At 42.9% G+C, this 66,345-nt stretch overlaps 1 protein-coding gene across 1 annotated transcript; it reads right to left on the minus strand.

Moving 5' to 3' along the window:
• Positions 1-20,852: 20,852 nt before the first annotated feature.
• Positions 20,853-56,640, minus strand: hsd17b2 (hydroxysteroid (17-beta) dehydrogenase 2). The gene is made up of 5 exons (XM_055648935.1): positions 56,296-56,640; positions 42,055-42,267; positions 33,127-33,312; positions 27,521-27,658; positions 20,853-21,400 (listed from the first exon to the last, which is right to left on the minus strand). The coding sequence occupies exons 1-5, from the start codon at positions 56,600-56,602 to the stop codon at positions 21,048-21,050; spliced, it is 1,197 nt and encodes a 398-aa protein (XP_055504910.1). The 5' UTR covers positions 56,603-56,640; the 3' UTR covers positions 20,853-21,047.
• Between the last annotated feature and the right edge of the window lie 9,705 nt (positions 56,641-66,345).

Raw genomic sequence — 66,345 nt, forward strand, 5'->3', positions numbered from 1 at the left:
AGCCATAAATCTTCATTACTGGAAACTTGGGAAACTGTTATAATAAAGTTGTATGGAAAGGGCCAGGTTTCCTGATAAAGAGAACAATAATAAGAAGAGGGTGTATAGAATGTTGTTAATTATGGCACCAATAAACATTAAACATTATAACACCAATAGACATTTGATAGAAAACAGTTCCTTACTCCATGGCAGTACTTACTTGGGCAGCATGGGGGCACAGCGATAGTGTTTTAGCCTTGCAGCACCGGAGACTGAGGTTCAATTCCAACTAAGGATGCTATCTGTACGGACCTTGTCCATTCTCCCCGTGACCTGCGTGGGTTTTCTCCGAGGTCTTCGGTTTTCTCCAACACTCCAAAGACGTGCAGGTTTGTAGGTTAATTACCTTGGTATAAGTGTAAATTGTCCCTAGTGTGTGTAGGATAGTGTTAATGTGTGGGGATCGCTGGTTGATGTGGACTCGGTGGGCTTCCACGCTGTATCTCTAAACTAAACTAAACTGAACAATGAAAAGAAAGCTTCTTCCTTTTGGAAAGGGATCTGTCCCAGCATTACGGTTTCATCTGAGATGTGATGTCTCTCTTCCAAATTATATCTGTTGCTTTTTAAAGGTTATTTTTTGATTAAATGCAGTATCGTCTGTCACCAGGTAGTGTGACTCTCAAAAGGACGTTTTCAGTCTCCCTGTCACAGCTCCAGAAATTTGGTGGCAAAGGGACTCTTCGATCACCCTGTCTTCATTTCTACTGTGAAGAAGACTCATTAAGACTGTCCTGCTTAGAAATAAGTATCACATGCTGTTGTTTGTATGGAAAACTAAAAGTTGCAAATCCTTAAGCTAAAAGCACTGCCTTGAACCGTACGTTATTGCAACATGAGCTACAGATGTTTTAAATATCAGCACCTCCAATAAAGGTCAAATAATTCTGAGCTCTCAGTGTGGTTAAATCTGCCTAATTGTGAAAAGCTCCGTCAGTACCACATACAATATATTGAATTATACTGTACATACTCCTAAGCTCTGTCTTCTTTCCCAGAAGGAAAAATGTAATTTTTCCCTGAATAATAAAATCATGATTTTCAGAAACTATAAACATGAATCATGTTTTACACATGCCCTTTTTAACTTCTTCTGGTCTATTTGTATTTGTTTTGCTCTTATTCCAACATGCCCATTATAGGTTAATGTCTTGTGCAATGTTAAATGCTTCGCTCTTCCCACATTTCCATCAGCTGCTAATCATCATAAAAATACAATCCGTTTGTGTGCCAGAAATGAAACAAGCAATCGTTTAAATGCTCTGTAAAGAATACTACATAGAGTCATAGAGTGATACAGTGTGGAACCAGGCCCTTCAGATTCCTATTAAATCTTTTCCTCTTCACCTTGAACCTATGCCCTCTGGTCCTCGATTCCCCAACTCTGAGCAAGAGACTCTTGTGCATCTACCCGATCTATTCCTCTCATGATTTTATACACTTCTATGAGTTCACCCCTCATCCTCCCGCGCTCCAAGGAATAGAGACCTAGCCTACTTAACCTCTCCCTATAGCTCACACCCTCTAGTCCTGGCAACATCCTCGTAAATCTTCACTGAACCCTTTCAAGCTTGACAATATATTTTCTATAACATGGTGCCCAGAACTGAACACAATATTCTTAATGTGGTGTAACCAACATCTTATACAACTGCAACATGACCTCCCAACTTCTATATTCAGTACTCTGACTGATGAAGGACAATGTGCCAAAAACCTTTTTGACCACCTTATCTACCTGCGACTCAACCTTCAAGGAACCATGCACCTGCACTCCTAGAACTCTATGCTCTGCATATTACATACTACATTGTGGGCGGCATGGTGGGGCAGCGGTAGAGTTGCTGCCTTACAGCGAATGCAGCGCCGGAGAAATGGGTTCGATCCCGATGACAGGGTGCTGTCTGTACAGAGCTTGTACGCTCTCCCCGAGACCGCGTGAGTTTTCTCCGAGATCTTCGGTTTCCTCCCAAACTCCAAAGACGCACAGATTTGTAGGTTAATTGACTTACTGTCCCCAGTGTGTGTGTAGGATAATGTTAATATATGGAGATCGCTGGTCGGCACAGACCCAGTGGGCCGAAGGGCCTGTTTCTGCACTGTATCTCCAAAACGAAAAACTAAAACGAAATACTTTAGTTCGCATACATAGTTATTATCCCTTGGGAGCCAAAGAAGGGGCTGAATCTCACACCAGTTTGAGTTCACATCATGAGACATCTTTGTTTTAGAAATACAAGATGAGCAGTTTGTTGCTTTGGCACCACAACGGTTTTGACAAATTGGAAGATTATCATTTTACATAAGCTAAACTAGAAATATTCATCAGTTTATTATGAATTATTAACTGTAATTCTCTGTTTCATACATAATCCAGAGGGTGTTATGTTTAAAATATTTAAATATTTATCCAATATTACTGAAAGCAGTAGCTCCCAAAATAGCAATTCATTCTGTTTATAACCTTTTTACAGAGAGAGTTTGTTGAGCCCAAGTGAGATCACCACCTAGATCACTTGCCATAGAGGCTTACACTGCAGATGTGCAATGAATAACTGGATGTTATCTGTTCAGCGTTTTCCACAAGAAATCCAATCTGGATAAGGAGCATCACAATTATATGCAAAAAGTGATGTGATTTAAATATTCTTCTCACTTCCATCCTGTCACCAGGTATTGTTCCAACTCTGCAGTATCGCTTGTTACAGGCTGAAAGGTGACCAACGTGTGAAAATTAAAATTAAAAGAATCCTCAACTATTCTAAGGTAAAGTGCCAGAGACTCGTGTTCGATCCTGACCTCAGGTGTTCTGTGTGAAGTTTGCGCTTTTGTGTGGATTTTCTCCAGGTGCTTTGGTTTCCTCCCACATCCCCAAAGACGTGTGGGTTTGTTGGTTAAATGGCATCTGTAAAATAGCTCCCTAGTGTGTGGGGTGTGGCTGCGTAAGTGGAATAACATACAACTAGTGTGAAAGGGTGATCGATGGACAGCACAGACTCAGTGGGCCGAAGGGCCTGTTTTCTTGCTGTATTTCTGAACTAAACTAAGTTAAAGCTATGTCAGGATATCAGAGTAATTTTCTTGCAGGACCGCTCAGTACTTCTTCACTAAAAGAGATATGAAAGGAATTTGACTATTTTGCTGTTAAAATATTCAATCCTGTTATCGAAAACAGCTTTGGCCTAAGAATGTAGAGGGACAGCAGACACATAGTTGGTGACCCTCAGGCAATGGGAAACATTTTGAGTGCTGGATGAAAGTACAGCTTTTTGTTCAACATTAAATACACCAACATTTGGTGCTGAGAGGAAGCTCATTATACATTTGTTTCTGGACAATTTAAAAATTAGCTGGTATAAAACCTGAACAGAGGCAGCAATGGTGCGGAGCAATGTTATTTGAACGCTAATAGGTAATTTATCTCTGCTCATTGATTTGAGAAATTACAGTGCAGTTGGACCTATATTGGGATGCAGTGCAAAGGTGAAGAATTGTCATGATTGATAGCTATTATGCATACTAAATTATACCACTCCTTATATTTACAATGTCACTAATGCCTCAGTCCATGGAACACGTTATTAACCTGAGCTGCACACGATGAGAATTTATAATTACTCTCTGACATACCAAAATGCACAAAATGTTCTCCCACCTCTCTGAAGTGCTTTTAGGGTGGAAGGAAGAGGAGGGGAGAAGGTAGCTCGGAGGGGAAAAACCCACACCAGCTAACCAACGATCGGAATTACCTCACAATACAATACCGTTTATTGTCATTTGAACCTCAAATGAAGTTCAAACGAAATTTGGTTTCTGCAGTCATACAACAAGAATAAAAACCAAGACACCCAATTAACACAATTAACACAAACATCCATCACAGTGAATCTCCTCCTCACTGTGATGGAAGGCAAAGTCATTGTCTCTCCCAAGTTTTTCATTCTTCTCCCGATGTTAAAGCCCCCAGCAGGCAATGGCAAGTCCCGTGGCCTTTAAAGTCGCGCCAGGCGACGTAAGGCCCCGCTCTGGGTCGTTTTCAACCCCGCAATTCGGGCGGGAGAAGTTGCCATTGTGGGAGCTCCAAACAGCGGTCTCCCCCACGGACCCGCTAGCTCCCGATGTTACCGTCCACCGGGCCTGCGGCTGGGGCCTCCGAAGCTCCGAAGTTGGGTGGCAGCCACGCGTCACCACAGCGCTCCACGCTCTGAAGCCGGCCAGCCCCACGATAGTTAGTCCGCAGGCCCAGCAACAGGAGCCCCCAGGTTGTTCCAGTTGAAGGCCGCTCCACGGTGCTAGGCCCCAACGACAACGGAGGCCCGACAGGGAAAAGGTCGGGTCCCCCGTACATGGAAGCCATTTAAAAGTCCCGCCCCCCACATATACACAGCTAAAAACAATATATAAACTACAACCAAACTATACACTCAACAGGACAAAAATTTAAAAAAAGACAGACGGACTGTAGAGGCCGCTGCCGCGAGACACCACCATCTTTTGGATTACCTCACGCCCAGAGTACCCTCTCTGTCTGGTGCGACCAAGCTCAGGGTTGGTACGACAAAGTTGATCTCACTACCCAGTTTTTATCTGTCAGTAAAACTCTCACCTTGGCATTGCCCCAGAATAAGAAGGTGCATTAAGACTGAGATGAGGAAGAATTTCTTCTTTCTAAGGGTTGTGTCTTTGGAATTCCATGCCCTTGAAAACTGTGGAGGTTTATTTCTTAGAGTTATTACTCAGTACTAGTAAAAGACGTACAAAAGACTGTTTGATTTCTTTCTTCCTCATTGGACAGAAATTTGTTACACAAGGCTATTTTATTTAGCTTTTAAGTCATTTCAGATCCCCAGCCAAATTAAAGGTGGAATTGACCAAATATAAAGTTTGACCAATACAAAATACAAAAAATTGACCAAAATAAAGTTTATAGCAGTATGGAGTGTGTTTCACACCCAGAAACACAGCCTAAAATACCGAAAAAGTCCAATTTAATTTCTACAGATATTCTAAAGTACATGAATCTATACACCAATTCCATTTTGTCACATACAATGAAAGCAAATACTGTAACTATCAATCGCCGTGGAAACACAGCCCTTCTAATAACTTAAAAATGGAAAGAAGGCAAGAATTTTTTATTTTTTTAAATATTTTTATTAGAAGTGATGTACAATAATATAAGACGTGAATAACATATTACATTTCATGTACAGCTTCTTATTTTTAATTTAATAGTAGATAAAAAAAGGTAAGAAAAACAAGAAATATAGAGAGAGAGAATATTATATAGCTCGAAAAAGAAAAGCAGAAGGTGATGTGATCTAAGCAAAAAGAAAAAGAATAGAAGGGAGAAATGAGAGAAGAAAAAAATGAGAAAGAAATGGAAAGGGATATGCCTCCTTCATATCTTTACCCACCTCTCACCCAGTTCTGAAACACTTAATTTCTAAGGTTGTGTTGCACCACATGCTTGTAATAAGTCGATAAATGGAGACCAAATCTTTAAGAATTGTTCTGATTTGCCTGATAGGACGAATCTCATATCTTCAAGGTGTAACATTTCCGACATGTTTGAAATCCACATTTTGAGCGTCGGTGTGGGTGGAGAAGGCAAGAAATGTAAAGACATTTAAAATAAATTCTGCACAATGAATGTTAGTGGAAGAAAGGAATGCAACAATAGTTTGTGAGAAGAACCTGCACATAACCCCTGTCATGCAGCAGCTATGGTGACAGTTAAAGCTTCAGGTCAATGACCTTTCATCAGAATAGGAAAAGTAAGTACCTAAGTTGTGCGTTGCAATGGTGCAGAGTGGATGATGCTGTGGTGTTGGGTGGCAGAGAATGGTAGAGAAATAGCCCAGCTGACAGCAGGCTTTATTTGGTCCCCTTCGGTCATGTCTGATCATGGGTGTCTCCAGGGTGCTATTACCTATATGGAGGATGCTGTGCGTGACTTTGTTTAGCGTGGGGAGACTGGTGCACAGACAGCCACCTCACGGTCCTTGACAGATCTAGGTCAGGATCCAGTAGCATGTAGTCCAAGACGACCGGAGACCCATTTCTGCTGCAGCCTTCATTCACCTTCCCAGCCGTTGTGACGCTCCACTAAGGTCAGCCATCGTCCTCCGCCTGTTCCACCATTGAGGTCTCAGCCACATCTCCTTATTCCCTATACTACAGCTCAGCCTTTACCTGGTTACAGAAGGAAGTGGCTCTCAAACAAGACTGAGAATTGTTTACAGTTAAGCACCCCATTATATACTTAAAACCAAAGTACATTTGAACAACTTGAACAATTTTTTTGTATTGTGTCTTTTCAATAACAGTGGCTGATGCAGAGCATGATTCAAAAATGTTGATAACAAAAGATTTTTCGAGTAAAATCTCAGGCGTCCATTTTTATGGACGATACAGGTATACATTTCTCATATTATACATAGAATCATAAAATGGTGACAGCACAGAAGAAGGCCTCTTTGACCTGTCACATCCTTGCAGGTTCTACCCCAGAGTAAGACTTCGATCAAACTATCCATGTGTTAAAATAAATACAAGGGAATTTTTTAACAACAGCAAAATGTTTTCTGCAATATGTGTGAGAAAATAAAGCATCATTTGGTTCATGCCAGTGCAGACGGAGAAAGGTTAAGGTTCCTCACTTTCCATCCCACCTAGCTTCACGTTCAATGGACGTGTCATGGGTGTCTCCAGGGTGCTATTCCCTATATGGAGGATGCTGTGTGTGACTTTGTTTAGCGTGGGGAGACTGGTGCACAGACAGCCACCTCACGGTCCTTGACAGATCTAGGTCAGGATCCAGTAGCATGTAGTCCAAGACGACCGGAGACCCTTTTCTGCTGCAGCCTTCAAGAAGACCCCCCGGACACTTATTATTATTTATTCAAATCGTTTGCTATGTCGCTCTTCAAGGGAGATGCTAAATGCATTTCGTTGTCTCTGTACTGTACACTGACAATGACAATTAAAATTGAATCTGAATCTGAATCTGGACTAGGCTCCGATTTACACTAGCAGTTTGCTTTTTGCTCAATATTCCAGCACCTGCTGTATTTTATGTCCCTGGGTAAACTAGCAATGTTGGCATGCTCCAGAGTATGAGATATCACTTTATTTTTACCAAAATCAGTTCTTCAACCTCAACAAGCCTGTCCAAAGCCTCCCCAATTGTCAGAATGAGGCTACCTGCAAATTGGAGGAACAGCATCTCATATTTCACTTGGACAGCTTACAACCCAGTGGTATGACTTTTGATTTCTCTAACTTCAGGTAAACCCTGCATTCCCTCTTTCTCCCTCCCTCCCAAACCCAAGTCGAAGCAGCTTCTCATTCTTACCCAACAAACAGCTAACAATGTTTCCTTTATCATTGTTACTTTTTTGCATAAGCTTCATTCATTGTTCCATATCTCTCTACATCATCGTCTATATCTCTCATTTCCCTTTCCTGTGACTTTCAGTCCGATGATGGGTCTCAATTCAAAACGTCACCCATTCCTTCTCTCCAGAGATGCTGCCTGGCCCGATGAGTTACTCTGACATTTTGAATCTATCTTTGATTTAAACCAGCATCTGCATTTGCTTCCAACACAAGCCTTGCTAAAGTCTTGGTAAGCAGCAAATCGAGAGATATGTCAGATATCTACGATGGCCATTGGAAAGATGCCGCGGTGAGGAGATTTGGATCACTCGAGGCATGGGAGCTAAGTCTTCCTGCAGACCATTATCTTTGCTGCTGGGAAAAATGTGAGATGAACTAGCATGGATCGCAACAGGAAGAGCAAATCCAATTATGCAATGGTTGCACATTCACTCAGCAATGAAGACTAATGTGATATAATCAGGGTAAAATCAAAATCTGACATACTGTAGCTTTGACATTTTTGGTGGTAATTGATTGTATTTCTACACAGTAATGTCATGTCATAAATCCTCCAATCACCCTTCAACTATGCAATCAATATCTGTGTAATGTAATACCTCAGGCGTATGGCATTGAAAAGTGCTATGTAGCTCTTTATTTCATAGTCTGAGTGTCACACTTAAAATTGTCTCATGAGGAGCCAGATCAGATTAGATATATTCTCCCAGTGGATCATTCTACAATCAGTAAAGAAGGGGAGAACCGTTAATCTATTTTAGCCAATCTGCCCAGATATGTTCTACCGGTATTCAATATATAACTTCAAATTAGCCTTTAATTGATCATGATTTTACCCAGCTCCATTTCATTTTATATCAGTTCTATATCAGTTCTAAAATTGCCTTCAAAGTTTAAAACTAGAACACTTTTGATGTCCACAGTTGTATCTCAAATAATTTTCCACCCTTACCTTTACATTGTCAGGGGTGATTTGAAGGTTTGGGGCTGGGTCAAATTGATAGGTCTAGTTTCAGGAAATTCAGGAGGATATTACAGGGCTGCCAACTCTCACGCATTGATTTCAAAATTTCAAAACTGCATGGGCCGTGGGTGTTGGAGAGCCGGGGCTGAGGGAGGGATGGAAGCAGAAGCAGAAGCAGAAGTGTTTGCCAGGCTGGCGAGTCGCTCGCTGCAGCTCCGGCCATGGAGCAGCCCAGTGCAAGAGACCCGGGCCGTCGGAGGTGTCGGAAGCGTTGCGCTGCTGCCGTGAGAGTCTCAGTGCCGAATTCACCCTGGTGACCGGCATGGATCAAGCTGCAGCTCGGTGCATCCTGAGGACAACCAGAAGTAAGTACCAAGCACTGGGTAGAAGCGGTGGAAGATAGTGGCCTTCAAACGGGGGTGGTTGGAGAAAGCATCCTGCTTGCCTGCTAGATTTTCACTTATTGTAACTGCAGGAAAATCTTCCCGATGTTGGGGGAGTTCCGAACCAGGAGTCACAGTTTAAAAATAAAGGGTAGGCCAGTTAGGACTGAGATGAGGACAAACTTTCTTCATGCAGAAAGTTGTGAATCTATGGAATTCTCGGCCACAGAGGCAGTAGAGGCCAATTCACTGGATGGTTTCAAGAGAGAGTTACATTTAGCTCTTGGGGTTAGCGAAATCAAGGGATATGGGGAAAAAACTAGAAAGAGGTACCGATTTTAGATGAACAGCCATGATCATATTGAATGGCAGTGCTGGCTCGAAGGGCTGAATGGCCTATTCCTGCACCTATTTTCTATGTTTCTATGCTTGACTATATGGCAATAAAACTCGATCACTTGATTTTGAAGCATTCGTGCATGGTGGAGGTATAATGTAGTCATAGAGTGATACAGTGTGAAAACAGGCCCTTCGGTGCAACTTGCCCACACCCGCCAACATGTCCCAGCTACGCTGACTGCTTTTGGTTCATACCTCCAAACCTGTCCTATCCATGTATCAGTCGAACTGCTTCTTAAATGTTGGGATAGTCCCTGCCTCAACTACCTCCTCTGGCAGCTTGTTTCATACACCTTTGTGTGGATAAAGTTACCCCTTAAAAAGTTACCTCTTAAAAATACTTCAAACAAAAAACAAAAACTTCAAACAAAAACATTGAAATCTACAATGAACTAAAACATGATTTGAATACATCAAATTTCAAAAAGTCCCTAGCACTCCCTTCAAAAAGACACCACCCCCCCTCCCACACCCTCCCCCCACTTGCTTGCTCCACTCCCTCGCCGAGTACCTCCAAGGCCAGTGATCAGTCATCGCTCAGCCTCCCCACTTTCAAAAACGCTCTGTAGCCCCTGGTTCAGACAGATCACTGCCAGATGTGAGCGGGGGACGTCAATGCAAATGTAATTGCGAATGGGGAGCATTGCAACAAAAATTTGCCCTCGGTACATATTAACTGTAATATAATAATGTATGCATGTTGGTAGATGCAATCAAAACAAAGATCTTTTTATCATTGTTGTGTTATGAATACCACAGAAAATATTTTGTACTCTCCAGATCAAATTTAATAGAATAATATTGGTTAAATATATAGTTATTGGACTTTGCATTTCGGAAAAGTCCCAGCTGAGAGGAAGACAGCAAAATACTGAAAATATTGGGGATGAAAATGACTTCAGGACAGTTTGTTATGAAAATGAAGGAAATGGTAACAGAATACTTACAGAGCTGAGTGAGTATAATTTTATGGATGAGAAATTGTGTTCAACCAATTGATGACTTCTTTGACAAAGTAACTAGCATGTTAGATAACAAGGAAGCTAGTTGATGTGGCAAATTTTGTTATACAAAATTTGGTCTGTGAAATGCCCCATAAAAGATTACTGCATTAGATAAGTACCTGTGGACTTGAACGTAACAGGTTAAGTCCAGGGCGTCAGATATGGGGCTTTATGTGTGGGCCAGATATATTGTCAATGCAGAGGGGCTAGGAGCAATGCCAAGTGTGCATCCAGAGTCAAGGTCTGGAATAGTAGTAGGTGTGCAGTCAAAGCTGGGACAATGGGAGTGTTCAGCGCTGGGAACCTAAGCAGGTAAGCAGCTATGATCAGGGTAGAATCGAGGGCCAGGTGTAAGGCTGGACTCAGGGTCAGGAATGAGGGAAGGTACGTAACTGGAGTCAGGGTCAGGAGTAGTACCAGGTGTGCAGTGAGACGCAGGTTGGTCAACATCGACCAAGTGTTTGATTATAATCAGATTTCCATACATGAATACACTAAGATCATTCATGTGCTGCACCTGTTGATCAGAGCCTGGCTCTACTGTGGAATGTAATTAGGAATATAATTTAGCCTAACCTCCCATAGCTAATCGAATTTAAAGCATAAATATTGCATTCAAGTGTAAGTTAAAAGACTCGCCACAGTATGCACCAGATTGCACAATTTCAAGCTGAAAAATGCGAAAGCTCCGTACCAATAACACCCTCCCATAAACCCTTCCCTCCCCCCTCGGTCGCTATGCTCCCTCAGGCTTGGTCTCTCACAATTTCTCACTCCCAACTCTCACTCAATGTTGGCAGCCCTGATATTAATTGTAGAGAGGAGGAGAACTTCTTCAAAGTAGAGTACTGTGGGCTCGAAATAGTAAGTTGAACTGCCTAACCAACATGGCTGCCCGCATGCCACTAGGTGGTGGTGGTGTGGAAACCTCACATGGATTATGGACCAGGTCATCAGCAGCAAAACCAGACCCGGATCAAATCAGCAATAATGTTTGATCTACAGAATGTGCAAGTACTGCATGAATAATTTAGTTTAGTTTAGTTTAGAGAAACAGTGCAGAAGCAGGCCCATCGGCCCACCGAGTCTGTGCTGACCAGGGATTCCCATACACCAGCAATATCCTACACTCTAGGGACAATTTACGTGAACAAGGTAACACAATATAAAAATTATGATTATCATGTTACTCATGAGGAAAATTTAATTTTCAACCCCATAGTATCGTCATAAATGATTGCATATTTAGACCTAAGAGTTTTACTAAGGTAAAATCAAGAGGTTCGGCAACACAAATGCCCAGGAGCGAAGGAGATTACAAAGAGTTGTGAACACTGCCCAATCCATCACTTCCCCACCATCAAAGAGATCTACAGAAGTTGCTGCCTCAAAAAGGCAGCCAGGATCATCATAGATCCAATTCTGCCTGGTCATGCTCTCATTTCACTCCTGGCATCTGCAAGATGGTACAGGAGCTTGAAAACTGTAACAGCCAGGTTCAGGAAATACCTCCTTCCCAACAGCCATCATGCTATTGAACAAACTCCAGCTAAACTATGAACTGCCTTGATTGCACTGGGTACTGTGGAATTTGTGTTGTTTTTTTGCACAAAATATATATTTTTAATTTATTGAAATAATTTTTAAATTAAATTATTTATTGAGTGCATTTACAGACCTGTTGTGCTGCTACAAGTAAGAATTTCAATGTTCTATTTTGGTACATATGGTACTGTCGATTGATCAAGCAAATTAACACATGAACCGTGATTAGCAGAGGGCAGTATGACGTAGTTGGAAAATTGAAAGACTGTTGCAAGTGACTGCAGGAAACACTATGTCTTGCAGTGAGTGAAGGCTTGAAAAGGTCTGAGGAAGACCAAAAGTGATCAGAGGTCACCTTATCTGAGACTGTGAAAAGGGGAGAGAGTGAAGCGAAGATTTACGAGGATAGTCACAAAATGCAGGAGTAACTCAGCGGGACAGGCAGCAACTCTGGAGGGAAGGAATGGGTGACGTTTCCGATCGAGACCCTTCTTCAGACCTTAAACCTATGTCCTCTGGTTCTTGATTTCCCCACCTTGGGTAAAAGACTTTGTGCCATAAGAGGGTCTCCACTCAAAATGTCACCCATTCAATTTAAACTAGCGTCTGTAGTTCTTTCCTGCAGATTTACAAGTTGCCAAAACTTGAGGGCCTGAGCTCCAGGGAATGGTTGAGCAGGCTCGGACTTTATTCTTTGGAGTTCAAGAGGCTGAGGGGTGATCTTATGGATGTGTATACAATCACGAGGGGAATAGATAGGGTTATTACACAGAAGATAGGCACAAAAAGCTGGTGTAACTCAGCGGGTCAGACAGCATCTCTGGCGAAAAAGATTAGGTGACGTTGAGGGTCGAGACCCTTCTTCAGAGGGGCAATGTTTTCAGACAGGGTATATAGAACAAGCTGTCAGAGGAGATAGTTGAGGCAGGTTCTATAACAACATTGACAAGACACTTGGACAGGTACATGAATAGGAAAGGTTTAGAGGGTTTTTGCCAGATGCAGGCAAATGAATCTAGTTTAGATGGGCCATCTTGGTTGGCATGATTCCATGCTGTATGACTCTGTATAAACAGGCAGCTCAAGGAGCCAGCTACTAAAGAAGTAAACAGCTAATTTGACTGTGGGGGGAGTTAAGGAAGAAAAGAGGGACTGTGAAGGGAAAAGAGAGTTTAAATCATGTTGAGATGGAGGTTGAAAACTCCAGAAAATTGCTTAGTGAGTAGTAAGAAAGGAAACATGCCAGAATATCACAGAGGAACTAGTTCCAAGAATAATATTGAGGAGAGAGAATGGTGAAAGGTGAAATACTATAAAAAATACATCGTCAGAATAACAGGCAACAGGACAAACTAAGTTTTGTGGGGGATCCGGTGTACTTAATGTAATGCTGAAACGGCAGTATATGTGTAGGAAGGAACTGCAGATGCTGGTTTAATCCGAAGATAGACACAAGATACTGGAGTAACTCAGCGGGACAGGCAGCATCTCTGGAGAAAAGGAATGGGTGACGTTTCGGGTCGAGACTCTTCTTCAGGCAGTATATGGTGTAGCAGAACAATTTCAAACTCTCACTTTTCTTTCAAATAACAAGCACACAAAACCATATTCAATAGTGTAACTTTAGTAAATCAAATGCAGATCAGAAAGTATTTTTCTTTTATTCCAGTTTATTTTCATGCAAGATTTATTGAACAGCGATTGTTTCAGTTCAAGTTACAACAACCCAGCATTTATATGGTTACAGAGGAAGTGGCGCTCTAACAAGATTAAGAATTATTCACAGTGAAGCACGGCATTATAAACGTACTTAAAGCCCTTGTATCTCTGGGCAACTTGAACAATTTTTAAATATTGTGTCTTTTCAATAACAGTGGACGGACAGAGCTTGATTCTTAATGTTGAAAACAAAACAAAATACATTTATAATAAAAACTCAGGCATCCATTTGTATGGATGATAATAGTATGCATATCATAGATTGTACATAGTCATAAAATAGTGACAGTATTCAAGGAGGCCGTTTGACCCATCATGTCCATGCTGGTTCTCCACCAGAGTGAGACTTAGAGCAAACTAGCCATGTTTTTAAATATATGTAAGGAACATTTTTAACGGCAGCAAAATGATTTCTTCAAAGTCTGTGAGCAAATAAAGCATAATTTGCTTCATGCCACAGCCACTTTCAAAGTGAGTGTGGCTTAGCCAAGATATACTTGATAATGCAGGCACCAGCTTGAACTGAGTTTTAATATTAAATATGTCTTACATGTTTGATACTCCAAATCAGTTTGTTTGCTACTCAAACTGAAAATGAACAGAAATCACACAATGATTGTGTTTAAAGGACTGTTCCATTTTGCAGCAATGATTGGCAATAGTAAAATATGACTTAGTTAAGTTGATCTTTAAATGCGTGTAGCTCAGGGCTACAGGTAGTATCAGCGTGATATTTTAAGACGTCAGACATGCTTAATATCTTCACACCCACAAGATATCTCAATGGTGAGACAGAATTTCAGCATTAGGCCATTGATGTTATAAATTTTGCATTAAGAAAACTGAGGCAAACATTTCACTAATGAGATTTCAGGTAAATTTTATATTTATATGCCAATAATTTACACCCTGGAGTAAAACTAACCTGTATTAGTGTTACATTGAACAATGCAATCATTATGCATAGGTTACCTTTTGATTTGCAAGATGGTGTTTAGCAAATTATTACTGCTTGTTTTAAGTAGGCACCGGGGGAATGAATGTGAAACAAGCAGAAATACTGCCTACCTACATAACGTTTGGTGTTTACACTTTCATGATTTTCTCCATTATGTTACGAACAGGCAGTAAAGTAGGAAACTTAAATTACTAAATCCCCCAAAACATACAAGGATAGGTTCATATTTTTTTTAAATACTTGGTACTGATGGAGTCACTGGTTTAGTTTAAGGATTGTAAGATATTATGGCAGTGGCATGAAGACGGAAAGGGGCCTATGCTTCAATCAAACAATTACCAGTGTGGGGTTTTTTTATTTTACATAAGTACACTGCGCAAATCATATCATCTGGTTACAGTTATCATTATATACACAACACAATGACAATTAAATGTATCTTGTATCTTGTATCTTGTATCTTGTACAACAGAGGTACAGCGTGGAAACACGCCCTTCGGCCCACTGAGTCCGCGCCGACCAATGATCACCCGTACACGAGTTTAATCCGACACACTAGCGACAATTTACAATTGCCAATTAACCTACAAACCCGCATGTCTTTGGAGTGTGGGAGGAAACCAGAGCACCTGGAGAAATCCCATGTGGTCACGGTGAGAATGTACAAACTCTGTACACACAGCACCCGCAGTAAGGATCGAACCCAGGTCTCTGGCGCTGTAAGGCAGCAACTCTACCGCTGCACCACCGTGTTGTCCTTCATGCTGCAAACATTGACATATGTGGTGAACCAGGTCACCCCTCAACAGTGAAGGCTGCCATCACAGTGAAAACAAAACATCTACAGATGCTGGAAAAGTAAATTCTAATTCATCATGAGAGTCCAAATAGCAATACCAAAGCTACATCTTTGGGAAGAGAAACTTAGATAATGTCTCAGGTTAAAGGCCCTTTTTTAGAATTGGGAGACAGACGAAAGAAGCTTTGTTAAGTTGCAGTTAAGTTGGGAGAGGTGGATGTCTCAAACAAGGCAAAGCCAGGGTGGCCATGGGGATAAACTGTAAATAAGGTTATCTGGTCAATGAGTGAATGGTAGCAGGTAGAGTGTGACAATATAGACTAGAGCATGGAGGAGTTGCGAATTGCAGAGCAGGAAGATAAACCCAGCAGCTCAGGTAAGGACAATTTATCCCTGAGGCATTTTCTTCCAGTCCCAGAAGAAAGAAAAAACACTCCTGTTTTCCTTCTGGAGGTGGAGAAAATGCCCATTCTGACCTGCCGGGTGTGTCTCCCTGCTCTGCATTTTGCAACTCCGACATTATTTTGTCTCTCTCCAATTGCTCCCATTCACCCATGGACCAAATAACCTGGTTTACAATTTATCCCCAGGGTCACTGCAGTTTTACCGGTTATATCGGAGACATCCTGCTTCCCACACCTTCCCTCAACTTAACAGCATTTTGACAAATAAAGCACCATTGAACTTTTATTTTATCTCCTTCCCAGTTTTAGCGAAAGGTCTCCAACCTGAAATGTTAACCTTGTTTCCTTTCCGAAAACACAGCCTGACCCGTTGAGTATTTCCAGTATCTTCTGTTCTTTTACTGTGCTGCTGTCACAGCGTTGCTTATAGCATTGATGTAATTTCACCATTGCCTATGACAAGATGATGGCAACATAATCAGGATGCAGTTTGGCTTTGTAAGACTAAAGCAGTCTAAATCCCAATATTGCAGTGGGCATACAACAAATTGGCCTAACTGATCTGCACCTTCATAAATTGACTTTTTTAAATCACAGTTTATAAAAATTGCATTGTTCTATTCTGCTACGTTGCTTAGTTTCCTGAGATCATGAAAAAGGTTATTTTGAAGCAGCTCTAATCATGCCTTCTTGCAAGCATATCACTGAACTCTGCGGATATTGAACATAACCGGAGACACTATTGGTGTTACAACTGTTAGCTGCACATCAAGTTCGAGACACAAGACAATAACTGCAAAATAACAGCAACAATCAATAATGAGGTCAAAAGTTGATTGTTTCATTCCTTAACAATGCCAGATGACATGCCACTTGTTATCTTTTTCAACTAAGCAATGCTGGCAGCCTGTGACAATATGACAATTAAAAATAATGTTTTTTTGATCCGTTTTTTTTGCATCGCATACCCACATAGCAAGTGGAATTCTTAGCCCAATCCTAATTCTCCATGACAGTCCAATATATTGCAAAATGAGAACATTATTTGAAAAAAAACAAAATATTTAGTTGCATACATTCAGGCCAGCATGGCATTATTGGTCAGCTGGCAAATCAAAAAATTTAAAAGCAGGCATTATGTCAAATTACATTTTAAAGAATTATATTTTTTATCATTGACTTGTCATTATTGTACTTAAAGTCAACTAAAATCATATTTTTTTCAGGAGGTGTGTTCCAGCACCCACAATAAATGTGCTGTGAACAGCTAAACAATAACAGCGACAGCACTGTACAATGTAATGTTCGGAAAAGAAACACAGTATTGAACTTTGTTCATGTCACATGATACACCCAGTTGAAACAGTAATTAAAAATGTAATATCATTTTCAGCATTTGGCATATTTGACAGTTTATGGATAACACCTAAATAAAATCTAAAGTAATGTGATTTAAGTAATCCCATTGAAACCAAAGGAAATACGTGCAAAATGACCGATATAGCAACAACAAAATCTTCCTGAGTGAACCATCCTAGGCAAGATGAGGTGTAATAATTAAACCCGTTCACAGATCCAATTGGTCTGATTTCTATAGAGGTCATGCTTATTCCACCAGCAGTGTGTATTAACATAATCCGCAGTGGTTTGCAATAATGCCAGATTGACAGAAAGTCAGCAGCTCCATGTGTTTTTCTCAAAAAATATGATATCTTTTGAGACCTGAGATGAACAGTGGTTAGAATACAAACATTTCATTTATGGGAATTCTGTAAAAATATCCTGTGTTTCTCAATTCTAATTGTAAATAAAGTTCACAGTGTAACCAGGCGCAGAATATTCATTCCATCACAGAATTGCATGGAAAGAGGCGATTTGGTCCCTTGAGTTCATATTAGTTCCATGTAAGAGCAATCCAGCTAGTTCCACTCCCCCAAGCTCTTCACAACACCTCACAAATTGATTCCACATATGATTCCACTCTATTTTGCACATTTGCTCCCTGTGGAAATTGCCTCTGCCATTACCCTCGGCAGTGCGTTCCTGATAACAACTTCCAGCTGCATAATAATGCTTTCCTTATCATATTTTGTTATTTTTCCAACCATCGTGCTATGACTTCTGGTACTTGAACCTTCTGTCAAAGGGACTGGTAGTCTTGGAGCGTGAAAAGCTGTTTCGCTCTCAATTTTAAAACTTTCTTTGGTCCACATTCCAGATACTCCAAAAGCCACCTTAACAAAATTCCATGTTGCCGACAGTCCTTCATGAAGCTTCAGTTTCAGGATTTCCCACTGAGCTACTGATTCCTTACTCTGTTCTGCCTATTCAGTTGAAATGTTACTTGTTAAGAAGTATGAGACTTAAAATGACAGATAGGCTTGTGAAAAAATGACTAATCTGATGTCAAGCCAACATCGCTTAGACAATGAGTTACAGTACAAATAGGTATTGCTGTAGATACACAGAAAAATAATTCTGATACAAAGGATTAAATTGAACAAAATATGTCCCTTGGCCTGAGAATAAAATATACCTTCATTGTGTCTATCTTGCTGCAGTAGGAAAGATTATACAAAGTGTAAATTGTGCAATTAATCTGTAATCTAATATTCCTTCTTAATCAAAGAACAATATACAGTTCAAGTGAAGAATGGTCTCCTTAAAGGTTGAGTGTAAATTCATAAAATTGCAGTTAAGTTTCACTGTCTATTAAACAGATTATATTTCTTATGTTTGTAGAGTAGAAATTGATAAATGTGGCATGCGTTTTTGGATATAAAGCAGCTATAAACATGGCATTTGTTTTTGTCAGAGGATTGTTCGGCATTAATTATAAACAGGAATCTGGGTCCCTGATAAACTCACAAGAGTTTTTCTTTCCCTAAGGCAACAGTATAAAATGGGCATTAGAGATGTTATATACTGTAGGAGGCTCATAGCCATTCTAGAAAACTTCTGGAAAATTGGTTGTTGACCAGAGCAAATCCAGGGTCTGTTTTGCTCATGATACGGTGGAAACAATTGCAATATAATCAACAGATACCGTAAGTTAAATTAAATTAAATATAACAGAGCAACAACATTCACCTCCTACATTAATGAATGCCTTCTACAACATTAATTGAGGCAGGTCACTTCATTTATTTTGGTTGTATTCATCGTTGCCATTGATCTGGCCAACAAGAGCGGTATCATCAGTGATTGTCCAGTGGCTATGTTGGGACCAGCTGCTTTCCAAGTTTACCCTCATGAAAGCTGCTACAGAGCACAGAGGAAAGATATTTCATAAAATGAATGTCTGAGTTAATCTCAATACCAGCTTGACCTTTAAGTCCACCGTTGATACTGCTATTGATGGCCAGATCAACAACGATGTTGCACAACAAGAAAGAGAACGGGAAATTGGTGTCAGAATAACAACCTAGCCTTTAACGTCAGCAAGATGAAGGGATTGCTTATTGGCTTAAGGGTGTGGGAGGGGGGGGGGGGGGGGGGGGGGGGGGGGGGCTCAGTGGGTGAGTGGTGAACACAGTGATGAGGAAGTGATGATCACAGTGCACCAGGAAGACTAAAAAGTATCGTCAAGGACGCTTGTCACCCTGGCCATCCCCTTTTCTCTCTTCTACCTCCTGGGACAGGATACAGGAGCTTTCCTGATTGAGGAACAGCTTCTTCCCCACTGCTATTAGACTCCTGGATCAATCCCCTCATTTGCACCCTTTCTCAGAGGTGTTCTCACACACACTTGTTTTACCTCATTCAGTTATTCCATTATTGCATTTTAGTATTTTTTGGACTATTTCAGATTTCACTGCAATCTACACTATTCTAGACACTTTGCATCTATTATTGTAGCCATCATTATATGCTCTATAACCTTCATGCAAATCAGGAATATAATCTGGTGTATGCAGCAAAAAACTAATCTGATTCTGAGCTAAGCCCCTATAGAGTCCACTTTTGTTTAACAACAATTGTAAGATATAAAATATACATTCTAAAATATAAATGTTCGATAAGCGTTTAAGCTTTAGCTTAGGAAGCGTACATGGGGAATGGTATCACAATTCACGTTTTCTATCCCCAAACTTAACGATTTACAACTTTTATCTTCTCGGGCTCACACCTGTCTCCTCAACTCCAGCATTTGTTCAACAATCTGCCCATCAATTAACCCCCTTGTTTAAGAAGGAACTGCAGATGCTGGAAAATCGAAGGTACACAAAAAAGCTGGAGAAACTCAGCGGGTGCAGCAGCATCTATGGAGCGAAGGAAATAGGCAACGTTTCGTGTCGAAACCCTTCTTCAGACGTCTGAAGGGTTTCGGCCCGAAACGTTGCCTATTTCCTTCTCTCCATCGATGCTGCTGCACCCGCTGAATTAACCCCCTTGCCTGTGTTCACCTGTTACCGGCCATGCTCTGTCTTGCCCCTTCTCTCTCTCGGCGTTTGTCCCCCCCCCCCCACCCCCATAATCAATCTGAAGGTTCCCGATACGAAACATCATCTATCCATGTTCTCCAAGGACGCTGCCTGTCCTGCTGAGTTAGTTCAGCCTTTTGTGTTTGTCTTTGGTATGAGAATATGCAGAGGTGGGGGTACTTTGGGACAGAGAGGGTTAAGTATTCTGTCCCTTGGACATCGTGGTATACCTAGTGGCTGATGGAGTTAAGTTTCACTTTTCTTGCTATGACATCATCATTCTTGTAAAACGTGATGTTCGACGCTATTGTGATTGGCTCAGATGTATTATGTTGGGTGGAAAGATTGTCCACACATATATAACCATATGATACTGTAGTCATTGGTCTAGAATTACCGCCCATTGTCAGTTTCCTCCCACTGTATCAACCATATATATATTTATGCTAATTCCTTTGTTTGAGCACATTTTTATCTTTGACTGTGCTGGAGCATGTGTGCTTCCCAGAGCAGGACAGAGAAGCAAGGTCACCTTGGTGAAATAAAGGATTTCTAAAGTATTCTAGTCTGTGTTGGACTGAATGGACCAAGGGGTGCAAATACCGGAATTGGCAGGTATCTCTATAATATTTTGTGCGATGACTTGCCTATTGCAAAACATTTTTTTTTGTAAGGTTGGATAGGTTGCCTTCTGCAAACACACATACACATAAATATATATATATATATATATGTGTTATACAGATGGGTACATGCTACTAATAAAAACCTATATATATATATATAGGTTTTATTGTATATATATATATATATATATATATATATACATGGTTATATTGTATTATAACCCACGTATAAATATAACCACGCAATCGCGCGTTGAGCGGACGGGACCCAACGGGTCCCACTTGGTCTAGTATATATATAAAATATAATAAACTGTATATAGGTTTTCATCAGTAGAAAGTACCCATCTGTGCTGAATGGAGAATGGGTTGATATTAGCTACTGATGGGATCCTTTTTCTTTAACTCCATCTGGTTGATTCGGACCTGAGCCAACCAAAGAAATCATAATATGTTCAAATATACAGGTGGGAGCATATTGATGGAGGAACGGCAGAAATAAAGCAGCTTGTCCAGGGGAATAGACCTGCTTTGGGTTCTTTGCCATCAATGCCAAGGAGATATCATCAAGAACAGTTTGCAGATCATCATGTGCTTCATTGTAAAATTTAGCGCATTTGTCTATGCATGAAGTTATATAGCTTTCACCATAATCTTTTCTCACATCAGGAGAGAGATACTGCATGAGTTTCTTGTGCTTGTTGCTCCATTGGTCACTGGTGCCAAATATACCTATGGAGATAAAGAATAATGTAGGATTCAGATAGTGCACCATCCGTGGCACCATATATAGAATTAATTGGCCAATCAACGGAGCCACATAAATTATTGAATAACTCAAAATATTTTTGCCTAGATTTTAAGGAACAAACTTCTCTCATCACATGGAGTCACCGTCATACAGCATTGATACGGGTCCATCGGCCAAACTTGCCCACACCAACAAAGATATCCCATCAACACCAGTATTGTATACAAGTATTATATAAACATTTAATCTTGCATTTGGCAAATATTTTTCTAAACACTTCCCATCCATATAACTGTCCAAATGTATTTTAAATGTTGTTATAGTCCTGCCTCAACTACCCCCACTGGCAGCTTGTTGCATATTCAGTAGTTTAGTTTAGTTAAGCTTCAAACCTGGTGAAAAGCCAACCATGTTTTCCCTCAAGGCAGCAAGACATAAGAGATTATGATCGACGTCAGGAAGCAAGTGGTACACATACCCCTATATACTTCAATGGCATCGAAGTAAGGATGGTTGAATGTTTCAAGTTCCTTGGAGCATCGCCAGCAACTTATCCTGGACCAGACATACCAAAGCAATGTTGAAGAAAGCACACCAGTGCCTTACTTCCTTAGAAGGCGTAGGAAGTTTGGCATGTCTGCAACAACTCTCACCAACTTCGACATTCGCCGTACAAAGCATTTTATCGGCATGCATCACAGCATGGTTTGGGAATGGCTTCATCCAAGACTGCAAGAAATTACAGCGAATGTGGACGCAATTTCAGGTAGTCCTTACTGTCTCCTCCCCTTCTCAGCTCGCCCTCAGCCCTCTGGTTCCTCCTCTTCCTTTCTTCTTCCTTCCCCCCCACCCTCACATCAGTCTGAAGAAGGGTTTCAGCCCAAAACGTTGCCTATTTCCTTCGCTCCATAGATGCTGCTGTCTACCTTGAAATATAGCCATCACCCTTTGTGTGAAAATATTGCCCTTCAGATTCCTATTGAATCTTTCCTTTATCTCTTAAAGCTATGTCCTCTGGTTCTTGAGGACTATAGAATGATTGAAATGCTAACAACCATGTACTTTTTTGAGACAAGTTAGAATCTATTTTTTTCAATACATTTGTTTGAAGTGCAACTTTGCACATGGATGGGAGAGTATGATATTAAATGGTGGAGTTCTCTATCCCTGCTTCTATATAAGACCATTGGGAAAGTAAAGCTATCTCTGAGCACCTGTAAATAGCTACTATCAAGTCAGTCAATTCTAACCAATCTCGTCAGGTGGAAGGTAATGCCTCCAGTACTTTAAATGGAGCTGGGTCGACCGTCAGTGTTGAAACCGTGAGCTAGATCGACCGACCGCACATACACACACACAAACACATCGCGAAGGCGGGGGCCAGGGAAAGCAGGGGAGCGCTGTGTGTGTGATGAAGAGGAAGGTAAACGGCTGCCACAGTGTACGGTAAGTCCTTTAGAGACAAGGTGGGGGAGAGAGAGAGGGGAGAGAAGGGGAGAAGGGGAGGAGGGGAGAGAAGGGGAGGGGGGAGAAGGGGAGAAGGGGAGAGGAGAAAGGGGAGAGGAGAAGGGGAGGGGAGAAGGGGAGGGAGAGGGGAGGGGGGGGAGAAGGGAGAAAGGGGAGGGGAGAAGGGGAGAGGAGAAGGGGAGAGGAGAAGGGGAGAGGAGAGAAGGGGAGAGGAGAAGGGGAGAGAAGGAGAGGAGAAAGGGAGGAGAAGGGGAGAGGAGAAGGGAAGAGGAGAAGGGGGGGAGAGAGGAGAGGAGAGGGGAGAGGAGAGGAGAGGAGAAGGGGAGAGGAGAAGGGGAGAGGAGAAGGGAGAGAGGAGACTGGAGAGGAGAGAGGGGAGAGGAGAAGGGGAGAGGAGAAGGGGAGAGGAGAAGGGGAGAGAAGGAGAAGGGGGTGAGAAGGAGTGGAGACACTTTCAAGAAATATAATAAAGTTTAACGGGCATTTAACCTACTGGTCGGTTTTCCTTGGTCCTAAAAACTCCAATGAGCCAATTAAAATGCCCAGTCAGCGAAGGAGATTGCCTACGGCTGCCCTCGACTGCCTGTAACTAAATAGTGACACCATTCCACTGCACTACGAGTCAAAAAGAACCATGCTGACCAAATTTTACCTTGCTGAGGCCGCAAGTATTCGGGAACTTTCCTCGAGCATGAAGGAGGTCCAGCGACCTCATAGGACCTCGTGTTGACCATGCTGCGAGTTTGAAGGTCGAAGACAGTTTTATAAACTCGCAGATTAGGTCGCCCAAGTGGGACAGCCCCTTTATAGCACTTGCCGCGCCAGAGACCTTGCCGCGCCAGTTTGTACGATCCCCCCCATGACAGCATGGGTTTTCTCCGAGAGCTTTGGTTTCGTCCCACATTCCAGAAGACGTACAGGTTTGTAGGTTAAGAATAGAAGAGAATAGAATGCCTTTTATTGTCATTCAAATAGCTTGGTTTGAACGAAATTGCATTTTCTATAGTCTTACAATACAAAAAAACCCAAGACCTGGAAGTCCAGGTCTTGGGATCACAGCTTAAGAATAAGGGGGAAATCCTTTAAGACCGAGATGAGAAAAAAAAAATTCACACAGAGAGTGGTGAATCTCTGGAACTCTCTGCCACAGAGGGTAGTTGAGGCCAGTTCATTGGCTATATTTAAGAGGGAGTTAGATGTAGCCCTGGTGGCTAAAGGGATAGGAGAGAAGGCAGGTACGGGATACTGAGTTGGATGATCAGCCATTATCATAATGAATGGCGGTGCAGGCTCAAAGGGCCGAATGGCCTACTCCTGCACCTATTTTCTATGTATCTATGTACCCACACTTAACACAGTTTACACAAACACCCATCACACTGAATCTCCAACTGCAGCGTCGAGGCGAACTGGGGCACCCGAAATTAAAGCCCCCGGCGGGCGATGGTAAGTCCCGTGGTCATTTAAGCCACACCGGGCGATGTTAGGCCCCGCTCCAGGTGCTTTGAACCCCGCGATTCCAGCTGAAGAAGTTGCCATTGCGGGAGCTCCGAAAAGCGGTCTCCCACCAGGGACCTGCGAGCTCAAGATGTTCCTGTCCACTGGGCCTGCGGCCGGAGCCTCCGAAGTCGGGTCGCAGCCGCGCGCCACCGCAGCTCTTCCCGCTCTGAAGACGGCCAGCTCCGCGATGTCAGGTCCGTAGGCTCCGCGACTGAAGCCCTCAGGTTGGTCCCGGCCGGAGGTCGCCGCCGGCTCCACGTTGTTAGGCCCAACGACATCGGAGACCCGACAGGGAAAAAGTCGGATCCCCGTATAGGGAAGAGACCAACAGTCCCCCCCCTCCACCCCCCACATATACACAGCTAAAGAAAAATAATAAAAACTAAAGTCAAGACATACATTTAACAAGACAAAAAAAAATTCAAAGGCAGACAGACTGTAGTCGAGTCGCTGCCGATAGGCGCCACCACACCACATTGGCTTGGTGTACAGTGGCTTGCAAAAGTATTCATACCCCTTGAACTTTTCCACATTTTGTCACGTTACAACCACAAACGTAAATGTATTTTATTGGGATTTTATGTGATAGACCAACACAAAGAGGCGCATAATTGTGAAGTGGAAGGAAAATGATACATGGTTTTCAAACTTTTTTACAAATAAAAAACTGATGGCTGGTTGGTGCAGATTCAGTGGGCCAAAGGGCCTGTTTCCGTGCTATATCTCTAAACTATAAACTTCAACAGGTCATCCTCTGTAATTTTGTCACTGTTAATAAACTTCATCAGTACACACATGGTCCGCTACCTTCCTCTTGAGTATTCCAAAGCAACTATTTGCACAATCACTTTCCCACAGCACCACATCATAAAATTACAAGAAAATACAACAACTGTCCCTTTGCCTCCTCCCTTCTCAGTCTCCAGGCTCCTAAACTATCATTTATACTAGAACAGCAATCTATCAGTATTTCTTCCAAGAAAGTATCTTCTTTCGTGGCGTCTTCTCAACAGGAAATCAAAATGCACCGTGAAATGCCACCACTCAGAGTAAACATGACCTCAACATTTGTGTAACCTGTTTAATTGCCTTAATCCCAATCTGCCCCCCCCTAGGCTGTCCCCATGAAGCTCAACTCCAAAGATGATTGTGAAAGATGAAGGAACAACAATTCATCCATTTGGAGCCTACAGATGTTTTCTATTGATCATTCCCTGATGTCTGTAGCCAGGCACAGAAATCCCTATCAAACCATGGGGGGGACAGAATTTCATGGCGGCCGCGTACACGCATGCGCACACACGCGAGGCTTCGGCTGTGGGCCCTGTGGATGGTAACATCGGAAGCTGACCTGGTTGGTGACCGACGCCGAACTCCAGCAGCAGCAGCTTTGTCCGCCCCGAATCATGGGGCTTCAATCAGCCCGTTCGCGGGGCCTTTCATCGCCCGTCGGGGGCATCAACTTCGGGAGCCTCGATCGCCTCGACGCTGCAAATTTGACCGCGGGGCGGTGGAAGATCCCGCGGCCGATTTTGAGCCGTGCCGGGCCGGGTGATTCAAACTCCGTGAACGGGCCGATTCAAGCTCCGCTCTATGATCTTTGCTCCACCAGGACGTCTCCCTCCTCCAATCATCGCGCTCTATCCTCAGTCTCACCCCCCCCTACTTCCGCCTTTGACCGACACCTCCCTCCTCCAATCATCGTGCTGAATCATCATGTCCCTTTGCCTGCTGACCAACGTCTCTCTTGTCCAATCGGCACCCTCGATCATCAGTCCCACCCCCACTGTCTCGTGGAAAGCGGAGATTTTTAATACCTTTTTTTCACTGAGTTTTAAAATCCAGATTACAAAACATGGGGGGGGGGGGATCGTCCTCCACCTCTCAAAGCATGGGGGGGGATGTGCCCCCCCCCCCCCCCCAGGATTTCCTCCCATGTTTGTAGCGGTATTTGTAACTTGGCCTGATTTTACCATCAGAAGTACTTCTATATAGCTACAGTAGTGATGTAAATTGCTCATCTCCTTTAGCTCATTTGGGCTGATAATCGACGGATTAGCATCCTAGGACTTTCGCCAATGCATGGTCAATAGTAGAGTTCCATGATGCCCTGAAGATGTGGAGCAGATACAACTTTTGATCCACTCCATCACTACTCATTAATGGTCCCAGCATAATAGGGTTGTGTGCAGGTCGTGGCCTTGAGTCCAGGATAATCTTGCTCAATACACAGATGGACACGGACACACACACACACACACACACACACACACACACACACACACACACACACACACACACACACACACACACACACACACACACACACACACACACACACACACACACACACACACACACACACACACACACACACACACACACACACACACACACACACACACACACACACACACACACACACACACACACACACACACACACACACACACACACACACACACTCTCATATACCTTTGCAAGCAATTTGCTCCATCTTTAAAGTATAGAATAGATGTCTATAAATTAATCCCTGGTCGATAAAGGGCCTGTCGCACGAGCATGCGACTCCATTCGCCAAGCGCGACCTAAAGCCCACAGCCGCCTCGGCGCCGTACACATGGAGGTCGAGTGAGTGACATAAAGTTTGAGCGAAGTCCGACAGGCGTACGGCGTTGAGACGGTGTGTACGGCGTCGAGGCGGCTGCGGGCCAGCAGGCCGTTGCCGCGGGGAATTTTTGAACCCGGTCAGTTTTTCGGAGCCCCGCACAATGTCGGGACCAGCTCCGCACAACTCCATACGGCTCCGGCGATCGAAGTGGGACCGGCCCCGCGAGGCCCGTACGGCTCAAGCGACCACGTTATGTCGCGCTTGCCGCATGCAGACGCATGCTGGTGCGACCGGCCCTTTAGGTCGCGCTTGCCACATGGAGTCGCATGCTCGTGGGACAGGCCCTTAACTCTATGCATACTATATAATAACATCAGTGCATTATACTTTGCTTTAAATTCATTGCAATAAATTTTAAATGTAATTTAAAATATAAAATCCCAAATAAATTACTTGGATTAATTTCTATGCAACAGAAAACTAATCAGAATCTTGCTTGCCTTAAATCTATGTTAGTACTAACCTGTTCTGAAATTAGTTGGCTGAATGATGGCCACCTTAACTCCCCAGATGGCAATTTCAGATCTCAAAATATTGGAAAACATGTTGAGAGCAGCCTTCGAGGCACTATATGCCGCAAAGCCCAATAATGGTGTGACTCCTGTGTGGAGAAAGATCAGAAAAGGCTTCAAGATTCAAGAAAGTTTATTGTCATGTATCCCAGAAAGGACAATGAAATTCTTGCTTCGCTTCAGCGCAACAGAATATAGTCGGGATAAATAAATACAGATCAGATCAGAGTTACCATATTACTTAAACAAAGCCCTGACATTATCACATCTTGACCAGGCTTTCTCAGAGATATAATTTCACCATTATTTTCCACACAATATTGGATTAGGTTCAGTATAAAGTAGGTTTGAGATATTTATATACGAGTATGACTATATGGATAAATATTTTTTTATTCACTAATGTCAAAAATAAGAAAGAAATTGCTAAAGTATAAAACTGTTAAGGTCACAAATATCTGAATTTCAGAAACTGAGTACACTATTTGGATACCCATATCTCTGATTGGCAGGAATTTTATCCGGAAGTAACTATTGATCTAAAAACTGGTCCAAACAGGCGGCATTTTCACAACGGAAAGCAAATTGCTGGAAAAACTCAGCAGGTCCAGCAAAACTTATGGAGTCAAAGAGATGGTAAAGGTTTTGGGATGTGACCCTGCATTGGGACACTTGCCTACTACATTTTAATGTAATTCTGAAGAAGGGTCTCGACACAAAACATCACCCATTCCTTCTCTCCAGAGATGCTGCCTGTCCCTCTGAGTTACTCCAGCTTTTTGTGTCTATCTACATTTTAATGCAGATTGGGATAGAAGATAGAAACACTCAACAGACTCTACCACAGGCAATGGTTTGGTCATTTCAGCATGGTGAACCTTTGTGGAAATGGAGGGATCTGTGATGAAGGGTTACTTAAACTATTGATTTGACTATTCCTCTTTCCACATTTGGTGATTAACCTACTCAGCTTTTCCAGCACTTTCAATGTTCTGTTTTTATTTTCTTATCCTACATGCATAAATCTAGTCTGCAGGAAGGAACTGCAGAAGCTGGTTTACACCAAAGATAGACACAAAATACTGGAGTAGCTGAGCAGGACAGGCAGCATCTCTGGATAGAAGGAATGGGCGACGTTTTGGGCGGAGTCCCTTCTTCAGTCTTGGCGTTTGGGGTCAAGACCCTTTTTGCATATGGGGTGCCCCCCCTCCCATTGGAACATGTGCATTTCTCAGCTTGAAATTGTGCAATATGGTGCATACTGTAGCGAGTCTTATAACTTACACTTGAATGCAATATACATGCTTTAAATTGGATTGGAGCGTTTTTGAAAGGGGGGAGGCTGTGCGATCACTGATCACTGGCCTTGGGGGTACCCGGTGAGGGAGTGGAGCAACCGAGTGGGGAGAGGGTGTGGAAGAAGGGTAGGAACGTTTTGAAATTTGATGTATTAAAATCATGTTTTAGTGCACTGTAGAAGTGTGATTTCAATGTTTTTTGTATGAAGTATTTTTAAGAGGTAACTTTTTAAGGGGTAACTTTATCCACACAAAGAGTGATGGGTGTATGGAACAAGCTGCCAGAGGAGGTAGTTGAGGCAGGAACCATATCAACATTTAAGAAAAAGTTAGACTGATACATGGATAGGACAGGTTTGGAGGTATGGACCAAAAGCAGGTGGCGTAGCTGGGACATGTTGGCGGATGTGGGTAAGTTGCGCTGAAGGGCCTGTTTTCACACTGTATCACTCTATGACTACATTATACCTCCACCATGCATGAATGCTTCAAAATCAAGTGATCGAGTTTTATTGCCATATACTCAAGCATAGAAACATAGAAAATAGGTGCAGGAATAGGCCATTCGGCCCTTCGAGCCAGCACTGCCATTCAATATGATCATGGCTATTCATCTAAAATCAGTACCTCTTTCCTGTTTTTTCCCCGTATCCTTTGATGTCGTTAGCCCCAAGAAGTAAATGTAACTCTCTCTTGAAAACATCCAGTGAATTGGCCTGTGGCAGAGAATTCCACAGATTCACAACTCTCTACGTGAGGAAAGTTTGTCCTCATCCCAGTCCTAACTGCAACCCCCCCCCACCCCGCACCCCCACCCTTTATTCTTAAACTGTGACCCATGGTTCTGAACGCCCCCAACATCAGGAACATTTGTCCTGCAGTTACAGTAAGTGAAAATCTAGCAGGCAAGCAGGTCCAGCAAAACATATGGAGTCAAAGAGATGGCAAAGGAGGATGCTTTCTCCAACCACCCCCATTTGAGGTCCACTTTCTTCCACCGTTTCTACCCAGTGCTTGGTACTTACTTCCAGCAGCCAATGGTTGTCCTCCAGGATGCACCAAGCCGCAGCCTGATCCATGCCGGTCACCTGGGCAAATTCGGCACAGAGACTCTCTCTCTCTCCCCTTTCCCTTCCTCTCTTCCGCTCTCTATCCTCTCAACCCCCCTCTCTCTCTCCTCTCCCCCTATCCTATCTTTCCCCCTCCCCCTCTCTTTTTTTTCCTTTCTCTCTCTCCTCTTTCCCTCTCTGTCTCTCTCCTCTCCTCCCCTCCCCTCTCTCTCCTGTCTCCCACTCTCCCTCCCCCTCTCTCCCCTTCCCTCCCCTTCCCCCCCTCTCTCTCTTCTTCCCCCTCTCCCTCCCCCCCCTCTCTCCTCTCTCTCCCCCTCTCTCTCCCATCTATTTCCCCCCTCTCTCCCTCCCACCTTACTCTTCCCCCTCTCTTGTCCCCTCTCTCCTCTCTCCCCCCCCTCCTCTCTCTCACCCCTCTCTTTCCCCCCTCTCTCTCTCCCCCCTCTCTCCCCCTAACTATCTCTCCCCCTCTCTCTTCTCTCTCTCTCCCCCCTCTCTCTCCTATCTCTCCTCCTCTCCCTCGCTCCCCCAACCTTTCTCCCTCCCTCTCTCTCCCCCCTCTCCACACACTCTCACCTCTCTCTCTCTCCCCCCTCCCCCTCCTCTCTTCCCCATTTCTCCCTCCCCTCCCCCTCACTCTTCCCCTTACCCTCTCTCCCCTCTCTCTTTCCTCTGTCTCTATCTCTTTTTCTTTGCCCCCCTATCTCTCTCTTTCCCCCGTTTTCTCTCTTTCCCCCTCTCTCTCTCTCTCTTCCCCTCTCGTCTCATCCCCCTCTCTCTCTCTCCTGTCATTCCCCCTCTCTCTCTCTCTCTTCCCCTCTTCTCTCCCCCTCCACCCCACCCTCTCTCTCTCCCCTCTTTCTTCCCTCTCACTTCCCCCACTCTCCCACCTCACTCTCCCATCTCACTCTCCCCCTACCTCGCTCTCCCCCTCCCTCCCTCTCCCCCTCCCTCTTCTCTCTCTCCATTCACGCCCCCTCTGTCTCTCCCCTCTCTCTCCTCTCACCCCCTCTCTCTCTTCCCCACTGTCTCCCTCTCCTTCCCCTCTCTCTCTCTCCACCTCCCTTTGAGAGTCTGTCCCTTCGGCACAGAGACTCTCGCGGCAGCGGCGCAACGCTTCCGACGCCTCCGACGCCCGGGACATGCACTGTCCGGAGTGCTCCATGGCCAGAGCTGCAGCGAGCGACACGCCGACCCCGGCAAACACTCGTCCGTCCCGGCTCCCCGCATCTGTTCCCACCGCTGGTTCTGCTCCCATCCCTCCCGCAGCCCCCGCTCTCCAACATCCGCGGACCATGCAGTTTATTCGAGTTTTGAAATTTTCGTTGATCACAAAATTTCCCACCACTGAGCGTGAGAAATTTCTGATGAGCGTGAGGGCGTGAGAGTTTGCTTGAGGGCGTGAGTCTCACGCTCGAAGCGTGAGAGTTGGCAGCCCTGGTTAAATGGTGAGGCAGGAATGCTTGAAATTGATCCTCGCTACTGATGCAGATTGGATGAGCTGTGTGATGTAAATTCCATGCAAATTGAGAAGAATTTACATTTGAAAAAGTCTAATATTCAAATCACATCTTTGCGGCCTCACTTAATTTTTCTAAAGGGGGCGGCCATCACCTATAGAACTATTCTAATGTGAAACTAATTAATTTGACATTCACTGTTAAAATGCTGATCAGAGAGTCACACCTACATTTTAACAATGTAGAAACAAAAAAAAACATTGATGCTGCATTCCTTGAATTCTTTATAGTTAAAACAAATGTAAGAGGTGCGTAGGATCAGGGGATATCAATGCCTTTATTTAAACAGTTTCATGTTTATATTGCTTATGACACATTTGATGAATTGATGCATCCATTTATCCAGTGCAAAATATATATGTACATCTACTAAATATTATATTGAAGCCTATCAATATTTAAACATTTTTGAAGTTTAAGGAAAGACAACTTTTGTGAAGGGCTATTTTATTGATTTAGTTTAGTGTAGATATACAGAATGGAACAGGCTCTTCGGCCCACTGAATCTGCGCCGAACATTGATCATTCATTCATACTAGTTCTATGTTATCGCATTTTCCCACTTCCAACACACTGGGGGCAATTTGCAGAGGTAATTAACCTACAATTTTGATGTGGGAGGAAACCGGAGCACCTGGAGGAAATCCACAAGGTCCCAGTGCAAACTCCACACAGACAGCACCTGATGTCAGGATCGAAACCCGGATCTTTGGTGCTGTGAGGCAGCAGCTCTACCAGCTGCACCAGTGTGCCACCCAGAGGGAGCATGAATAGTGATCGATTTGTTGGCTCTAAGGTGAGGTAGGACCAAATGGAAAAGTGTGTAGTGAATCATGCATAACTCACAGATGGTGCAATGGATAACTGCAAACTGGGATGCAGGGCTTCCTTGACACCAGCATCAGCCCAAAAAAAACCTTGACTGAGCTTTGTAGGCTGCACCAGAAAACCTTACAGGGTCAAGCAACCAGTAATATATAGCTTACCATTTTATGTAAATAGTATAACACATTATACCAAGTCCTGAACTTCATTTGTGATGTCTCATTATTCTTATCACCATGAAAAACAAATCATAATTGCCTCCATCCCGAGAAGCTGAAATCAACTGGATTTACTTGTTTTCCCCTTCTCCAGTTAAGGGAAACTATTAATTGTATGGTTGTAATCAAATCAAAAACCGGAATCAAAGCTTGATGCACATGCTTAATTTTTCTCTGTAATTTAGCAAACTACAAGGTTATGCCAAGCATTATACCAATCAAAATAGGTCTTACATATATACATACTTCACATTTTCTTACGAACATGCTTTGACATCTTAACAATATTGCTTTCTTATTAACTATATTAGCATTTGCTTATTGTGGGAGAAGCACAGCAAAAAAGGAAAATTGGGTGGATCGTGTGTCTTGAGTACATGGTGTCATTAATTTAATTTAGTTTAGTTTAGTTTAGAGATGCAGAATGGAAACAGGCTCTTCGGCCCACCGAGCCTGCACTGACCAGCGATCCACATACACTAACACTATACTACATACTCTAGGGACAATTTTACATTCATGCCAAGCCAATTAACCAACAAACCGGCACATCTTTGGAGTATGGGAGGCAAACCGAAGGTCTCGGGAGTAACCCCACGCCCAAAAATAATGAAGTTGGCTCATACCTGCCAGGCTTGTGATGTTAACAAGCCTGCCTTTGGCTTGGCGAAGTAGTGGAAGGAATATTTTGGTGACTTCCACAGCCCCAAAGAAGTTCACCGCCATGCAGTGCTTGAAAATATTCATGGGGAGAAGTTCTGCATCAGCAACAATTTCCAGCACCCCCGCGTTGTTCACGATACCCCAAAGTCCTGAAAATAAAGGAGCATGCTTCAGAAAACAAAATAGCCTTGCAACAGCTTTATCTGGAACATGGTACATTAAACATAGATAAGTACAGCACAAAAGTGGTAGCACAGTGGCGCAGCAATAGATTTGCTGCCTTACAGTGCCAGACTGCTGGGTTTGATCCTGACTATGTGCTGTCTGTACGGAGTTTGTATGGTCTCCCTGTGACGTGTGTAGGCTTTCTCCGTGTGCTCTGGTTTCCTTTCACATATCCAAAGATGTACAGGTGTGTAGATAAAAATTAATGGTGCTGAATTTATATTTTGGAGTGCTGCTTTACACAGTTGCATATTAACAGTCAATTCCTTTATGACTGAGGGGCTCTTGGTAACATGATGTTGGTGGAAAAAAAGCCAGAAGGGTGGAAACTCAATGGAAATAAAGTGTGTGCAATAAGGTTAAAGAAAAAATGAAGTGTGAGGCTTTAATGAGTATGTAATCACTGCAGAGTTATCACTCCTGCGATTGCTCACACAGATGGATTTGTCAGCACTTCCAGATTGCATCAGCTTTAAAATTAAAGTAATCCATGCTCAACTTCCATTGCTTTTCAGGTCTGGCTAGAGTGGATGTGGAATGGATGTTACCAATAGTGGCAGAGTCTAGGACTAGAAGAGACAGCCTCAGAATAAAAATATGTACCCTTAGAAAGGAGATGAGGAGGAATTTCTTTAGGCAGAGGGAGGGTGAAACAGTGGAATTAATTGCCACTGATGGCTGTGGAGGCCAAGTCATAAAGCAGATTGACAGATTCTTCATTAGTATGGGTGTCAAAGGTTATGGGGAGAAGGCAGGAGAATGGGGTTTAGAGGGAAAGATAGATCAGCCATGATTGAATGGCCTAATTCTGGTTCTATGACATGAACTTATGAAGCTACAGAGATGTAATTCACAGAAACTGAAAAGAAAGTATGAAGAAAAGGAGGATATCAAAAGCAGCAACTGAAATGTGAAAATAGTTGGAATAACCAGCAGGTCAGGCTGCTTCTGTGAAGGGAGAAACACAGTTAATATTCATGTTTGTTGGTATTTCCGGGTGCTCGGTTTTCCTCCCATCTCCCAAAAACATGCAGGTTCGTAGATAACTCTGCCTCTGTAAATTGCCCCAATGCGTAGGGAGTGGATGTGGGAGTGAGATAGCATAGAACCAGTGTGATCAATGGTCAACGTGGACTCGGTGGGCCGAATGGCCAGTTTCCATGCTGTCTCTCTAATCTAAACTAATCTGGTGGTGCAACAGTGGAGTGCAGAGGGGGAAGAAAGATCTTATCTGAAAGAAGCAGCTCATGGAATAATTTTCAGTAATGGAGAGAGCCGCATTCGTCCAGCTCTTCCCAGCTCTCCCACAAGCCTACTGTCTCCGCTCTCCCAGCTCTCCCACAAGCCTACTGTCTCCGCCTCTTCCTTTCTTTTTCCCACCCCCCCCCCCCCCCCCCCCCCCACATCAGACTGAAAAAGAGTCTCGACCCGAAACGTCTCCTATTCCTTCTCTCCATAGATGCTGCCTCATTTGTTGAGTTTCTCCAGCATTTTTATCTACCCTCATTTTTAAGTTGGTCACATAAACTTGTAGGATGGAAAATTCTGCCCAGCCTGATGCACCGATCTCCCGTCGACTAATGTAGAGTAACAAGTTTTAGAAACATGGCAGTCTGACACCACAAGTTTCTGAACTGTTGTGCCTTGAGGTGGGTGGCAGGTGCTTTTTGGCAATTGATATGAGTTCATAACAAAAAAACTATTTAACTGTCAGTATTCTCTGATCAGTCGGACACAAGTTACTAACACTGATGTAGTTTACGTTATGGGTTTGATTTGTCATATTAATTACTTCAATCACATACACCAGGTTAAATGTTGTACTCCCCGAAGCTATAAATTGTTTCAGTAATTTTACAGGTTTTTAAAATGGATGCCCAGACTTAAATTAACATTGCTAGATTTAAACTCATTTGGATTCACACTAAAAATGCAAATCTCTTTAATGTGCAAAGGAGGAAAGCCTAAAGTTATGGACTTCTCATTATGAACTATTCTGCTGAAACCGAATTAGCATAATGAGTTGAATAACTAATGCAGAATGAAGTAATGACTCCCATTATTCCCACTCAAATTTGATACCTTTGCAAATGTGATCTTCATGCAATGTTTAGTAAGTTGTGCACTGTGAAGGAACAGTTGCCTGTAGCTACGGGCTTTAAGGGGTATGTTATAAATTGGTTATAAAATGTTCTTCAATGTTCAAATGCAGTGTGTTTTAATACATTTCCACAAGTAAATGGGACAAATTTACTCCTCAGAAATTTTCAGTGGTTTATGATCAGCAAATGAAATCATTATAACGCATGAATTTGCACAACCATTTCAGGTCACTGTGCCAAACGACGTGTGGATGTGGATCAGAGGGGGCATGATCGCAACCAAGAATAATTTAACGAGGGAATCGAGCTCGCGTCCTGACCCATGAGAAATAGGTCAACGTGCCGTTCACACATTGATTTTATGGAATAGGGCATTTGCTTTTAAAGACATTCTCTATGGCAAGCTGCACAGATGCAGATGATTGTGCCCTGTGGCTGGTGTTGACCTCAAGCCCTTGTGATTCATGGTAGCATCATAGTCATAGATCGAATGGTATATACTTTCACACACACACACATATATATATATAAGTGTACTACACTGAAGTGTACACTAGTCTGAAGTAAGGTCTCAACCCAAAAGCTTAACCCATTCTTTCTCTCCAGAGATGATTTCTGAGCTTTTGAGTTACTCCAGCATTTTGTGTCTATCTTCGGTGTAACCTAGCACCTGCAGTTCCATCCCATACATACAATATATAGTACACCTCGGGTATACATATATATAATATCCCAGGGGTGGTAGAGTCGCTTTAATTCACTCGATTTTCAATAGTTATACTTTCAGGTTAGATGTTAATATTCAGTTTACCACACCTGTACTAATTCCTTGCAAATGTAGTTGTACCCTGGCTGCCCATATTTTGTGACAATGATCTGAATGAAACTGTTAAAGAGCTAATTCAAGATGTTTCAAATGGTGTTGTCAATTGACCACAGTTATTAGAACCGGTCATTATTTTTGATACTTTATTAAAGTCCATGAGTTTAAAAAATACTTATTTTTAAAATAAATAAATATTTTTAAATATTAGAAGATAATTATTACACACTGGACAGCTGCAGACAGTCATAGTCTGCAAGAGCAGACGATAACAGTCGGTTTTCTCTGAGATTCAAACCTTTTTTCCAAAAGTTGTTATAATCAAATGTTTCATGTGATTCTAACTTCCATTGTATTAAAGAGTTTGGAAAGAAACACGTGGATGGCCAAGTGTAATAGGGATCGATGTGAAAGGTGAGATGCATAAGGAATTAAAAGTATTGTATATGAATGCGCGAAGTATAAGAAGTAAAGTAGATGAGCTTGAGGCTCAGTTACAGGTTGGTTGATATGACATTGTGGGGATTACTGAGATGTGGCTGCAGGAGGATCGGGCCTGGGAACTTAATATTCAGGGCTATACATCCTATAGAAAGGACAGGCTGGTGGGCAGAGGAGGGGGGCGAGCTCTGTTGGTGAGGGAGGGAATTCAGTCCCTTGTGAGGGAAAACATAGGGACTGACGAGGTAGAGTCACTGTGGATTGAGTTGAGAAATTGTAAAGGCAAGAAGACACTAATTGGTGTTATTTACAGACCCCCAAATAGTAGCCCGGATGTAGGGTGTAAGCTGCAGCAGGAGTTAAAACTGGCATGTAACAAAGGTAATGCCACTGTGGTGATGGGGGATTTCAATATGCAGGTAGACTGGGAAAATCAGGTTGGTTCAGGACCCCAAGAAAGAGAGTTTGTAGAGTGCCTCCGAGATGGATTCTCAGAGCAGCTTGTAATGGAGCCGACCAGAGAAAAGGCAATTCTGGATTTAGTGTTGTCCAATGAACCAGATATGATAAGAGAACTCGAGGTAAAGGAACCGCTTGGAGGTAGTGATCATAATATGATTAGTTTTAATCTGCAATTTGAGAAGGAGAATGTTAAATCGGAAGTGGCAGTGATGCAGTTGAACAAAGGGGACAATGAAGGCATGAGAGGGGAGCTGGCCAAGGTAGACTGGAAAGGGATCCCAGCAGGAATGATGGTGGAACAGCAATGGCAGGAATTTTTGGGCATAATCCGGAAGACGCAGGATCATTTCATTCCTAAAAGGAAGAAAGATTCTAAGGGGAGTAGGAGGCAACCGTGGCAGACAAGAGAAGTTAGGGATAGAATAAAACTAAAAGAAAAGATGTATAACACAGCAAAGAGTAGCCGGAAGCCAGAGGATTGGGAAACTTTCATAGGACAACAGAAGGAAACAAAACGGGCAATACGGGCTGAAAAGATGAAGTATGAAGGGAAGCTGTCCAGGAATATAAAGAAGGACAGTAAAAGCTTCTTTAGATATGCTAAGGGAAAAAGAGTAGCAAAGTCAAATGTGGGTCCCTTGAAGGCAGACACGGGTGAAATTATTATGGGCAACAAGGAAATGGCAGAAGAGTTGAATAGGTACTTTGGATCTGTCTTCACTAAGGAAGACACAAACAATCTCCCAGATGTACTGGAGGACAGAGGATCTAAGGGGGTAGAGAAACTGAAAGAAATTTTCATTAGGCAAAAAATAGTATTGGGTAGGCTAATGGGACTGAACGATGATAAATCCCCTGGGCCAGATGGTCTGCATCCCAGGGTCCTCAGGGAGGTGGCTCTAGAAATAGTGGATGCATTGGTGATTATTTTCCAATGTTCAATAGATTCAGGATCAGTCCCTGTGGATTGGAGGATAGCTAATGTTTTCCCACTTTTCAAGAAAGGAGCGAGAGAGAAAACGGGGAATTACAGACCAGTAGCCTGACTTCGGTGGTGGGAAAATGTTGGAGTAAAATTAGTTTCTTGGGGTCCCTTTGCTAAATTCTAAAGCATTCCCAATGCTCAGGTTTACTGTTTATTCTGGCAACTTTATAAAGGTTTTCCTTACATTTAATATGACCTTTAATTTCTCCTGTAATCCATGGTTGGACCACATTTCGCATATTGTGCTTTTATGTTTTAAATATGCTTTAAATCTTGTACTATTTCTTTAGCTGCTAGCTATTGACTATCTACCATCATAAACACATTGAGTGTTGTCCATGTGGAATTTACATGTTCTCCCTGTGACCGCGTGGGTTTCCTCCAGGTCCTCCGGTTTCTTCCCATATCCTGAAGACATGGGTGGTTGTACGTTAATTGGCCTCTGTAAAATCAACCCTAGTGGCAGGGCATGGATGAGAATGTTGGATAACATAAAAAAACTAATGGAAAATGGTGATCAAAGTTTGGCGTGTACTCGGTGAACCAAAGGGCTTGTTTCCATGCTGTATCCTTAATCAAAATATTCAATCAATAATCTTTGAGGTAGTTTCCAAAATCCCATTGCCAAATGGTAGGGAATTGAAGAATACAGTTGAACAGAGGGATCTGGGTATAACCGTGCATAGTTCCTTGAAGGTGGAATCTCATATAGATAGGGTGGTAAAGAAAGCTTTTGGTATGCTAGCCTTTATAAATCAGAGCATTGAGTATAGAAGCTGGGATGTAATGTTAAAATTGTACAAGGCATTGGTGAGACCAAATCTGGAGTATGGGGTACAATTTTGGTCGCCAAATTATAGGAAGGATGTCAACAAAATAGAGAGAGTACAGAGGAGATTTACTAGAATGTTGCCTGGGTTTCAACAGCTAAGTTACAGAGATAGGTTGAATAAGTTAGGTCTTTATTCTCTGGAGCGCAGAAGGTTAAGGGGGGACCTGATAGAGGGCTTTAAAATGATGAGAGGGATAGACAGAGTTGATGTGGACAAGCTTTTCCCTTTGAGAATAGGGAAGATTCAAACAAGAGGACATGACTTCAGAATTAAGGGACAGAAGTTTAGGGGTAATATGAGGGGGAACTTCTTTACGCAGAGAGTGGTGGCGGTGTGGAATGAGCTCCCAGTGGAAGTGGTAGAGGCAGGTTCATTGGTATCATTTAAAAATAAATTGGATAGGCATATGGATGAGAAGGGAATGGAGGGTTATGGTACGAGTGCAGGCAGGTGGGACTAAGGGGAAAAAAATTTGTTCGGCATGGACTTGTAGGGCCGAGATGGCCTGTTTCCGTGCTGTAATTGTTATATGGTTATATGGTTAAACTAGCTTGCATTCATTCACAGTTTCTTTAGTTCACATCGAGCATCTGACTTCAGATTGAACTTAATGTTACATTGTAGCTTTTCCCTATAGATCCTTTGACCAACAACATTATTATTTAACCCTTCTCTGCTACCAAGTATAATATCTAAACTTGCCTGTACCTTAATTGGTTCCTCAAAATTTCATTTGGCTAGTCTATGCAAGGATAGATCCCGTGATATTATTATTCCTGTCACATATGTCTTTATGTATTCCCTGCCCTAAATCATAACCACTATTCCAAAGCCCACAGGACAAACAACAATGTTTTCTGTCTCCTGCTGCTTTCTGACTCCATCCCAATTCTTTGCGGGATGTTATTCCGCTTTCTACCGATGCAGAAGGGACTGCCTAGGTGAGGTCTGCAGTATGATTTTATCGGATTGTATGCAAAAACAAAGAATTTCACTGTACCTAGGTACAAGTGTATTGGAGGATAGCTAATGTTATCCCACTTATCAAGAAGAGCGAGAGAGAAAACGGGGAATTACAGACCAGTTAGCCTGACTTCGGTGGTGGGAAAGATGCTGGAGTCAATTATTAAAGAGGTAATAATGGGGCATTTGATAGCAGTAAAATGATTAGTCCAAGTCAACATGGATTTATGAAAGGGAAATCATGCTTGACTAATCTTCTGGATTTTTTTGAGGATGTGAAAAGTAAAATGGATGAAGGGGAGCCAGTGGATGTAGTGTATCTAGACTTTCAGAAAACCTTTGATAAGGCCCCGCACGAGAGACTGGTGACTAAAATTAGAGCACATGGTATTGGGGGTAGGGTGTTGACATGGATAGAAAATTGGTTGGCAGACTGGAAGCAAAGAGTAGGAGTGAACGGGTCCTTTTCAGAATGGCAGGCAGTGGCGAGTGGAGTGCCGCAAGGCTCGGTGTTGGGGCCGCAACTGTTTACCATATATATTAATGATTTGGAAGAAGGAATTAGGAGCAACACTAGCAAGTTTGCGGATGACACAAAGCTGGGTGGCAGTGTGAACTGTGAAGAGGATGTTAGGAGGTTGCAGGGTGACCTGGACAGGTTGAGTGAGTGGGCAGATGCGTGGCAGATGCAGTATAATATAGATAAATGTGAGGTTATCCACTTTGGTGGCAAAAACAAGGGGGCAGATTATTATCTCAATGGGGTTAGGTTAGGTTAGGTAAGGGGGAGATGCAGCGAGGCCTGGGTGTCCTTGTACACCGGTCACTGAAAGTTGGCTTACAGGCACAGCAGGCAGTGAAGAAAGCTAATGGAATGTTGGCCTTCATAACAAAAGGATTTCAGTATAGGAGTAGAGAGGTTCTTCTGCAGTTGTGTCGGGCTCTGGTGAGACCACATCTGGAGTATTGTGTACAGTTTTGGTCTCCTAATTTGAGGAAGGACATCCTTGTGATTGAGGCAGTGCAGCGTAGGTTCACGAGATTGATCCCTGGGATGGCGGGACTGTCATATGAGGAAAGATTGATAAGACTAGGCTTGTATTCACTGGAGTTTAGAAGGATGAGGGGGATCTTATAGAAACATATAAAATTATAAATGGACCGAACAAGCTAGATGCAGGAAAAATGTTCCCTATGTTGGGCGAGTCCAGAACCAGGGACTATGTTTCTATGGAACTACAAATTGAATGTGAAAGCATTTATTTTCATGAGGCCGTTAAAATATAAACTGAAGATAGACAGAAAATGCTGGAGTAACTCAGCGGGACAGGCAGCATCGCTAGACCGAAGGAATGGGTGTCGAGACCCTTCTTCAGAATGAGAGTCAGGCGAGAGGGAGACACAGAGATTCAAACTCCTCAGTACTTATGATCCTTCCACATCCAATCTACAATCCCACAATATGTAGTTCCATGTATTTCTTTCCAATCCAATTTTAAAATGTATCTGAAGGCAAGTGGGCAGTGGGCGGCACAGTGGCGCAGCGGTAGAATTGCTGCTTTACAGCCTTACAGCGCCAGAGCTGGGTTCAATCCTGACTACGGGTGCCGTCAGTGCCGGGTTTGCACATTCACCAGGTGTCCTGCTTGGGTTTTCTCCGGGATCACCGATTATCTCCTACACTCCAAAGAAGTACAGGTTTGTAGGTTAATTGGCTTGGCAAAATTGTCAATTGTCTGTAGAATGTGTAGGATAGTGTTCGTGGCGGGGATCGCTGGTCGGCGCTGACTCGGTGGGCCTGTTTCCGCGCTGTATCTCTCAACTAAACTAAAGCAAGTGCAAATCTCATGAACATGGTGACTTGGAACAAAGCCTGCATTAAAACTATGGAAATGCAGAGAAATGTTGAATTGTAGCCAAGTCAAGTCAAGCCAAGTCACGTTTATTTCTATAGCACATTTAAAAAACAGCTCTTGTTGGCCAAAGTGCTTTACATTGGTGGAGGTATTAGCACACAGTGACCAAACCCAGAATTTGCAAATATATTCGTCACTAACCTCGGTTCTTTAGCTGAGCTTTTACATGCTCAAAGGTTTCAGCTATCTGCTCCGAACTTGTAACATCCAGCTGGAGCACCGTGAGCCTGTCTGACCCACACATTTTCAGATCCTGAGCACCAGGCCCATCGAGGTACAGAACTCCAGCAAACACAGTGAAGCCCAGTTTATCGAGGTATTTTGCCAGTGCATGACCAAATCCAGAATCACATCCTGTTTTATGACAGAAACAAGGCATATTGTGAATTCTACAGGAAACAGGGCTTGTGCACTGGAGACACCAGCTTTCAGAAATAACATACAAGGGAAAAAAATGACTTCAAAAGGAAAAGTATCAGGAAAGCGTCGTCTGAGATGAATAACCAAGAGTGTCAGGAGTTATGGGGAGATGGCGGGAGAATGGATTAGGAGGGAGATATAGATCAGCCATGATTATAGACACAAAAAGCTGGAGTAAGTCAGCGGGACACACAGCATCTCTGGAGAGAAGGAATGGGTGACGTTTCGGGTCGAGACCCATCTTCAACCTGAAACGCCTGCCTGTCCTGCTGAGTTACTCCAGCTTTTTGTGTCCATTTTCAATTTAAACCAGCATCTGCAGTTCCTTCTTACACATTTCGAACAGCCATGATTGAATGGCGGAGTAGACTTGATGGGCCGAATGGCCTAATTCTGCTCCCAACACATGACCTTATGAGTAATTGTGACATTGAGTCTCGTTCAGAACATAGATACAATATCCTATATATTGGCAAGGAGGATTTCTTGATGAAAAATTCACAGAAACATTTTTATTGGGACAAAGGTTAATGTAATATTCCATCTCCAACCATACCCAATGTCTCTTGTTCAACTCTAGGCTTCATGTACACTTTCTGGACTTCACCGTGAGGTTTCATCCATAAACAGAATTCCACCTGTCCCAACAAAGATAGATTTAAAGCTTACCTGTAAAGATTTTTATAAATCTTTTAAAAATTGCAGATGCTAGAAATCTTCGGTAAAAATAGAAAACATTGGAAGTATTCAGCAATTCAAGCTCTGATGAAGGAAAATAGATATATGGAAACAAAAGCTGATGCATGCTCAACCTGTTTGTCTTGGAGATGTCGAGTCATAGAATCGAACAGCACAGAAACAGGACTTTAGGCCCAACTCATCCAAACTAACCATGATGCCCACCTAAACTAGTTTCATTTTCCCATGTTTGATCCATATTCCCTAAACCTTTCCTATCTACATACCTGTCCAAATGTCTTTTAAATGTTGTTACTGCATCTGCCTCAACCACTTCCACTGGCAGTTCGTTCCTTATGCATACCCATACTCTGTTGCAAAATTAAATCTTTCCCCCCTCACAAACCTATGCCCTCCAGTACTCAATTCCCCAACCCTGAGAAATAGGCATAACCCCCCATCTGTGCCCCTTAAGATTGTATACACTGCTAGAAGATCATCCCTCCAATGCTGAAAGAAACAAAGTCCTAGCCTGCCCATTCTCACTAGAACTTAATCCCTTGAATCCTGGCAACATCCTTGTAAATCATTTCTGCATTAATTCCAGCTTCATGGCATCGATGTTACTAAAAGTCTGATCTCGACCACTTCCTGTTGTTCTGTATATTGATTTTAGAAAAACGCTGCCACTTATGGCTGTGATTTTTGGCCATCTTACTCAGAGTCCCCCTCCGCTGTGCAGGACAAGAGGATTGTTCCCATCGATGAAAAATAAAAAAGTTATTAGTGTTTAAAAAAGGTTGAGATGCTCTCTCCTGAAGGTCAGGTCCCTTCCAGAGGGAAAAAACCCAGAAGTGTTGAGTGCCCCAGTCAGTCTCTGCATGATGGGGGAACGAGAGGGACACATCTCTCAGTCTGAGCTGTGAACAACACTGAAAACATGTCTACTAAACTGTGAGTGTGGTTTTACTGACCTTGAGTGCCCTTAATGTGGTTTGAAAGTGAAAATGTGGTTGATTTGAAAAAGCACAGCAAATGGTTGGCGGTGGTTGGTTTGAAATGGCAAATGATTAAAAGTCTAAACTTGACAACTTCCTGTTTGCACTGTATATTGATTTTAGATAAAATGCTGCCACTTACGGCTGTGATTGGCCATCTTACTGAGTCCCTGTCCGCTCATCAGGTGCAGAGGATTCTTGTGAGTGTGTTGTTTATGTGGTGTTTTGTGTGGTTTTATGGTGGTTTCTCCCTGCTTGAAATGTTACGAAACTGCACTTGAGTTTGGTGGCCTTGCCCCCTGCTTGAAGTGGTATGAAGCTGCACTTGAAATTGGTGGCCTTGCACTCTGCTTGGTGGCATGGAACTGCACTTGAATTTGGTGGCCTTGCACCATGCTTGAAGTGATATGAAACTACACTTGAGGTTGGTGTCCTTGAACCCTGCTTGAAGATGTATGAAACTGCACTTGAATTTGGTGGCCTTGCACCCTGCTTGGTGATATGAGAATGCACTTGAGTTTTGTGGACTTGCACCCTGCTTGAAGTGGAATGAAACCGCACTTGAATTTGGTGGCCTTGCCCCCTGCTTGAAATGGAATTTCCAGGAATAGCCGTGAGTGAGATGCCAGCACATCAGGCTTGAGTGACTGAGCTGTCGCCCCAAGAATCCATTTGGCCCACAATGTCCATACTAGCCCTCTGGAAACCAGTCCATTCAGCCAACAACACCCATACTAGCACTCCAGTAAGCCACCCCCCCCCCCCCTCACTGGCCACTAATATTTGAATTGGTGGAGAGGTGGAATATTGCATTGGGGGGCCAGCCCTCCCGTGTGAACATGGGACCCAATGGGTCCCACAAAGTCTAGCTTTTCCTAAAACTGATCACTATACCCCAAGTGTGGCCTCACTAATGCTTTGTACAACTTTAACATAACATCACAACTTCTATATTCAGTGCCCTTACTAGTGTTTTCATCACCCTGTCTACCTGTGAAATCACTTGTAAGGAAACTTTATTCAAGTCTGGAGAAGGGTCTCGACCCGAAACATCACCAATCCTTCGCTCCACAGATGCTGCCTCACCCGCTGATTTTCTCCAGCATTTTTGTTGACCTTCAAGGAAACTATGTGCTTGTAATCCTAGGTCCCTCTGCGTTCAACCCTTGAGTACCATTGGAAATATCTACGATTACAGACATAAGAAAGTAGCACTGTAACTTTCAACGTTCCGAGCCAGTTATTACTTTAGCCACTGCCACATGGAAGCTGTGGAACTGAGAACTAAAAATATATTAAAAACAGCGCCATGGTGTTAAAACAGCATTGCTGGTCACCGTAGAGCTGTTCATGAAAGCTACATAAATAATGTGAATTTCAATTGCAAGGCACCCAGTCATTATTGTACAGTTGATGAGTTGGTGTTTGGCTCATCAATCATTGGGTGTTATGTTTGGATATGAGAGGTCTGGCAGAATGCCTAAAGGGTTCCGATGAAGGATCTTTGACCCAAAACATTAACACTGTTTGAACATATGCTGCCTGACCTGCTGAGCATTTCCAGTATTTTACTGCTTTTTTTAGTTCAAAGCCCTCTCTTGTTCAAAGAACAGACATTACCAACTCGATGAGTTGACATTTCCCCTGATGCTGCGATTTTAAAAGTCTAACAACCAAAGTGCATTGTTTTTCCTCAGGGAGGCCTCTGAGCGTCTGCAGCCACCGATATGATCTTGCCGATATTCCATGATGGCTTTGCTGAGACTCTCTCAACTTCCAGGCTCCAGGATCATTCCTGGCTGTTCTTCTGATCTCGGCCACATTGCACTGTTTGCTGCTGAGCACTGCATTGGGGAAGTCACCCTCTCTCCCCACTCAATATGAGGAAAAAATAATCTACTTTCCCCTCAGGCCACAGAAGCAGGTACAGGGACTTGCCTGCAGTCCAGGCTTGTTCAAGAGCAAGCATTCAGACATTCCACTCATATCCTTTTCGAGACATCTCAGCAACCTATTGCTTGAGATTGAGATACATTTATTGGCACAGTAAGATGCTATGTTTTGCATACTTAGGCAAACAAAGTGTCGCCATGACAAAGTTCCAAAGTAGCGTTTTTGCCCCAATGGTTTCATCCCACCCCCATTAGTTCTGGACACCCCCCCATGCTGAGTCCAGTCCCCCCGCCCCCTTAGTTCTCTGCAGCCCTCCATTCCGGGTCCCCCTTTGTCCTCCTTGGCCTGTGGTCCTGGGCCTCTGGACTAGCTTGGCGGTGGCTCTGGAGCAGTGGTTCTTAACCTTTTTGGCATACATACGCGCATACACGAGCAAAATACTGTAAGTGGTATGTACCTTTGTTATTATGCCCCTGTCCCACTTAGGAAACCTGAACGGAGACCTCTGGAGACTATGCGCCCCACCCAAGGTTTCCGTGTGGTTCCCGGAGGTTTTTGTCAGTCTCCCTACCTGCTTCCACTACCGGCAACCACCTGCAACCTCCAGGAACTGCACGGAAACCTTGGGTGGGGCGCATAGTCTCCAGTGGTTTCCGTTCAGATTTCCTAAGTGGGACATGGGCATTAGGTTCCTAAACATGGGCCTAACAAATGGATATGTTATTTATGACCCCTTCATGTCCCCCGATAAAGCCCCAAATGAACCCCCCCATGGGATTCCTGACCCCCAGGTTACGAACCACTGCTCTGTTGGTTTATACAGTCTCTCTGTCCTATGCAGGTTTCTCTGAAACCTCTGGGAAGTTTCTCCCACCTTGCTACAATCATTGTACCATACGCTCACTCGACAGCCTTCCCTCGGAAGAATATTGTTTGTAAACTACCTTAAAACCTGACAGTACTGTGTGCTTTGAATGACAACAACTTGCAACACATCAATAGGGAACACTGGACTGCACGTTACAGTGTCTTCAGCACAACCTAACTACTGGAGATGCAGCAATACTGTCCTGGGGACCTTACAATTCAAATTCACACTCTTTATGTTGCTTTCACTTACAGCACTAGGGTGACCAGCAAATCTGTTTAAATATCATAAACAACTATGGGGCAATTTCTACTCTACAGCATAACACAAAATCTCATTCTATTCCAAGCATAAACATGCAATTAAATAAATGATTTGTATTCGTCTGATTGATAGTGCATTAAAGAAATAGACTCCTATTTAAGATGTTCTTAAAAAGAGACCACGGTTTCACTCAGCAATTAAGTAGAACCTTCCAGGATATCCCAAAGAACATTGACTGCATTGACTAATTGACTGCATTTTAATTGTAGATGTTTCTTTAGTTTTTTTAGTTTTAGAGATCGAGTGTGGACACAGGCCATTAGGCCCACTGGGTCCACGCCGACCAACGATCCACGCACATTAACACCATTCTACACCCACTAGGGACAATTTTTTCATTTACCAAGCCAATTAACCTACAAAGCTGTACGTCTTTAGAGTGTGGAAGGAAACTGAAGATCTCGGAGAAAACCCATGCAGGTCACGGGGAGAACGTACAAACTCCGTACAGACAGCACCCGTAGTCGGGATCGAACCCGGATCTCCTGTGCTGCATTCGCTTTAAGGCAGCAACTCTACCGCTGCGCCACTGTGTGGATAATTTCAGCAATCATAGTGTTGCCCAGACTTGAGGGCCTCAGTTATAGGGAAAGGCTATGACTTTATTCCTTGAATCCCAGGAGGCTGAGCGGTGATCTTATTGAGGTATATAAGATTAGATAGAGTGGAAGCACAGAGCCTTTTACCCAGAGTAGGGGAATCAACAACCAAAGGACAAAGACTTAAGGTGAGAGGAGAAAGATTTAATAGGAACTTGAGGGGCAACATTTTCACACAGATGGAGCTGGGTAGAAACATAGACAATAGGTGCAGGAGTAGGCCATTTGGCCCTTCGAGCCTGCACCGCCATTCAATATGATCATGGCTGATTATCCAACTCAGTATCCTGTACCTGCCTTCTCTCCATACCCCCTGATCCCTTTAGCCACAAGGGCCACATCTAACTCTCTCTTAAATATAGCCAATGAACTGGCCTCAACTACCTTCTGTGGCAGAGAATTCCACAGATTCACCACTCTCTGTGTGAAAAATGTTTTCCTCATCTTGGTCCTAAAGGATTTCCCCCTTATCCTTAAGCTGTGACCCCTTGTTCTGGACTTCCCCAACATCGGGAACGATCTACCTGCATCTAGCCTGTCCAACCCCTTAAGAATGTTATACGTTTCTATAAGATCCCCCTTCAATCTTCTAAATTCTAGCGAGTACAAGCCGAGTCTATCCAGTCCACTTTCATATGAAAGTCCTGACATCCCAGGAATCAGTCTGGTGAACCTTCTTTGTACTCCCTCTATGGCAAGAATGTCTTTCCTCAGATTAGGAGACCAAAACTGTACGCAATACTCCAGGTGTGGTCTCACCAAGACCCTGTACAACTGCAGTAGCACCTCCCTGCTCCTATACTCAAATCCTTTTGCTATGAATGCTAACATACCATTCGCTTTCTTCACTGCCTGCTGTACCTGCATGCCTACTTTCAATGACTGGTGTACCGTGACACCCAGGTCTCGTTGCATCTCCCCTTTTCCTTATCGGCAACTATTCAGATAACGGTCTGCTTTCCTGTTTTTGCCACCAAAGTGGATAACCTCACATTTATCCACATTATACTGCATCTGCCATGCATTTGACCACTCACCCAACCTATCCAAGTCACCTTGCAGCCTCCTAGCATCCTCCTCACAGATAACACTGCCCCCCCCCCCACCCAGCTTCGTGTCATCCGCAAACGTGGAGATGTTGCATTCAATTCCCTCGTCCAGATCATTAATATATATTGTAAATAGCTGGGGTCCCAGCACTGAGCCTGGCGGTACCCCACTAGTCACTGCCTGCCATTCTGAAGAGGACCCGTTTACTCCTACTCTTTGCTTCCTGTCTGCCAGCCAGTTCTCTATCCACATCAATACTGAACCCCCAATACTGTGTGCTTTAAGTTTGCATACTAATCTCTTATGTGGGACCTTGTTGAAAGCCTTCTGAAAGTCCAGATATAACACATACACTGGTTCACCCTTATCCACTCTACTAGTTACATCCTCGAAAAATTCTATAAGATTCGTCAGACATGATTTACCTTTCATAAATCCATGCTGACTTTGTCCAATGATTTCACCACTTTACAAATGTGCTGCTATCCCATCTTTAATAACTAGCATTTTCCCCACTGCCGATATTAGACTAACTGGTCTGTAATTCCCTGTTTTCTCTCTCCCTCCCTTTTTAAAAAGTGGGGTTACATTAGCTACCCTCTAATCCTCAGGAACTTCAGATCTCCAGAATCTAAAGAGTTTTGAAAAATTATCATTAATGCATCCACTCTTTTTGGGGCTACTTCCTTAAGTACTCTGGGATGCAGCCTATCTGGCCCTGGGGATTTATCGGCCTTAAATCCATTCAATTTACCCAACACCACTTCCCGACTAACCTGGATTTCACTCAGTTCCTCCATCTCATTTGACCCCCGGTCCCCTGCTATTTCCGGCAGATTATTTCCTGCAGAACACTGAGGAAGGTCCATCTGTCTGCTAAACTGCTGGAGTCTTTCTACCTCTGTTCGGTAGAAAGCATACTGACTTACTGCATAACTGCCTGGTTTGGGAACTGTTCAGCAGCTGACACAGCAGCTCTCCAGAGGGTGATAAAAACTGCCCAGAGTATCATTGGACTCCCCCTGCCCCCTCTGGAGGACATTTACCACTCCAGATGCCGCAGCAGGACCTGTAATATCGTGAAAGACATTACACATCCTCGTCACCACCTTTTCACACTGCTGCCCTCAGTGAAAAGGTGCAGGTCGCTAAAGTCACGCATTGCCAGACTCAAGAACAGCTTTTACCCATCAGCAATCTTGGAACGGAACTCAGGAGCGGGTTATGGGGAAGGAGGGGGGAGGGGGGGGGGGAGGGGGGGGGAGACAGTGTTAATTTATGTAAATGTGTATCCATGGGTGGGTTTGGGGAGGGAGGGAGGGAGTGTAAAAAGTATGAGTATGTGAATGTTTGAAGTTCTTTTAAATGGAGAGACACAGTAATCTCGTTGTATGTGACACATGCAATGAAAATAAAGCATTCTGATTCTGATTCTGATTTATGTCTTCCTTAGTGAAGACAGAATCAAAGTAGTTATTCAATTGGTCTGCCATGTCCTTGTTCCCCATGATCAATTCACCTGGTTCTGACTGCAAGGGACATACAATTTGTTTTAACTAATCTTTTTCTCTTCACATATCTATAAAAACTTTTGCAGTGAGTTTTTATGTTCCCTGCCAGTTTTCTTTCATAATCTATTTTCCCTTTCCTAATTAAGCCCTTTGTCCTCTGCTGGACTCTGAATTTCTCCCTGTCCTCTGGTAGGCTGCTTTCCCTTGTTATCCACAGATGCACTACCTTCCCTAATTTATTATTTTGCCAAACTGGGATGAACAATTGTTGTAGTTCATCCATGCAGTCTTTAAATGCCTTCCATTGCATATCCACTGTCAACCCTTTAAGAATCAATTGCCAGTCTATCTTGGCCAGTTCACGTCTCATACCCTCAAAGTTACCTTACTTTAAGTTCAGAACCATTGTTTCTGAATTAATTATGTCACTCTCCATCCTAATGAAGAACTCAACCATATTATGGTCACTCTTGCGCAAGGGGCCATGCACAAGACTGCTAACTAACCCTTCCTCATTACTCAAAACCCAGTCTAGAATAGCCTGTTCTCTCGTTGGTTCCTCTACATGTTGGTTTGGAAAACTATCCCGCATACATTCCAAGAAATCCTTTTCCTCAGCACCCCTGCCAATTTGATTCACCCAATCTATATGTAGATTGAAGTTACCCATTATAACTGTTTTACCTTTGTTGCAAGCATTTCTAATTTCCTGTTTGATGCCATCCCCAACTCCACTACTACTGTTAGGTGGCCTGTACACAACTCCCACTAGCGTTTTCTGCCCCTTAGAGTTTCGCAGCTCTACCCATATCGATTCCACATCCTCCAAGCTAATGTCCTTCCTTTCTATTGCGTTAATCTCCTCTCTAACCAGCAACGCTACCCCACCTCCTTTTCCTTTCTGTCTATCCCTCCTGAATATTGAATATCCCTGGAGGTTCAGCTCCCAGCCTTAGTCACCCTGGAGCCATGTCTCCGTGATCCCAACTACATCATATTCATTAATAACTATCTGCACATTCAACTCATCCACATTACGAATGCTCCTTGCATTGAGACACAAAGCCTTCAGGCTTGTTTTTACAACACTCTTACCTATTATACAATTATGTTGAAAAGTGGCCCTTTTTGAATTTTGCCCTGGATTTGTCTGCCTGCCACTTTTACTTTTCACCTTGCTACCTGTTGCTTCTACCCTCAATTTACACCCCACTGTCTCTCTGCTCACACATTTAAGAAACCCACCACCTCTTATTCTGTTTATTATATTTTTCTTCTTTCTCCCCTACATGTTGGGTCTGAGTGCTTCCCTTCTCTGCCTCCTGCCTCACACACTGTCTACTAGCTTTCTCTATTTGAGTCCCCCCCCCCCCCAACCATTCTAGTTTAAAGTCTCTCCAGTAGCCTTTGCAAATCTCCCCGCCAGGATATTGGTTCCCCTCGGGTTCAAGTGCAACCCATCCCTATAAGGATGAGCTGCTAGAGGAGGTGGTTGAGGCAGGTACAATAAATAATATTCAAAAGACATTTGACGAGTACATGGAAGTTGTACATGGAAGAGACACCCCTTATCACTGTGCCACTCATTTCTAGCACTTGCCTGCCGTTATTTTGGATGTTCCTGAAGTGGGAACCAGATCCATTACCTGTAGGTTTCCGTTTAACAATCATAATGTTAGGGATTCTGAGCACATCCATTTACGTTAGCTGAACTATGTCGCTGTCCAAATGAAATAGCTGAAATTTGTACAGCTGAATCAGGTTGTGGCCACGTTGTGTTTTGTTGTTTCACTGATATCCCTGCTCAGTAAGTAGCCCCTTGACAACTTCCATAACTGCAACTTAATCATTAATTTATCATGACAGTTGGCAGCAGTCAACTGAAAATTAAATAACGCAAATTAAACTGTCTCATTAGTAACACTTGCTTTGGTCCCCATCTGTTGAGAAAGATTCTGCACAAACCGTAAGAATGGCATCAGCTCATTTCACATTTCACCAACTCTTCTCTTGTACCAGAAATGCCCATCTCCCACCAACACCCATCTCCCTACCTCCATCCTACCACATCAGATAGCCAGAGTTTAGCTAATGGTAACATTCATATCTTTCAGACAATGGTGTAATGGTTACAAGGTTTCAGGAACCCAATTAAGTTCCAAATTTTGGAATTGGACAATGAATGAGAAAACATTACCCTCTCTGGTAGAATTTGGGCATCAATGCAGTGCTTAAGTGAGTTAAGTACTTTAAGAACTGAACATAGCATTTAGTGTAACTTAAAACATGTTTGTATCTATATACAATGATGCTATTAGTTTAGTTGAGTATCGTTAATAAAGGATGGTTTGATTGTAGCTCCACCTCTGTTATTTGCCTTCATAATTAGCAATATGACAAGTGGCATACTGGCACAGTGCCATAGAATAAGATCTTCAGGCAGTGAGTGAAATAGTGGTAATATCCAGGATTTAAGGAGCTTCTTAAAGGAAGATAATTAGGCAGATAAGTAAAGAGGTTTAGGAAGAGAGAACCAGAGTTTATGTCCTCACCTCACAAAGCTTTGCCATCAATTATGTTATGATTTAATTTGTGGAATTTAAGAAGTTAGACCAAAGAATCACAGCCATCCTGGAGAGATGAAGGACTAGATGTGACTGAGCAGAGAGGGGTGAGTCCATGGGGGAAATCTTCTTTTGTGTGGCGTGCACAGCCTAAAGTTGTAGGACAACTTGTTCTATTTGATCTTCTGTTTGTGCACGTTGAGTTGATTGCATTAGTCGAAACAGGGCGGACCACATGAAGGTTGCAATCTTCCACCCCAGTCCATGGGGGATAAAAATGTTTGACTTTTAGACAATGGAATCGATTAGTGACAATGGTTTTGCAAGATTATGGCACCAATTGATTATGCCAATTATAGTGCATTCTGTGAGATGCCTTGATTCAATATGCAGAAGTAAGAATTTCATTGTTCTATCTGGAACATGTGTCAATAAAACACTCCTGACTCTTGACCCTTGATTCATTCCCAAAAGGCTAGAAAGAAATCCTTTAAAAAAATCTCTTCCTGAAAATACACAAACTGGATTTTTTTTTTATAAAGCAGTTTACCAGTAATGACACTTATCATGATATCAGTTTTACTGCAATTAAATTTTAGCATTAACTGATCCTTGCATTCAAAAACGTTTTTTACTCTGACCAACCTTTCAATCACTTCGGTCCTGAGATCGTCCCAAGATGGCAAGAGTACGGAAATTAAAGGGTAATAGTAGAATACTTTAGCATCACCTTAGTGAAAATTAACTCCATGGTTTTATCTCGATTTATGTTTAACTTCATCTCACACCAATGCCCTCCTGGAATTCTTCTCCCAAACCTACTGCTCCCAGTCCAGAAAACTTAAATGCCTGTGGAGTATTTCTTTTTTTCTCGCAATGCATTATCTGTCATTAGTTTGGAAAGGATGAATTAGAGATTCACCAGCATGTCACCAAGGTTTTCAGACGGGTGTTTTGGGAGAGGTTGGATGAGGTGGAATGTTTTTCTTTGGAGCGTAGGCTGAGAGGTGACCAAATGGAGGTGTACAGATCATGAAGGACATGTATAACGTGAACGCTTATAATCTTATTCCCAGGGTGAAGGATTCTAAAACTAGAAGGCATAGGCTAAGGTGAGAGATTTCAGAGGAACCTCAGGGACAACTTTTTTCATACAGAAGGTAGCCCATAACTGGAATGAGCTGCCTGAAGAAGCTCTAGAAATGCAGGCAAAGAAGGCTAGCCGAATACATAAACTTCCGCAAGAAGCAGTTACTTTGAGTTGAGATTTATATTTAAAAGATGTTATTTAACAAGCTTGATATGAAAACATTTAAGCAAGCAATACTCCATCTGCCATTCAAGAAATAAGCTATGGTCACACATTGCTGCAAACTATTTAAGTGTCAAGGGTAGATTGCGGTACAATGCACAGATGCAGATTTCCAAACCACATCCAGCTAGTACCGAAGATAGACACAACATGTTGGAATCACTCAGTGGGTTAGACAGCATCTCTGGATGGGTGGAGACCCGATACATCAGCCATTCCTTCTATCCAGAGAGACTGCCTGTCCAGTTGAGTTACACCAGCATTTTGTGTCTATCTTCGGTGTAAACTAATATCTGCAGTTCCTTCCTACACATTTTGCCAGCTATGGTAGTGAAGTGTGATTTCTGATAACAGACACGCTAAAAATAAAATAAAATCATAAGGAACATTACATTTGAGTGCTTTGAGAATGCAGCTTTTCATTAAATTGTACATATTTTTGGTGTTGCAAACTTAAAGTGGGGGAGGTGGTCTACTGGAATTATGCTCAGTAATCAGATCAAGATGCGTCTCTCGACAGAGAGTTAGTTTAACAGGGAACAAAAGCAAGGACCATCTGTATCCAGACTTCCCTGCTACATTTGTGACAAAGAGTGGTAGTCAAGTAGCTAATTCCACCTTGGATATAGTTAAATGATTATTGTATCATCAATTGAAAACATATATGTCTATCTCTTAAGCCTCCAAATGCATTGATCAGTGACAAAGACCTGGGGCACTGATATAAACCTCTGAAATTTCCACAGGCTCTGAGAGTACAAATTGTAGCAGACTCCATTTTTATTCTATAATTTAGAAACATAGAAAATAGGTGCAGGAGTAGGTCGGCTGTTCACTTCCGCTGTTTTCTACCTTCAGTTCCCTCTTGTAATTACCTATTCAATATGATCATGGCTGATCAGCCAAAATCAGTACTCCGTGTTTCCCCATTCACTTACATGTACCGATGTGACATATGTCCTCCAGTTAAAATTTTCGGTCACGTGAGGGGGGGGATCTACGCTCATTTGACATTTAGTGAAATCACCCTATATCTAACTCTCTCTTGAATTTAAATATTTAACATAAATTTATTTTGACTGTAAACAAAACCTAGTCCTTTGCTTTTACATTTTATCCCAGTTGCTCAGTAGTAAATAAAAACGCACATGTTTACCTAAATTGGAAAAATAAAAAGTAGTCAGTTTATAATGCGGGAAACTGTTTACACATAATACATATTTCGTTTAGTTCAGAGATAGAGCACGGAAATAGGATCTTCAGCCCACGTACGCTAACATTATCCTACACACTGGGAATCATTTCCAAATTTTACCAAAGCCAATTAACTTACAAACCTATACATCTTTGGAATATGGGAGGAAACCCGAGCTCCTGCTTGAAACCAGAGCTACCGGAGAAAAAACCCACGCGGTCACGGGGAGAACATACAAACTACAGACAGCACCTAGAGTCAGGGTGGAATCCAGGTCTCTGGCGTTGTAAAAAAAACTCCGCCCCTGCGCCACCGTGCCACCCTGTTTCTTTTCCAATGTGTGTTTACATTGTCACGCGTCCAAAGTGCAAACGCACAGTGAAATTCTTCTCTTACAAACATTCCCGTCTAGTATTGACACACCTAAGCACACCCTCCATGAGCAAATTGTCGAGAAATAGTCAACTGATACCGCACGCACGCTACGGATTGAAGGAATGAAAAATCAAAAAATAGTTGAAAATAAAGATACGGATGAAGACTTTGCAATCACACTTTAGAGGTAGATGGAACAGAAATGTAAAAGACAAGATGCCGAGAAGATGACAGGAATGTACAGGCATTACAGGGTCTGTGGCTGGGAGACATCTCCACGAGTCTTCACTGTGTTCTCAGCTTGGCCGAATGTGGAGACATCGTTTAAATCAACAGCTAAATAATGTAAAAGGGGAAACAAAATCCCGTGCATGTCAGTGATCACAGAGCGCTCTTGTATCAGGGTTGCGCTCGCCCTTCAGTCGCGCTAACTGCAGGCGCCGACAGAAAGTTTGGTGCTGCCTGTCCCGCCGAGTTACACATTTTGTGTCTATGTTCGGTGTAACCCAGCATCTGCAGCTCCTACCCACACGGAGAGTTAGTTTGTGGGTTGTTCTGCAGCAGAGTGGCGCGGCTGCGGACGGGCACAGCTTACCTGTGATGAGGATGGCTTTGCCCTGGACGGGCAGCAGCTGGGGCACGGGCAGCCGGCTGTAGGCGAGCAGACAGGCGAGGGAGAAGAGGCAGAGGCCGGGGTAGCCGGGCATGGCCACGGAGCAGAGCGGCTGGCTGAAGAGGGCCAGCAGCAGCCGCAGCGCAGCCGCCAGCCCCGGCTCCAGCTCCTGCCTCAGCAGCAAGCGCAGCACCGCGCCGCCCAACGCCACCGCCACCGCGCTGTAGAGCAGCGGCAACACCATGCCCCCTGTCCCCTGCGCGTCATCCCCTTCCCCGCTTAACTCCATCTCTCCCTCTCTCCTCTCCTCTTCCCTCTCTCGCTGCCTGTCGCCTTTCTCGCTGCCTGTCGCCTTTCCTTTCCTCTCTCTCACTCCTCTTTTCTCTTCCTTCCCTTTCCTCTCTCACTCCTTCACTCTCTCCCTCCCTCTTGCTTTACCTCCCCCTCACTCCTTCACACTTTCCTTCACCTTTCCTCCCCTCTCTCACTCCTTCCTTCCCTCTCTCTCCCTTCCTTTCGTCTTTCCTTCCCTCTCTCCGTTTCTTTTGCCTTTCCTTCTCTCCTTCCCTCCTTCTCTTCGCTCTTCCTACACTCTCCCTTTTCTTTTCCCGCTCTCTATTACCTCCTTCTCTTCTCTCCCTTTGTCTCTGCTTCTCTCCTTGCCTCTCTTTCTTCCTTCCCCCCCTTCCCTGGCCCCTCTCCCTCCCCCTCCCACCGCTATACTTCCCCTCTCCACAGACCCCGTCAGTCAGAAGTACAAAACAACGCGGCGCTCGCAGTCCCCACAACTACCCTCAGCAACAACCCTCTCCTCTCCCCACTCTCTTGTCACCGCCTGCTGCTTCTCCGCAAATCGCTGGTTGCATCGGTAGGGTGAGATATACCAGAGATAAAAACACACGCCCAGAGAAACAATGTCAATTATCTCTCCTGGCCTGCTAATGGCTCCACGTTGTCAATGCCGTTGAAAGCATGTGAGAAGGGCAAACAGTCAGGAACACACCCAAATTCGTGACTCTGGGACAGAGAGTGGCCTTTCTGGTGATCGGGCCAAGTTTAACTACACATGAGTCACAGGGGCGTTAAGTCCAACACCATCGGGGGCAGCTACTCTCCTGTAACTAATGGGTTCGTGAAACGTCAAGGATACAATATACATCAATGGTTTATGATGTATATTATATCATATCTGGATGGCAGTGTGAACTGTGAGGAGGATGCTATGAGAATGCAGGGTGACTTGGACAGGTTGGGGGAGTGGGCAGATGCATGGCAGATGAAGTTTAATGCGGATAAATGTGAGGTTATCCACTTTGGTAGCAAAAACAGGAAGGCAGATTACTATCTAAACGGCGTCAATTTGGGAAAAGAGGAAGTACAACGGGATCTGTGGTCCTTGTACATCAGTCTATGAAAGTAAGCATGCAGATACAGCAGGTAGTGAAGAAACCGAATGGCATGTTGGCCTTTATAACAAAAGGAATCGAATATAGGAGCAAAGAGGTCCTTCTGAAGTTGTACAGAGCCCTAGTGAGACCACACCTGGAGTATTGTATGCAGTTTTGGTCCCCTAATTTGCGGAAGGACATTCTTGCTATTGAGGGAGTGCAGCGAAGGTTTACAAGGTTAATTCCTGGGATGGGGGGACTGTCAGATGCTGAGAGAATAGAGCAGCTGGGCTTGTACACTCTGTAGTTTAGAAAGGATGAGAGGGTATCTCATAGAAACATATAAGATTGTTAAGGGCTTGGACACGCTAGAGGCAGGAAACATGTTCCCGATATTGGGGGTCCAGAACCAAGGGCCACAGTTTAAGAATAAGGAGTAAGCCATTTAGAATGGAGATGAGGAAACACTTTTTCTCACAGAGAGTGGTGAGTCTGTGGAATTCTCTGCCTCAGGGGGCGTTGGAGGCAGGTTCTCTGGATGCTTTCAAGAGAGAGCAAGAGAGGGCTCTTAAAAATAGCAGTCAGGGGATATGGGGAGAAGACAGGAATGGGGTACTGATTGGGGATGATCAGCCATGATCACATTGGATGGCAGTGCTGGCTCGAAGGGCCAAATGGCCTACTCCTGCACCTTATGTCTATTGAAACATGTTCCTGATGTTGGGGGAGTCCAGAACCAGGGGCCACAGTTTAAGAATAAGGGTAAGGCATTTAGAACGGAGATGGGAGGAAACAATTTTTCACACAGAGTTGTGAGTCTGTGGAATTCTCTGCCTCAGAGAGTGGTGGAGGCCGGTTCTCTGGATACTTTCAAGAGAGAGCTTGATAGGGCTCTTAAAGATAGTGGTCAGGGGATATGGGGAGAAGGCAGGAACGAGGTACTGATTGTTGATGATCAGCCATGATCACATTGAATGGTAGTGCTGGCTTGAAGAGCCGAATGGTCTAATCCTGCACCTATTGTCTATCCTGCACAACCCTAATCCTTGGGGGAACACTAGTGACAACCATGGACTCGTTTTCTTATTGTGTTTGGGACTAATGTTTTGTTTTCAACAGTCCTTTTGCTTTTTTTTTTGCTTTTTTTAATTTTATTTATTATAAGTAAGTACAATACAGTGGTACCTTTTTTCAGGTGCCAAATATATGTTGGCATGTTACATTCTATGTACAGCTTCATTTTTTTTACAAATGAGAGAAAAAGAGACTAGGTAAAAGAGTAGAAAAACGTGTAGTGTGTGAGAAGAAAGAAAAAAAACAACAAAACGAGAAAGAGAGTGAGGGAGAAAAGTAAAAGAGAAAAAAGAGGAGAAAGAATTGAAAATAGGAGATGGGAGATGAGTATTTGTATTCTTGACCACCTTTCACCCAGACAAGAAACAGTTGGTTTTTACGATTCTGTTGCACCATAAGCTTCCAAGAAGTCAATAAATGGAGACCAACTCGTTACGAATTGGTCTGGTTTATCTATTAGGAGGAATCGCATTTCTTCAAGATGTCCTTTTGCTTCTAACCTTGAAGAATTTAGGTGTAACTAGACCAAGTGCAGACCTGTTGGGTCTGTACCCCCAACGTGCGGTTGTGTGTGGGGGGGGGGGGGGGGGGGGGGGGGGGGGGGGGAGGGGGGGGGGGGGGGGGGGGGGGGGAGGGGGGGGCAGAGGCAGAGGCAGAGGCAGAGGCAGAGGCAGAGGCAGAGGCAGAGGCAGAGGCAGAGGCAGAGGGTGTAATTTCACAACAAGGAACAGAACCTTTCAGCTGGGCGCATCCCATTCTCCTGGAACATATGATGACTTCAAACATCCTCCCAACATAGATTTAGCAAACATTTGATGGTCTGTGTGGTCATTCACTCTCGCAACTCCTGAATTCTCTCTCTCCTGCAAATCAAAGTAAGCTCAATAGTTGTCGACCCCCTGCTTCATTTCAGAACTCACAAGGTATTCAGGCTTCCAATGATGACATTGTTTACTTCAATATTTTGCATCTGACAAAATGCTTCTGCTGAATTACGTATTTACAATGGGAACACACTGAAACTGACAGGACACCTCTGAAGGTTCGGACAACTTTGCTGGGATAAAGCAATTCACATGGATGGTCTTCTGAGGACTGAGAACCCAGACACCCAACGTTGGTGTTGTGGGGATGGTGTCTCTGAGTCTGCAAATATCCCAATTATTGCTTCTACATGTATTTGACATGCAAAATGACAAATTGTTCCAGCCAATAAGCTATAATTTCCTCCATTACAATGATGCAAAATAGCATAGCTAAAGTTGGCAGAACACTTGTGCCTAGTCCGCCAAGGTCTGTATGATCTCTCAGATGCTAACCATTTTAACTCTCCTTCCCATTCCCATCTGACTTTTCTCACATCGGCCTCAAATATCTTTGAAGTATTGTAATTGTGACTGGCAGTTCATTACGTATGCCCACCACCCTCTGCGTGAAAAATCTTGCCACTCAGGCATGTTTTCTCCTCTGAACTCTAACCTACAGTATACTCTCAAGTTTTAGACTCTCCTATGCTGGGAAAAAGACTGTGACCATCCACCTCATTACATCTGATTTTATTGAATTCTTTGCTTGTCCAGAAAACGAGGTGCTGTACATCCTTTTATGCTGGGCTTCATTGGAACAGTGCAAGGACAAAGTGGTCAAAGTGAGAGTGAGAAGGATTAAAGTGACAGGCTACAGGAAGCTCAGGGACTCCCGTGCCGTGAGAGAAACAATTTATGAGTATCTTGCTACAGCAGGATGTTTAGTCAAAGACTGACTGCACCAGTTATTTTCTTTATCCAGGGGAAGCTGCAGAAAGATGTAATCATAATGTATAGTACAATGAAAACAAATATAGAGTGGTCAAACATCTTAGTTTGCTCGCTGAATGCCATCAAAAGTAAGTCAATAATGCCTTACTTTTGATGAAATTCAGCGAGCAAACGCGATAATTCCCGATATTTTGGACCTTTAAATCTCCACGGCAAATGTCCGCTGTTCATTTCCGCTGGATTGGCACCTTCAGCTCCCTCTTTAATTTACCTTAGTTTCTATCTTTTTTTTTTACTGTAAATCTAGGTAGCTGTGCCTCACGGTCACCCCGACTGGCACAATAAATTGCAGATCAAAACCTGGACGTTTTCTATGTTTTTAACGGGTGGGAAAGTGCGTGTTTTCCCATCCACTAACATGTACCGGATGTCTAGCATGTCCTCCACTTGAGATTTTCGGTCACGTGGGTGCGGATCTACGCTCCAGTGACCTTTCATGAAATCACCCTATACTTGATTTGTTTGAATAGGATGCAGAACAAAGCTTATCACAGCAACTTGGCAGATCTGCAATCATAAGCCCAAACCAAAACCTAAGCCTAAACCTAAAGCAATTTGTGAATATTCTATAGCATGGATTAAAAATTATGAGAGGAATTAAAGAAGAATGGATTATTTTTCCACCCAGTGAGCGGCTTTAGATAGAGTGGAAACAAGCCTGCCGAGTCCATGCCGATCAGCGATTACCCCGTACAACAACACTGTCCTACACACTAGGAACAAATCACAATTTTACCTAAGCCGATTAAGATATAAACCTATACGTCTTGGAAATGTGGGAGGAAACCACACACCCGGAGAAAACCCATGCGGTCTGGTAAGGCTGCCACTCTACCGCCGCGCCACCACACCAACTCTTTGCTGAAAGCTTGGTTTAGGCAAAAACCCTCATATATGATGTCCTGTTGTCTAAGGGGCTGTGGACTGAGAGCCAAAAAGTAGGATTAAACTCAGTAGCTGTCTATGGTTAGTTTGGATGGTACACAATGATCAGTGAGCTTTTGTTGTACTATAAATTTCCATGATTCTATGATGTATACTTCAAGAAAGAAAGGCATACATTTATATAACAGCTTCACTGCCTCCTTTATAGCCAAATAAGTATTGCTGATTCGTAGCCACTATTATATTGCATGAGACTTAGCATCCAATGTTTTTAATGACCAGACAAAATATTTAAGAAAGCTTGACTGAAGGATAAGCATAAGGCAGCAACTTCCCTCCTCCTCTTATATTGGCCCCATGGAATCATTTGCATCTACCAGATGTTGAGGTTGTTAGTCTGGCTTCATCAAATGTTTCAGTGGGGTCATAAAAGTTAAATATTGCAATTATTTGTTTTTCCAAAGAAATTAGTTACAAGAATAAGTATTTTCATTCACACAGCATCATTAATGTAGCTTAGTTGGCCCAATGCACTTCAGAGAGGTGTTAGCAAACAAAAAGGTAAATGAAGTTGTCAGAATAAATTTATACATCTGCAATTAATCTTTTTCATCTGACAAAAGTATTTTTGGGTGCATCAAGTTAAGTTTAGTCATTTCAAAACCCAATGATAAATGGTTCCAAATATCTAATCCTCTTCTGTATAATTATTAAGGCAAGGGGCCTTGGATTTATTTCTGCACTTGCAGCACTTTGTTGATGTTTTCAAAGGCTTTACTTCAGTTACATCAAATGATCTGGAGAACGCTGATGGGAATTCAATGTTTCATCTTGGTGTTAAGCTCTGGGTTCATGCCTCTGTGGTAATGTGTATCTAGTCATAATATTTGTGAAAATAAATCCCCCAAAATATCTGTAAGTATACAATGACCTCAAAATGTATACAAGTTTATGGAACTTTTGTTTAACACATGCTATCCCTAGGCTTGACAGATTCATAAACTATCTATATCTGTACATAATCTCATCATAAACTGCATGCATTGATTTATTTCTATATGCATAACCTTGTCATGAAACTATATACACAATAGTTCACAAGAAAGTTCAATTCTTAATTTCTTAATTGTCACCCATGAGGGATGGCGAGTACACAGGCCGATGTCAAGGCAGCGTTGGAGTGATCATGTTGGCGGAGTGGCCCGCTGGAGGCCCAGAAGCAGCCTGGGGCTCCATTAGATCGGGCGCTGCTCCAAGTGGCCAAACGCATTGAAAGGACGTGGCCTGCAGTGAAACGGAGCGGCAGAACAGCAGTGGAGGACATCAACAGGCCAGGACGACCCCCTGCATCTCGGAGAGCTGCTGCTAGGACAATGGGCCTTTGTGGCCAAGTCAAGACTCTAAGATTTCACAAATACGTTGTACTGAAATGATACAAGATGGCACCTGAAACATGGCGTCCATTGCGTACTGACTCAGTGGTGGTCTATTGTCTTACACTCTTGTACTTAGTATGATTGTGCTTAATGTATAGTAGTATTGGCATTGAACTGTACGCCAAAAAAAAAAAAGTACCATTAAACCATTGAGATACAGTGAAATGCTTAATCTGCATGTTAAACATCAACTTATATCATGCACTAAGTACACCAGATCCTCTTCTGAAACAGCAGGCTGAGAGTCACCATGTCCAGGCATCACCCTGCAACTTTCAAGTCTCTGAAAAGTCCAATCTAGACCTAAGGAGACAGGCAATACTTATATTTCTCAATTTAAACTCAAGTCTCCTGACGGCTCTGAGTTGATGTGTAGGAAGGAACTGTAGATGCTTATATCAAAAAAAGATAAAAGATTTAGAAGAGCTGGGCTCATACAGAGCTATATCACTTTTAAATACAGATCAGAAGATTTTAGCAAAGACCTTAGCAAGAAGATTGAGTAAATACATTAATAAATTGATAAATCCAGATCAAACGGGGTTTATACCTAAAAGACTATCTATCTATCTATCTATCTATCTATCTATCTATCTATCTACAAAACTCAAATCAGTCCGCTTGCAGTACGGCTGCATTTTTTCCTTTGATTCATTGCCACGCCCAATCCAGACGCTCAATCTCCGAGATATTTTCCATTTCGGTAGAGATTTCGCTTTTCTTTCTAAGTACCCGCTCCTCATTTCATTTCGTCATGTTGAAGTACATGTTTTTAATCAAATCCTTCTCCCCCCACCCACCCCCAAGTATTTCAAAAATAAACAGGCTTCTCCATTTACATGTCAGCTTCCAACACACTTCGAAACAAAGTTGCAAGAGAGGAACACTGAACTTTTCACTGCTGCAGCAGGCAGGGGAGGGCTGCAATCTTACATTTGGGAACGGGCTCAGTTCCAATGGAGGAGACGGGTGCATGGTGGAATATTGGGTTGGGGGATCACACCATTAGGGGAGCAGACCCAACAGGTCTGCACTTGGCCTAGTATATATATATAAAACTCAAATCCGTCGGTCCGCCTGCAGTACGGATCCCTTCCTGCCTTTTGATTCGTTGACGGCTGCTCCTTCCTCAGCTTCCAACACACTTCGAAACAATGTTGCAAGACAGGAACACTGAACTTTTCACTGCTGCAGCAGGCAGGGATTTTTTTTTAAAGAGGCAGGGCAGTGCTGGAATCTTACTTTTGAGAACGGCTTCAGTTCCATTGGAGGAGACGGGTGCATGGTGGAATATTGGGTTGGGGGATCACACCATTGGGGGAGCAGACCCAACGGGTCTGCACTTGGTCTAGTATATTACTAAAAGTCTGTTCTTGACTGGTTTTGGCCATCTGTGCTGCGATTTCAGAGTGAACACCGCCACCTACGGCCATCATTTTTGGCCACCTCGCTCAGAGTCCCCCTCCGCTGCTGATGTGCCGAGGATTTTTCCCGTCGATTAAAAATGACAGAGATATTAATGTTTTTACAAAATTCCCCATTCTCTCTGCGTCCCCCGCTGGCGGGAGGGACTATAAAACCAGGAAGTGGTGTGCCACACAGTCTCTTCAAGATGGAGGAAGGCAGAGGGTCACGTTTCTCTGAGCTGTGAATAACACTGAACACACGTCTACTCAAATGTAAGTGCCCTTAGTGGTTCTAAAATGCTTGCAGAATGCGTCTATTTGTTCTAAACTTGCAACAAAGTGTCTATTGGTTCTAAAGCTTGCAAAAAAATGTCTATTGGTTCTAAAGCTTGCAAAAAATGTCTATTGGTTCTAAAGCTTTCAAAAAATGTCTATTGGTTCTAAAGCTTGCAAAAAATGTCTCTATTGGTTCTAAAGCTTGCAAAAAATGTCTATTGGTTCTAAAGCTTGCAAAAAAAAAAGTGTCTATTGGTTCTAAAGCTTGAAAAAAAATGTCTATTGGTTCTAAAGCTTGCAAAAAAAATGTCTATTGGTTCTAAAGCTTGCAAAACAATGTCTATTGGTTCTAAAGCTTTCAAAAAATGTCTATTGGTTCTAAAGCTTGCAAAAAATGTCTCTATTGGTTCTAAAGCTTGCAAAAAATGTCTATTGGTTCTAAAGCTTACAAAAAATGTCTATTGGTTCTAAAGCTTGCAAAAAAAAGTGTCTATTGGTTCTAAAGCTTGCAAAAAAATGTCTATTGGTTCTAAAGCATGCAAAACAATGTCTATTGGTTCTAAAGCTTGCAAAAAAAATGTCTATTGGTTCTAAAGCTTGCAAAAAATGTCTATTGGTTCTAAAGCTTGCAAAAAAAATGTCTATTGATTCTAAAGCTTGCAAAAAAGTGTCTATTGGTTCTAAAGCTTGCAAAAAATGTCTATTGGTTCTAAAGCTTGCAAAAATATGTCTATTGGTTCTAAAGCTTGCAAAAAAATTGGTTCTATTGGTTGGTTCTAAAGCTTGCAAAAAATGTCTATTGGTTCTAAAGCTTGCAAAAAAATGTATATTGGTTCTAAAGCTTGCAAAAAGTTGTCTATTGATTCTAAGCTTGCAAAAAGTGCTCACATGTACTCACATAAAACAGAAGAACAAACGAGCATTCCAAACCTATTAAATTTAATAGAGGAATTCGGTTCTTTTTCCGGATGCAGAATAAATTGGAATAAAAGTGAAATCATGACATTAAAACCTCAAGAATCGACACACTTATTAAAATTTCCCTTTAAAATTGCAATCGAAAAAATTTAAGTATTTGGGTATCCAAATTACTAGAAAATACAAAATTATTTAATGTTAATTTTATGTTGTTATTATATAAACTGAACGCGTTGATTAAATTCTGGAAAACACTCCCGTTGTCATTAATAGGCAGAATAAACGCTATAAAAATGATTTTTTTTTTTTACCACAAATATTATACCCGTTTCAATTTATACCATTATATATACCAAAAAATGTTTTCAAAAAAACTAGACTCTAATATTACCAACTTTATTTGGGACTATAGATCACATAGAATGCAAAGAAAACACCTGTGTAAACCCAAAGACGCTGGGGGACTTTCACATCCGAACTTTTTGTATTATTATTGGGCAGTGCATATTAAGAATATAATTTATTGGTTGGACAGTTCTTCCCAACAGACAGAATGGATAAGAATGGAGAAAGAGGATTGTTCTCCTTGTAATATAGGAGCGATCTTCTTCTCCCCGATAAAACTGAACACAATATATAAGAATAACTCAATTATCCATCATGCAATAAGAATTTGGAAACAAAAGAAATTAACTTTAAAATTAAGAAAAGCCAATAGTGAATAATCCTTCATTTAAACCATCTCATCGATAAAACATATAACCAATGGGAAAGAATGGGAATTAAAAGGATCGGCGATATGTATAAAATGGGAAATCTGTTATCATTCCAA

This window comes from Leucoraja erinacea, chromosome 17 (genome assembly GCF_028641065.1).
Source record: "Leucoraja erinacea ecotype New England chromosome 17, Leri_hhj_1, whole genome shotgun sequence".
Taxonomy (NCBI): Eukaryota; Metazoa; Chordata; class Chondrichthyes; order Rajiformes; family Rajidae; genus Leucoraja; species Leucoraja erinaceus.

Coding starts and splice junctions, on each gene's coding strand:
- hsd17b2 (XM_055648935.1), bottom strand. CDS start 56,602: ATGGAGTTAAGCGGGGAAGGGGATGACGCGCAGGGGACAGGGGGCATG. Junction 27,659..33,126: donor TAACATCACAAGCCTGGCAG/GTATGAGCCAAC, acceptor TTCTCCACACAG/GAGTCACACCATTATTGGGC. Junction 21,401..27,520: donor GCCAACTAATTTCAGAACAG/GTTAGTACTAAC, acceptor TTATCTCCATAG/GTATATTTGGCACCAGTGAC.